General features: G+C 43.6%; 3 protein-coding genes across 3 annotated transcripts; 1 reads left to right on the top strand and 2 right to left on the bottom strand.

Annotated features, from left to right (window-relative positions):
- Positions 1 to 6773: 6773 nt before the first annotated feature.
- On the bottom strand, positions 6774 to 18186 carry cass4 (Cas scaffold protein family member 4; the record flags this gene model as incomplete). The annotated part of the gene is made up of 7 exons (XM_079186276.1): positions 6774 to 7619; positions 7833 to 7910; positions 8517 to 9827; positions 9937 to 9990; positions 10088 to 10171; positions 11248 to 11655; positions 18121 to 18186. 7 exons carry the CDS (start codon positions 18184 to 18186, stop codon positions 7206 to 7208), a joined length of 2415 nt encoding a protein of 804 aa, XP_079042402.1. The 3' UTR covers positions 6774 to 7205.
- A 4925-nt stretch (positions 18187 to 23111) lies between these two features.
- Positions 23112 to 29767, bottom strand: cstf1 (cleavage stimulation factor, 3' pre-RNA, subunit 1). Its single transcript, XM_079183956.1, has 6 exons — positions 29721 to 29767; positions 29148 to 29368; positions 28781 to 29058; positions 28492 to 28689; positions 27886 to 28276; positions 23112 to 24251 (listed from the first exon to the last, which is right to left on the bottom strand). Exons 2-6 carry the CDS (start codon positions 29314 to 29316, stop codon positions 23992 to 23994), a joined length of 1296 nt encoding a protein of 431 aa, XP_079040082.1. The 5' UTR covers positions 29317 to 29368; positions 29721 to 29767; the 3' UTR covers positions 23112 to 23991.
- Positions 29768 to 33791: 4024 nt separating this feature from the next.
- Positions 33792 to 45454, top strand: LOC306694270 (uncharacterized protein). Its single transcript, XM_079157043.1, has 3 exons — positions 33792 to 33875; positions 42627 to 42871; positions 44537 to 45454. The coding sequence occupies exons 1-3, from the start codon at positions 33848 to 33850 to the stop codon at positions 45329 to 45331; spliced, it is 1068 nt and encodes a 355-aa protein (XP_079013169.1). The 5' UTR covers positions 33792 to 33847; the 3' UTR covers positions 45332 to 45454.
- The last annotated feature ends 16368 nt before the right edge of the window (positions 45455 to 61822 follow it).

Genomic DNA, 61822 nt, shown 5'->3' with positions numbered 1-61822 from the left:
TTAGCATGCAGTGATTCAGTGTCGGCCCTTTAAGCTTTAATACAGGAACGGACAGAAGTTATGAGGAGCTGCTTCATGAAATCTTGTTCATTAACTCCAGAACGGTTTGACAACAAAACAGCATGTGGTTGATGTGGATTGACATGAGAGACGGTGGAAGACAGAGGTTGGCTCACCGTGGCTTCTCTCTCAACTTAGGTTCCAGAAATCACCACCGGAGACTGAAGGGACCGGTCAAATCACAAACAGTCCGGTACATCCAGATGGAGAACTTTATTGCTGAGTTTGGCTTGACAGGGTGTACAGACATACCTTTGTAGTTTGTATTTGTAAGAAGGTGTGTGCGTGGTTTAGTTCAATGGACGCATGCAATAGTCAAACAAAGGCAGTAACACCTGTTTTAGCTTCATCTGGAACTACTGGAATCACTAGCAAAAGAAAACTAAACAGGAAGATTTAATATTCATGACAAATAAGCAAAGATACAGAAAAATGTCAAAAAATGATGAATAGAACGATTGATGGGCAGATGGGAGTTTGTCAGTGTTGGGGAAGTTGTGGATGATTGTTTACAAGTTTTTGATAATGATGATAATCACAATAATACTGTTGGTAATCATAAGACAGAGGACATGTAAAAGAAGAATATGAGTCCTGTGTTCCACGGCTCATTATAACGAACATAACTTCAGTTATTCAGACGCAGAGAGAACTGCTCCAACATGTCAGAACAGATTATCATTTCTACGCTTCTGAAATGGAATCATGTGTTCCAAACATCAAGAACACGTTCTAGCATAACGTTTTTAAGTGAAGTGACAGTAGGGCTGCAACTAACGATTATTTTAAGAATCGATTAATCTGTCGATTATTTGTTCGATTAATCGATGAATCGGATAAAAAAACAAAAAAGCATTAATTTCCAACCCTTTATTCAAAAACATAACTCACAGTGCAAAGAATCTTCAGAAAGTGCACAAAGGTTGCTCATCCCTGAGCTGTTAAAGTAATAATTTAAAAAAAAATGGACTAATATCAGGAGTGGGGTTCAGCGGGTTACCCACGCCTCTCGGTGAAGGGTAGACACGCTGAGCCACTCAGTGTGGCGCGCGTGCAGCCCCGAATATCTAAGGGCATCACAGACCTGTTATTACTCAATCTCGTGTGGCTGAACGCCACTTGTCCCTCTAAGAAGTTGAACGCCGACCGCACGGGGCCGCGTAACTAGTTAGCATGCCGGAGTCTCGTTCGTTATCGGAATTAACCAGACAAATCGCTCCACCGACTAAGAACGGCCATGCACCACCACCCACAGAATGGAGAAAGAGCATCAATCTGTCAATCATTTCCGTGTCCGGGCCGGGTGAGGTTTCCCGTGTTGAGTCAAATTAAGCCGGAGGCGCCAATCCTGGTGGGGCCCTTCCGTCAATTCCTTTACGTTTCAACTTTGCAACCATACTCCCCCCGGAACCCAAAGACTTTAGTTTCCCGGACGCTGCCCGGCGGGTCATGGGAATAACGCCGCCGGATCGCTAGTTGGCATCGTTAACTACGACGGTATCTGATCGTCTTCGAACCTCCGACTTTCGTTCTTGATTAATGAAAACATTCTTGGCAAATGCTTTCGCTTTCGTCCGTCTTGCGCCGGTCCAAGAATTTCACCTCTAGCGGCACAATACGAAGTGTCCCGGCCGTCCCTCTTAATCATGGCCCCAGTTCAGAGAAAAACCCACAAAATAGAACCGGATTCCTATTCCATTATTCCTAGCTGCGGTATTCAGGCGACCGGGTCTGCTTTGAACACTCTCATTTTTTCAAAGCAAACGCTTCGGACCCCGCGGGACACTCAGAGCATCGAGGGGGCGCTGAGAGGCAAACATCTCCGCGACTTATTGAGTGGCGTAATAATCGCGCGACACAACGAATCGATAATGAAATTCGTTGCCAACTATTTTAATAATCGATTTTTATCGATTTTATCGATTCGTTGTTGCAGCCCTAAGTGACAGCACTGTATGAGGTTATCTATTGTATGAAAGCTAGAACACACTTAAGAGGACTTCTGAACAGTATGTGATGGCTGTGAGGGAAGTGTGAGAGCAACGAATAATTCACAACGATCAGAGACATGTCAAGTCTTTGTCTTCCATGAATTATGATAATAATCCATAAATGAATAAGCTGTGTATAAATTGATTCAACATTCATCTTCCTGGTGAATTAAAGACACAGCTGATTCAATATTAACCATTTCAAATGGCAGAAACTCTGTTTTGGGCAGATTATTAATGAAGGAATCCATGAAAAACTAGCTTTGATTTGAGACCTCATGTTTCAGGAAGTGTTTTATAAAAGTCCTCCTGGTGGAGCTCTCCCATCAACAAACACGTGTTCACTTGTTCATGGACCAACGTTCCACCAAATGTCATTGAAGTGTGTTGTGTTGTTTTTGAGATATCCTGGTAAACAACAGACAGACAAACAAACAGCCTTCATGTGTCTGTGAAATATAGTTTAGTCTTCACTCAATGTGTTGAGTTTCTGGGGAGCAGCTGTGTGTTAGTGTTTGATTTGGAGAGAGATATTTAATATAGACCTGCTGACTTCATTCTAACAGACTTCATTCTGTGTTTGTCTTCAGTAAAGAAAAAGAATCCTCCCAAAACTCTGAACTTAAATGGAAGCTGACATGATGTGTTATTCATCTTGTCTGCATATCATTTATTGAGGTTTGGTAAATGATCGTCTTTACAAAATGAAAAGCTGCTGATGTGAACTATTATTCTGATGAAAACAATCTGTTGGTGAAGTCATTTACACAAACAACTGCCAAATGTGCCTTTTATTTTGAAGCATATTGTGCTCCTACACATTTCAAATGTATGACAGCGGTGATGAAGTCATCAATAATTATCAAAACTTCATAAACTGATTCAGAGTTACATATTTGATGTAGATCAGCACTTTGTGTTTAACAGTGATCAGTTTGGCTCTTTGCATGAAGAGGTTCTCCATAAGATGACTTTATGAGAACCTTTATATTTTTATAAATATATTTTCCTTATACTATATATATATATAGGGTTATATGTCAGGAGGGCCCTGTTGTTATCAGACTCTGTCTTGAGGAGGTTTGAACTCTTTCAGTTTTTATGATCACATGCTGCATATTCCTGTAATCATGTTTTTAATCTACCAGCTAATGTGGAGCCAGCTAATGTTAAAGCACAGAAAAGCCATCCACACTGAGAGTGTGAGGATCAGGGGCCAATAGGGGAGCAGCTCGTTGTGGCCCTGGGGCCTCCTGCTAACTTAATGTGGCCTCCATGAATCCGAATCAGAACCCTTTATTGCCGAGGTATGTTGCACATACAAGGAATGTGACATGGCGGGTGATGCACAACATTAAACAATCAACAACAATCAACAAAGTGCAAAAAGTAGAAACATTCAAATTGAGAGTAAAATATAACATAAAGTAAGATATAAAATAAAGTGCACAATAAACAGATAACAGGACTTAAACACTTGAGATGTAAGTGTAATGTTAAAGTGTCGAGTGTATTTAAATAAGAAACATAGAAGGGATGTTCAGGGGAGTGACCGGTAGGACATTGTCCCGGGGATGACAGGGTTAGTCGGGGCCCCGGGCTTTGTTGGGGAGCCCAACTGAAGACGGGGAAAAAACTGTTGATGTGGCGTGAGGGGAGAACGCAGCCTCGGGGGGAAACCGGTGCTGATGGTCCGGGAGGCTGAGACATGTTTTCCCAGCTTAACGCGCCGCTTCCTGTCAGACAGGAAGTCTGTGATCCACGTGCAGGTGGAGTCGGGCGCGTGCAGCTGGGAGAGCTTGTCCTGCAGCAGAGACGGGGTGATGGTGTTAAAGGCAGAGCTGAAGTCCAGGATGCTGGCGTATAGGTTCCTGGGGAGTCCAGATGCTGGAGGATGAACGGACTCTTTCAAGGGTTGAATGGACTGATAGGCTCATTATGTTGGTGACAATAAATGTTATTATTCACTTTATCTAATGAAGTGTCTTTGACTGTAGTGAAGCCTCATTCTAACATGTGTGTCGTTGCAGTGTGATGTTCCCGTCCACCTGCAGCACAACCAGAGGAAGGAGAGTCTCCACACGCAGACTGCTCAAATACATTTAGAATTCTTCCATCTTTTCTAACTCACCACTGAACTCAAGACAAATATCATATCAGCCCCAAACTGTGATGTAATGACCACAGTGGTTATTGTGTTAAAAAAAGACTCAACATTAAAGTAAATCTCAGACATTTGGTTCACATCAACGGACAGAAAGCATGTGACAGCATTCACAGCGTCCTCATGAGGAGCAGAATGAATCCACGTCTATGGTTATGAGTGAATCCTTCATCATCAATGAGTTGCTGCTCTTCAGCAGCACGTCAGTGGGTCTTGTGTGTAGGAGGGCAAAGCGTTCACCAGCTTCTTCATGTGTGAGTCCACAAACACGTGAGACTGGAGATGAATCCTCAGATGTTAAGTTCAACTGTTACTAGTTAGTTTGGAGACAACTTGTTGTATTTCTTATTTCAACCACAAGATGGCGCCATTATATTAAAAGCAAACACAGGTGACACGTTAATGCAGGTGATACATGTGATGTGATTCTATTATAGGATGCCTTGTTGTGTGTCAACATGTCTGGAAATGCATAAAAAGTTGTTTGTAACTGGAAACGTTGGGCTTTAGATTCAGCACAATGTTGTTGAAATAAATGGAGATTGATGAAGTGAAGTGTGTGTGTGTGTGTGTGTGTGTGTGTGGAGGATGGGGCCGGGGGAGGGTGGGGTGGGGTCATGGGTTTATCTTCAGACTTTTAGTGCCAGTCAACCAATCAGCAAGGTGGTGGTTTCCACAAACTGCTGTAGCAAAGTAGTTTAAATTGTAATTAATGTCACCTAATAATGACCTAAAGGTGACACCATGTGTCTGCTGCCATGGCAGGTAACAGGTTCTGCTGCTTTTTAAAAGCCCTCATGGACCAAATGTTTTGACCAGAATCATTTCCTGGAATTTCCCCTCATCATGTCTCCATCCAGAATATTTTGGTTTTGTAATATATACAGCTACCTTTATACATTTTTAAGTTATGAGAAGCAGACACCTGAATATAGTGATTATGGTGTAAAATTATGTACACATGATGATTTTTCTGGCCTACTAGATAGCTTGGTACAATGGGTATTGGAAACGCCAACACAAAAGCATTACATGCATGCTGGCTACTTACAAAGAACCAATTGTCTGAGACAAATTAAACATGGGGCTTTCGGGGCCCCATTTGGCCCTGTTTGTAAAAGGCCATGTGTCCATTTCATGTAAACATAACATGTATGTATTATTGTTTTGTATTGTTATTGTATGTATTGTTTCTTATTTATTATTGCAGACAGGATGGAAATGAACGGGACAAACCATCTGGTCTGTTTGATTGTAGTGTTGCTGATTTTGGTGCCAAACTGTGAAAGAAAATGCCCGTTTACATTCAAATGAATTGGATAAATTATGCAGAAATATGAATTTTTCCCAATGTGGCCCAAAGACAACCATAATATAATCCATTTTCAAAGGGTCAAGGGTAAAAAAACTAAACTTTCAAATTACTATGAAGAACTTTTAACTGGTTATGAAAGTCTCAGTTTAGTCCTGATCCTCTATGACCTCCATCAGTAAACGAGTCCGTCAGTGAGAAGATGGTCTATTTCTATAGAGTTATTCTTAATGCTCGTCATCGGTGCCACAGGGACAGATTGCGGTGAAATCAGATGAAATCGTGCAGGTTCACCAGAAACTCCTTCAGCTCAGACTTCAGCAGATCCTCCAGCAGAGACCAGCCCACCGTAGACAGACCCAGATCCTCCAGCAGAGACCGGTCCACCGTAGACAGACCCAGATCCTCCAGCAGAGACCGGTCCACCGTAGACAGACCCAGATCCTCCAGCAGAGACCAGCCCACCGTGGACAGACCCAGATCCTCCAGCAGAGACCAGCCCACCGTGGACAGACCCAGATCCTCCAGCAGAGACCGGTCCACCGTGGACAGACCCAGATCGGGCTTCGCTTCTGCCTTCGAGCTGCAGTCCGAGCTCTGGAGGGAGGAGGAGAGCTCAGCTCCTGGCAGCAGCAGCGTCTCCTCCTCCTCCAGGAGCAGAGCTTCTCCTCTCTGCTCCTTCCGTCCCGCTGGGAGCCGACACCGACGCCACGCTGCTGGAGAACTATGCTGTACTGCTGGACCCCCTGGAGGGAAGAGAGTCACGGGAGAACCAGATCCTGCAGTAAAATGAGGTTTTCTAAAGGGACTCTGGTGCTTGGAAACACTACCACTATTGACAATAGACATTGCCAAAATCAACTCAAAATGACAGTTCCTCGTGGCAGCCTTAACGAGAGACATGTATAGAGAGCTGCAACATTTTTGAAATATGTTTTAGCTCTTAAACACTCACCAAAAAAAACAGACAAATCTGAAGCAGCGGAGACGAAGATGTCCTGACCTTTAGTCCCTAGCATGGGCAACGACACAAAAACACTGGATCCTACATTTCCCATAATGCAATTAACAATATCTCCAATAAACCTTCACTTCCTGGTGACCAACTGGGATGACACAATAAGATGAACTGAAAAGTACTCTAAATCCAACATGTGTAGTTTGGGAATGCATAACACATTTATTTTTTAGGATATTTACATAGATATTAATAAAAAGTAGACTGTATCAAACTACTACCCTGGAGAGTATACCTCTTACACAATAAAGTAATAAAATACACAAATAATATTCAGAGAATACAAACATTTTGTAAATTATATAAAACTAATTATGTTATACTTTACATATTTTAATTGCATTTAAAAATGGGCTTGAGTACAGTATCCTAAATGTGCAATTCATTCTGGACCTTCACTGTGGTGAAGTCTTTTATTCTGCTACAAAATACAACTCCATATTTCAATTATTCTGCTCGTCCCAGCGACTTTTTCTAACATTATTAACATTTAAACCAGTACCTGCATTCATTATGATAACAACACTCAGCAGAAAGCATCTTTTGGCTAGTGAAGCTTGAACATAGTTGAATATTTCATGAACGTAAAAGGAAACTGATGATGAATAAACCAATGTCTTTTGCTGTACAAACAAATCCACGCGCTTGAAATGTGTGCGCTCACAGTTCAAGCGATATCCGAAAGTGCTGTGCTCTTTGGGCCAGTTCCTTAGCAAACTCCTGAGCCTCGTGCAGGGCTTGCTTGTCCGGGAAGTGCAGCGCCGCCTTCTTGGTGGCCACGGCCAGCTGCTTCAGGAGAGCACACAGGTGGTTGCTCTTACACAGGAGGCTCTGGGAGGACCCTCCTTGTTGGGCCTGCCTGCACAGGGTGTCCACCAGTCTCTGGCCCACCATGATCACCAGCTTACTTTGCGAGATGAACTTCTCCGGCGGCTGGCCGTCCCGAAGGCTGCCCACAAATCCCCCGATGGCCTTCTGAAGAGCGCCGAAGTACAGCCGGCAGTGCTCTGACAGGGAGGCCGGTCGGTGCTCCTCTGTGGTGCCGGACTCGGAGGAGCGACGCTTGGGATCAGCCTAAGCAGTGGAGACAGAGAACAAAGAGCCTCATATTATGTCATCCACACCACAGTGTTTCTTTTTCTGACTACGAGGAAAGTCTTAAATCCTGGATAGCATCATTTCAGACCGATTTATGAGAATCAGATTGACTAAGAGGCAAAGGTATTCTTGATAACGTGATGCTCATGAGGTAGGAACACATCCCTGTTGTTAATAGGAGACACTCACCTTGTTGGAGACTGGTGTAACGTTTTCTTTTGGTTCCTTCTGCTCTTCCTTCTGCTGTTTTTCAAAGTCATTCTTAGTCTGAGAAAAGTCAAAATGAAATGAATTAGTGTGAAAGTTACAATTCCAAATATACTTTCGGTTTTCCTTGGTTGAATGCCCATCATTCAGTTACCATAGTAACTCATATTATATGTGATGACTCACATATATAACTTTGTTATCCGATTTTTTGCAGTTTGCTGCGTCTTTTTTATTGTTATTGTTACTCAGCAACCACCGAAATGAGTGCTAATGTTAGATTAACGCAAACCATGAACTGCACAGTTTAAATGACTTACAGTATAAACACCGTATCCGAAATCTCAAGTACGGCACTAATTTGCCTCCTGCTGTTTTCTGTTCAGATCACGGCCACGGTTGGTAAAGCCACATAAGCTTTGCGTACCCGGCAAAGGTCACCACACCAAGACAAAACGGACTCATGACGACGTTGGGCGAATTTCTTTTTACAGTTCGAGCACGCTCCTTCCGAAAAGCGAGGCGCATCGAGCGGAAAAACGTGAGGAAAACGTAAATAGCAGCGCGTAAGACGCTTCAATCTCTTTGAAAACAATTACAAAAAGCCGCCCCAGGCTGCTAAAATGCTCTGTCCGACTAGGGCCTGAGAAGATTAGAAGCTTATACCTGTAGCTCTACGTAGTCGTTGTCATCCTCCACTAAGTTCCCTCCTTGTTCACTTCCGTCAGGAGTTTTCTTCGTCTCTGGCTGACCTATGGTGTTGAGAGGCTCCGGAGCTTTCTGAGGGGCTCTGAACAGCAGCTTGCCATTGGCATTGATGATGGACACCAGGCGCTTGACGTCCTCTGGAACAGTCCGCGCCACCATGACGAAGCGCTCCAGTTGGTCAGGGGTCTGGACCTGACCAGGGTCCTGGCAGAGTGTGCTGAGGGGCCAGCCAGCCATGTTCAGAGCACTCACTGTTTGTTGTAGGATCACGCCTGAGTCTTCTACGATGGACAGCTGTTTAAAGAGCCTCGTCTGAAGGTTGGTGTCGGTCAAACGGCGGGCGTTGCCCTTAACATCCAGTGCGAAGCTCAGAAAGCACGTCAGAGAACACACAATCCCCTCTGCGGCCTCTTTGATCTCCCTCAGGTGTTCCTCCAGATGTTCTCTGCTCCTCCAGTGACTGCTGACAAACTCCATGAGACAGGGGACGGCCTTGCAAACAGAGTCCCGCAGGTCCAGAAGTCTGCAGCAGGCCTCGTCCTGGCTAAGCGTCACCTCTCGCAGAGGCTCGGGAGAGGACGAGCTCAGGGTCAGAGAGTCACAGGAGCTGGTGGAGGAGCTGGAGGCCGTGCTGATTCTTTGACTGTCTGCTGCAGAGAGACGCAGGGTTCTGCCTCGCTCGTCGTCCTCCTGCACCAGCGACTCCCCAATACCAGGAAGTTCACGGAACGTCGTGCAGGCCAGGAAGTTCCTCATTCGCTGCAGACGCACCCTTGCGAGTTCATGAGCATTGCTTGAGTCGCCCCTGCACTCTAGGGGTATATGATCACTGGGGGGATCACTGATAACTGGAGTGAGGGGCTCCTCCTTGGGTGGAACCGCATATACTAGCTCCTCTGTAAGCCTCTGAGTTGGGGGCTTGTCGTAAATGGGGACCCTTGGCAGCACTCTGGGTGGACTCGAGATGTCAGGCGAGTTGGGTTTTGGTATATCATAGAGCGAGGGAGTAGGACTGCCTCTTTGAATGGGCCAAGCACGTGCTGGAAAAGTGTCATAAAGTTGCCTGCAAATGACTTTGGAGGGGTCATGGGAGCCTTGGGGTGGACTTTGTTTCTCAGGACCCACTGGTACATCATAGATCCACTCAGGCTTGCAGGGGCTGGGAAGGGTACTGAATCCACCCGTCATTTTCTGTTGGGCTTCTGTGGCCGAGGGAACAGGGATGTCATAGTTTGGGTCTTGAGGCAAAGGCGGTGGAACTGCATACACCTGCGCACAAGAACAACGTTGTCAAAGAGGCCTTTAGACTGCATGATTTTAAAGTGAGCACATCATAGGTTCCTTGCTTCATTATTCCCTCTACATATCGGAAACTTACGTAAGAGTCTCCTGGACTGCTGCACTGTGGCACCTGTCTTGGAGCTGTTGACGCCTGCAAATAGAACATCACAATAGCAGTAAAGCGTCGGCATATCTTCATATAGCCACTACACGTTTTGAAGCATTTTGTTGGCGTGTATTGAGCTCACAGTGAAAAGGGAAGCTTGTCTCGCCTGGCTTGGGACATCGTAAACCTCCCCTGTTGGACGGGACACCATGCTGAAGAATGAAGGCTGCAGACGAGACAGAGGGGCTGTAACATTAGGGTTGACTGGTAACATTTGCACTGCTTTGATCAAAGCTGCATCTACCTCATTGACCTCTGCATCAACACATTTATGGGGACAGTGTTTGCTCTGAAGCCCGTTGGGAGTGCCGGAGAGAACCCCATGATGCATGCACTTTGCCAATTAACGCAGCTCTATAATAGAAACCATGCTGCTCATTGAATATTAGGTGGCTACTGCAGAAGGGAACAGGACTCCCCTGGAGCAGGAAAGGAAATCGTGAACATGTGGGTTCATTTCTCCCCACCCTTCTCCCGCACATGCACGTGTACAGACACTTCTGTCTTTCTGGGGTCCCTGGCGGCATGAGCTGCTGTTTGCAGTTAAAAGTGTCTGAAGTCTGTGTCTGTTGGTCTTTTATGGGCTCATAAAGACCCCGGTGCTGCATGCCTGTCCCATGGAGAGGCCCCTAGTCCCCATCTGTAAGCTTTTTTGCCAGCAGGGGTTTCACAGCATTGCATTTCTGCAACAGTCTACATCTCTTAATTATGAAGGTTAACACTTCCCAAGGAAAAGGCCCAACTTTGACCCCAGAGAACAAGACAGACTTTCACACATCTGTGCGATTATTCGCACGTACAGGTTGAGTTACGCCTATATTCATGAGGATTATTGAACAACAACTTGAAGGCTCTGTATTTAAGGGAGAAGGTAAACTTTATTACTCCTTTCAATATTGACAAAGGCTAGCAGACCAGATACATTCCTTCCTTTCATTCTTTTCACAATAAATGCCCTGGTAATTTGCATTTTCTTGTTGTATATTCGTCACGTCGTCGGTGTATGAAGGCCTTACCAGCCTTTACATATGAACGTATGTCTCAAGCTTATTTTGTGAAAGGTAAGAAGGGAAGGTGTGGATTTGGTCTGTGGAGCCTTTGACAAGATTTAAATGAGTAATTGAGTTTGCAGTTGAAGTTGAGTCTTTGAGTTGTAGATTTGTAATCCTCAAAAATATATTGATTCGGAATTAATTGCATGCAAAAAAATGCCCCCAGTGTTTGTAGAAAACCAATTTGTACCTTGTATCCCTCAGGTCCTTCTGTGCTGTGGAATGGAATTTGTGATGGTGGTAAAGGAGTGCACGGGACCTTGTAGATCACATCCATGCGTTCATAAGCTGGGCTGCTGGAGGGTCGGGGTACACTTGGGATCTGGTAGATATTTTGTGAGTTGTCATCAGTGGCAGCATCCGTTACTTTGGGGTTTTCTACATCGTGGCGTAATGAGCCCACAGTGGTTCCAGTTTGTGGTAAAAGCTGCAGTCTGTTTGCAGGGGCCAGACCATGCCGTCCATAAAGAGAACACATCCACCATCCGCTGGTGCCGGCCACGTTTTGATCCATCACCGTGACGATGTCCCCCTTTCTGAAAGCCAGCTCATCTGCACACTCCGCAGTGTTGTCATACAGAGCCTTCGCAAGTTTGTTCTAAAATCAAGAACAGAGAGAATGTAAATAAAGATGAGGAGGTCAAACCTGTGGGCAGATAGGGCGTGGCACATTTTAAATGACAAAAGGAAGATACTTGACACAATGAGACAGCCATGTGCCGCAGTTCCCTGGTCAGTTTCCACATTGTAGTTTGCATGGTACAGATACACATTTAGAAGTTGTTCCTTGAAACTGAATGTAGTGCATTTCTTATGCTGATGTCGGGCTATGACAACATTTCCTCTTGCAAAATGTTGCAACAAGTTGCGCCTATCAGTCGTCATCCGATTTACAAGGGAAAAGTCATTTTCTAATTCATAATTAAGACAAATAGTTGTCAGTTTTATCCTTACTGTTAAAGTGATTGTGAATCAACAACAACAACAACAAACAACTACGTAGGCTTAAGATTTTGTTCTGAATGTGACATCATCTTTTGCTCACTTCCTATTTAGGCTTTCTGCATTGAGGCAATGGTAGAGTTTCTTCTTCCTCTTGCAGGCTTGCAAGCGTCCTATCTCATCACTCTAAAAAGACATTGACTTGCAAGTTAGTCATTTTACCCAACACATTTTTAATCAGATTTGATGTGTGACAGCTTCATTGGCGCTATTATGAAGGGCCCTAGTGCACGCTATTATGAAGGACCCTAGTGCACGCTATTATGAAGGACCCTAGTGCACGCTATTATGAAGGACCCTAGTGCACGCCATTATGAAGGACCCTAGTGCACGCCATTATGAAGGACCCTAGTGCACGCTATTATGAAGGACCCTAGTGCACGCTATTATAAAGGGCCCTAGTGCACGCTATTATGAAGGACCCTAGTGCACGCTATTATGAAGGACCCTAGTGCACGCTATTATGAAGGACCCTAGTGCACGCTATTATGAAGGACCCTAGTGCACGCTATTATGAAGGACCCTAGTGCACGCTATTATGAAGGACCCTAGTGCACGCTATTATGAAGGGCCCTAGTGCACGCTATTATGAAGGACCCTAGTGCACGCTATTATGAAGGGCCCTAGTGCACGCTATTATGAAGGACCCTAGTGCACGCTATTATGAAGGACCCTAGTGCACGCTATTATGAAGGGCCCTAGTGCACGCTATTATGAAGGGCCCTAGTGCACGCTATTATGAAGGGCCCTAGTGCACGCTATTATGAAGGGCCCTAGTGCACGCTATTATGAAGGACCCTAGTGCACGCTATTATGAAGGACCCTAGTGCACGCTATTATGAAGGACCCTAGTGCACGCTATTATGAAAGGCCCTAGTGCACGCTATTATGAAGGGCCCTAGTGCACGCTATTATGAAGGACCCTAGTGCACGCTATTATGAAGGGCCCTAGTGCACGCTATTATGAAGGACCCTAGTGCACGCTATTATGAAGGGCCCTAGTGCACGCTATTATGAAGGGCCCTAGTGCACGCTATTATGAAGGGCCCTAGTGCACGCTATTATGAAAGGCCCTAGTGCACGCTATTATGAAGGGCCCTAGTGCACGCTATTATGAAGGACCCTAGTGCACGCTATTATGAAGGGCCCTAGTGCACGCTATTATGAAGGACCCTAGTGCACGCTATTATGAAGGGCCCTAGTGCACGCTATTATGAAGGGCCCTAGTGCACGCTATTATGAAGGGCCCTAGTGCACGCTATTATGAAAGGCCCTAGTGCACGCTATTATGAAGGGCCCTAGTGCACGCTATTATGAAGGACCCTAGTGCACGCTATTATGAAGGGCCCTAGTGCACGCTATTATGACGGAGCCTAGTTCATGCTGTTATGACGGAGCCTAGCGCACGCTTTTATTACAGACCCTTGAGGACGCCTATTAAGAACCCTTGTGCATGCTAGTTACTGGTTATGAAGCACGCACACACAAACAGACACACACACACACACACACACACACTCACACACACACACACACACACACACACACACACACACACACACACACACACACACACACACACACACACACACACACACACACACACACACACACACACACACACACACACACACACACACAAATAAAGACTTTATACTGGACAAAATCTAAATACATATTACCTAATAATCATCATTGCATCTGAATATGAAAAAAATACCAAAGACAATAAGAAATGAAAACCATGACAGAGATGGGTTTTGAGAATTGAGAAAAGAACTGGAACCTCACAAAACTACATTCAGTCCTTGATTGAGCAATGTCACGTGTTTTAGGAAGCAATGAAAAAACCCTTGAAAAGACCAATTCTCTTTACAGACCACCCTGTTCCAAGAGCTCCAGTGCAACATCTATATTGACGCCCTTGGACAGTTTCCTTTATTTTATTTCATTTTTGTTGTGGTTCTTTGGTGCAGGCTGTCCGTATGAGAAACAAGCTGGTAATAATGAAATGAAGCTGCGAGCAGCTTGTGGTTTGACTGACTAGAACCACACAGAGAGAACTGCATGTTCACACTTATCTCATCAATGCATCTTTTCCATTCCTACGAGAAACCTCTATGTTTCGATTAATGTGAACCAAATGGAGCTGGGTGTTGCTCTTGTTGACCTTTTCACATTTGGCCAAATCTCCTGACCTTCAGTCAGACAACATAAAGGTGACTTACAGAGGTGCAGCATCACAGTTTGCTGACAGCTTGATTCAATCGGCAATGAATAGATATTTGTAATAAAACTGGAATGCAAACCTACTATGACTGTATATTTTGTATTCATTTCTCCGATTAACAAATGTACAAAAATGATCTTTCAGCTCAGTGAGAGGGTTTAGCGATTAATAAATAAACTCTCAGCCAGTCACACCACTGGTCTCATCGCTGCTAAGCCAATCACACTGACACAACAGCTCAATAAATAGAAAGAAGCTCCTCTGTGTGTGTTTATTCTGTAGCAGCCTGCTGTCACTTGCACATGATTTAAGGGAAACTTATACCGTGCTCTGACGCAGCACATCTCCAATAAGGGATTTAAATGGGCTGGAAGAGAAGCCTTCCATACAGTGTAATGTTGCTGTGGACAACAAACTGTAAGAATCACTCATATTCATTCATAGACCACTGCAGGCTGATTTACCGCCGTTCCTGCTTCAACCACATTCAACTTTATTTTTGATTTCAAAAGCACCTCCAGGCTGCAGAGCGTTTCATCTTCGCCAGGAGATCATGTGTTCAGTTGTGCGTATGCATGTGTGCATCTCTGTCTGTCTGTCCACTGCTAATCTAGCATTCTGCTGGACATTGTCAAACAATGAATCTTCTTATGTGAAAAAATATATATTTTATGAATTTTATGATATCTACATAGAACAAAATGCCGACATGACAGTGTCAGTTAAATCAACAGTTCACAATGATAGTGGTCTCTTTGCCATTTGATTGTGTCCTCCGGGATTGTGCACACAAAAACAATGACTACTCATTGGGAGGCATCAGTAGTCTTTGTCATCTATTTGTTTAGTCCAATGATTCATTTTGTCACATTTTTACAACACAAGATATTTTGTCGTGAAACATTTGTAGCCACACTAGCGGCACAGCTCTTTGGACGCTCTGTGGGTGGGTCCACCGCTTTGCTCCACACTGGTTTATCTGGACATTTACTGGATAGTATCGCACAAAATCCTGTACATTCATTGTTTCGAGATGATACATCTTACTTAACGTCTATACAGACATCAGTGTTTTCCACAGAATAAACTGGAATAACTTTGGTGATCCTCTGATTTCCAATACTTTGGTTTATGACTAACCTGCAAAACCAATGACATTTATCAAAAATAAAAGTAACCATGTTGCTCAATGGCCTCTTGTTATTATACATTTTATTATTTCATTATTATTATTACTGATTCATTAACATATCTTTAATGTTGTAGGTGTAGTGGAGCTAATTTGAACTACTTTATATACAGTTTGGAGGGTGGTAATCGTTGAAGGAACCACTAACAATATGTCAAATACACGTAGTAGGGTCAACACTCCAATATGTTCCACTCAGAGGGACAGTGTGTCGGATTTGGTGGCATCTAGCAGTGTGGTTGCAGATTGCAACCAACTGAATGAAAACCCCTCCGTGGTATTGGTTGTAGATATGAAGGGCTCATTCTAAGCTAATGAAAACACAACAATCTTAGTTTTAGGTGATTATATGCTAATAAAACCAGAGTTATGTTATATGATATATATTATATTCCATTTCTGCTAATTTCCTTACACTGGCTCTTTAAACACAGTGAAGTACAAGTATATAGAAGAATTAAAAGGATTGAGTTCCAGTAAGATCAGGACAGTCTCTCCTGAATTCACTGTCTCATGCGAGCTCTCTCTCTCTTTTCTTTCTCTCTCCATTTTACATTGTGAACTCCAATGCTATTATATTTCAGTGTAATTGATCATACGGAAGTGGTCACCATGTAGTGGGCATGTAAACTTGTATTATTATTATATTTTATTCATTGTATCTAATATATATGTGTTCTGTTGGGGAGGGGACGGAGCACATGTTCTGTGTGTGTTTTTGTATGTTTATCACTTAAAGAAGCCATAAAAGTTTCAAAACTATATAAAAGGTACTTGGTTCTTACATCAATGACATCATAAAGAAAGATCCAAGACACGATAGGAATAACGGTGCAGACAGACCCTCTGCAAAACAAACACACACCCCTCAGCTGATGAGTGTGTGTGTGTGTCCGCTGTCATCTGCAACAAAGAGCCCATTCACCATCAGAGTCCGACACGCTCAGCACCTGTCGGGATGCAGGCCTGTGGAGCACACTGACCGCAGCCGACTAACACACACACACACACACACACACCCCAAGCCTCCGCAAACTGCCTGCCTAATCCTCCGGGTCATGCCACAGACATGCAAGTGAAATACATGGGGTCAAATGACAGTCGGCGACCGCACCACCAAGATTTACGCTGTTGTACTTTCTCCTTGGAATCATCAGTGCGCACGATCCAAAGAAGACGGTCGCAACTGATTGGTTCCGTGATCATCACTAAACACTCATACTGTGATTTATCAATCCAGGCCATGAGTTTCAGTGCCCTGGGACATTTAAACCACAGCCTATCGTGGGATTATCAGTGAAACTTGTTTTTGGTTACTCGTCCAAATTTAAAATAAATGCATTGAATTCAGGCCACTTGTGCCCGGTCTTGGTGCTGTGTTTACTCGTGCCCCTGTTTGTGTGTTCTGCATGTTGATCACGGAGTACAGTAACAAAGTCAGATTCAGCTGTGACTCTTTTGGATTCCTGCACACGCCTGCTTGTGCGGATCAGCCCTCTGACAGCTGGCCCTCAGCACTTTAAACTGCACAGCTGTCTCTGCCTCTCCCGTCTCTCTGCGCTCCATCCTGTTCACAAATTAACGTCGGCCCGTCAGACGCAACGCAGGAAATGCTTTCGAAAGCTTCTGTTCGGGCAGTAAGTCACCCTCAGCCCAGATGAAGATACTTCAATACAACGCTGGATGTGGAGCAGGTTGTTGTTTTCATGACAATTCTATTTTTAACTCACAGTTATGTCAAACTGTTACCCGCGCACCAAAAAACTGAAGTAGGGCTGCAGCTGTGGATTGTTATCATTTAACCTGCTGATTATTGTTTCAACTGATTGATTCATTTTTTAGTCCAAAAAACAAAAAGTAAAACAGTGAAACATGTCCACCACAACTTTCCAGACCCTCGAGCTAACGTCATCAAAAAAAAAGTTGTCCAACCAACACTCCGAAACCCAAAGACATTCAATTTACCATTACATTAAACAGAGAAAGTGCATATTTGAGAAGCTAAAAAGTGTTTGCTTGACAAATGACTTAAAGTAAAAAACACATCTGGTACACTTGCGGTCTAGAGGGGGGAATAGACAATTGTGGGTTGTATTTATTCCAAACACTACTGTGGTCGTTGCAGACAGACCTGGTGGAGATCTGCACTCCTTTGTGCTCCTTTGTAGTTCAGTAGTTTGTACCTAAAGATAGCTGACTTTACACAACATGGTCCTGGTACAAACCGGAGCGGGTAAGGCTGCAGCAGCAGAACTCTTGAGCGTATTTAAGTGAGCATGATTATGTTTTAGTGCTTATGAATTCACCTTAAGTGATTATCGAAATTGCTTTCAAGTGACTCACTGAAAGGCTGTTTGTCCTCCAACTGTATAATTCATATAATCAGGTAACTATTCTGCAGCTATTGACGTGCATTAATCGGGTATTTTGTAACTGCACTAAAGAATGTAAAACCCCATATTTGAAAGAGCAATGCTCTTGGGAAATTGCTCAATTTTCCCACTCAATCAGAGAGCACCTGTAGAGACGCACTATTGAGTTGACATAATAAGAGCGTCCGGTCCCAGAGAGCTACTGGAACAGGAACTAGTCCAGGAAGTGGTTCCCAGTGTGGGACCGACTCCCTCTTGGTCCACTCTGACCTTTTGCCCCTTGACAGTCATGGGCACAACCCCGGGGGTCAGGTCAGCACCTCCTCCAGCATACATTCAGACACATGCCGGGCCCAGAGCGACACCCACGGCGGCGGTGAACAAATCTGTCACACACGACCAAAGGTTCACTAACATTTTGAAAAATGTTGTTTTCCCCAGACAGAGCGGCGGGAGCAGGGTGTTCAGGATGAGGCAGAGCACATAGTTGAGATAATCCCTTTTCTTGAATTTGGACAGGAAGTCATCCTCTAAATATGACATATTAAACTTTCCCACAGTATGTTCAATACAGAGGGGGGGGGGGGGGGGGGGGGCTGGGACAGACAGACAAACAGAGGGAGAAACACTGGGAGAGAGATTTGGTATCCCATAAATTATTTTCTGACATGCTGGGAATTCGTTCAAAGGGTCCATCAATCGTATCATCTTGAATGATCCTCAGATGTGCTCCATGGAATATCACCTTTGCCAACCGTCTCTCCAACCCGAACAGATCCAAGAGGAGACTGATTCAGGATCTGTGGCAGTGACATTGACTCCCTACAGCTGCCCTGGTATTTCCTGTTTGGGAACTGGTGAGAACTATGTCAAAACATCGTAAACGCAAAGCACACACAAACTTCCAAGGACCCTTTAGTGGACATTCCACATCGACAGCTAATCTTTTTATTACAATATGAGAGTCACCACTTGATGTGTTTCAATTTGGTTCGATCTCAAGATTTCATTAGTTTTATTGGACTGTTAATGTTAAAATAAATACAAATGAACAACAAAATGCACTATTTGTCAAATCAATATGCTATAATTCATGTATTAAAATGAGATAATATGCAGACATTTGGCACAAAGTGTGTTTCTTTCTATGCAAATGAGCCTCATTGCAAAAACAGTCCATTCACAAAGATCACACACCGTGATATTAAATAATGGTGCTACCAGCAGCCGCAATCCATTCTTTGGGAATTCGCTTGTCAGTAGTAGCAAACAGTGGCTACGGTTAGCTAACGCTAGCAAACTTAAATTCTAGCTAATGTTAATCTACATTTAACATGTGAGAGATAACCATTTTAATGATTTTATGGCAAAAAATCTAATTTAAAAATGAAGCTCTAAAAGCAAGCAAGTGGACCTTTGATCTTAGATTCTGTTGTTACATACAAACAGATACTAGTTGTGTCACCACGTTTAATGTAAAGTATCTTTTAGCTGAATCACCATTAAGGCTGCAGAGTTCACTAGAAGTGATTGGAAGTACAATGTTAACACAAATGTAACCACTTCCCACTAACAGCAGGAGATCAGAGTACTGGTGCAGCCATTTGAAGGTTTTTAGAGAAGTATGAAAGACGGGCAACAAATAGCTGATTCAGCTTCATTTCAATGTTGGATTCTAGCAGCCAGACAACATGTTTGAGGTCAAACAAGAGCCCTATCTTGTTAAACTGAATCTTTCAACAAACTGACTTAAAATAAATACTGTAGTGAACAGTGAGGCGTAACGGTATCAGTGGATGACGTCCTGGACAATGTGAGGAACCGCCGATAGCAGCAGGAACTTATCTCACTGCTCACACTCCGGTTTTATTTATACTCACACTTCCTCAGTCTCGTCTTCTGCCTCGTGTCACAGTGAATATATCACTTTGCAGCTTCACTGGTAGGGTTACATTTATACATTTACAGTGAACAGGAGCATGTTGGGTGGTTGAGATTTTGGACTCAAACAGTGGGTTTGTTGCAGTTTCTTTCTCCCTGCACAGACACTAACAGAATCTTCCCCTTTTGCGAATACTTTCAAGCCTATACACTTCAAGTTTATTCAAGGTCAAGGGTGAACTTTCACACTCAAGTGAAGAAGACTGCTAGCTAGGAAACATGGACGTCAAAAAATTGCACAAAATTCGACTTTTCAAACGTTAACGCGGGGTTAAAATAAGTCCAGGGCTATTCGATTCACGCTGCAGTTCTAGCCCTGGGTTAAATGTCTGTTGGAAAAGGTGAGTAATGTTTACATTCTAGAATAACGCGTGATTACTCTGAAACAGATTGGATGACAAAAACGTGACACTGGCAACTTTTGGCCCTGTGTTTAATCCATTTTCAAGGGATATCCCTGCAAACTCAAGGCTAACCCTGCTAAAGAGCAGGGCCACCAAGCCCTGGGATGAAGTTGGGGTTAGCCCACTTTGGGATGTGAAAGCCTTCTTAACCCCGAGCTAACAGCTCTCTTAGTCCCAGGCTAACAGCTCCCTTAGTCCCAGGCTAAGCCCATTTTGTCCCAGGCTAAACCCATTTTGTCCCAGGCTAACAGTTAATTTAGTCCAAGACTAAAATATCCCTTAGTCCCAGGCATTTGGGACAACAGCTCACTTGGCCTGGGGCTAAGTGCAGTATTAAAAGCCCTTCTTTAAAAATAAAAAAAAATGAAATAACTCCAATGTAGTTTTCAAATTAAGGCAACTCAAGTAATTGGTTTCACTTGTTGTGAAGCAGCTTTAGTTAGATACGTCAGTTACTTAACAAAAGTAAGGTCAAATAAGTCACCGTTGACTTGTTGTCACACAGGACATGAACAGCGGTCTCCTGGGTGAACGGTCTGTTTGTTTTGGAGAGCCTATAGCCAGTTGGCATACGTCCTTACAGGAGGAACGATGGGGGCCTCTCACTTTTGCAGCAGATTATTAATCTTTTGCAGTTAAACACATGGACAGTTGCTGGATAACATACTGGGCAGATGGAGAATTAAACTTCCTAGAGTGGTATCTGAAGAGGATGCTGCCACTTCTCCATGCCAGCCTCAAAAGCCCTCATGACTGTCTACTGACTCCTGCTCTGATGATGAAAACAGACAGCCACACAGCGCACAAGGCTTCCCGAAATAGCTCTCAATGAACTAAAAAGGGAAATAAATTCCAATACGAAATAACCCTATAGAACGGAAATGAGGTCGCTTAAACTGACTGTTAGTCATCAACCAAACCAGCCTTTTTTTCAAAGAAGCGATGAACAAGATGAGCTCAGTTGCATATTTGCGTTGCATAGGAAAATGTCTGGATGATGCATCTCCTTTCCCTCCACTGTGAGCCTCACAGATAGGATTTGGGAAGATTAGGCTTTGCTATTACATTAATCATGTCCAGGCTTCTTAAACATGTTCCACCCATTGAACCCCAAACCAGACTCCAATTGTTTCACCTGCCCTACCCTTTGGATGATTTATTTCTAAATGTATTTTATGTGGTACTTTAACTGTGTGTGTGTGTGTGGGGGGGGGGGGGGGGGGGGGGGGGGGGGTAACAAACACCGACTGCTGGAGACGAAATGCTGCAAATGCATTGATCATTTCTCGGAGATTCAGAAAACAAGTTCTACGCCAGCCAGGTAATCAAACTTTATCACAAAATAACAAAAAATATTAAGGACACTTGCAAAGTGAAACATCTACAAAAATGAAATGTCCCAATAATGTGTGTGTGTGTGTGTGTGTGTGTGTGTTTTCCTGAGCAGCCTGAGTTGATAATGCCACTTCTAAAGGCTTGTGTGTTAATGAGGCTCATAAAGTCTCTCCCTTTCTTTCTCTCGCTCCCTCTTTTTCTCTCCCTCTCTCTTCCTCTCTCTCTCTTTCATTACAGACAGCATGGAGCAGGTCAGCGGGTCCGTGAGTTTAAATAGTCGGTATATTAGCTGACACCGCAAATTGAATAGCAATCCCAGCAGGTGGTCCTGAGGGGATATTCCCTCTTGTTGACGGTCAACGGCACGGACACCGAAAAACACAAACTAGGCATCCCGGTGGAGAGTGACAACTAAACTGTGATTGTAACAAAGAAACAAGAGTTGTCACAATAACTCCGTAATGCTGTGAGGTGCAGCAGCACTCACCATTGTGAGGCGGTGGCGTTCAGCGTCCCCGCACCGAGAAGAGGAGAGTTTTTCCGGTGAACCGTCTCACTCCATGGAGTGTGTGTAAAAGCTCTTTTTTGGGAGTTTACTCCTCGTCGGTGCTTCACAAGCTTATTGTCTGAGCTGTCAGTGAGAGCCACGGTGTTTTACACCATGGGCGGGGTCACGAGGCCCTGCTGCAGCCCCATTGGCCGGACAGACCCCCCCCCCCCCCCCCCCCCCCTTCTCTACAGCTGCCCCACCACACCACCGTTTTGCTTCTTTTTTTTCATGCCACTCTTCCCCCCCCCCATTTATCTTCCTTAAAAAGCAGAAGTACATCATTCACCGCTAGTTTACTTTTCTAACTAACTGAGGGAATTTTTGTCATCTTGTCATATTTACTTCCTCTTTTCTAATAAATCGGTCACATTCCTCAAAATGTGTGACAGATTTATATGGCAGGGGATTTTTAGGGGGGGGGGGGGTGTTTGTTTGAAGCAGGAATTCTTGGTGGCTTTACTGGTTGTTGTCTGGACTACAGACAGCAGCGTGTGGGGGGGCAGGGTGACCTTTTAAATGTGGGCACAGGCCGGAGCTTAGACGGCTTTTATGTCCTTTTTCTTTACATTTCAGGATGTCACTAAACACAACAAAGTGTTTTCAGATAAATAATGTGTTGGCAACAAAAAACTAATCCAACACTTTAAGTTCGGACTTCTAGGTTTATGAATTTCTTTTAATTTACACGTGACACTTTATATACTTGTTTTAACATACTCTTATTTGTTTACCATATTATATTGTAGTTTCATATTTTCTATGTGTCATACTATTGCACTGTGTTTTACTGCTGCACAGTCATGCAGATTCTAAGCCGGACAGAAACTATTACCACAACAAGTACGTGTGCGTGTGTGTGTGTGAGACGTATCATCGCCCATGTGTGCTCCCTGCAGGTTGCTCGCTTGTTGCAGCAACAACTGTGCTCTTAAAATAGGACAGGATATTATCATGGCTGTGGTGTAGGACGTGTCAAAGGGGACTTTTCACCATCACATTCACAGAAGAGGCTTCTTCCTTTTAATTGTTTATTAAAAATTACTGAATTACAACAAAGAACGCAGACAAAATAGAAAAGTGGGGAACAAAAGACAACAACCCAACTCTGTTGTCAATGACGACGACATACGGCTGAGGAATCTGAAAAGAGTTGAAGTGTCCGAGCAGAGTTTTAAAAAAGGTCTTTCAGGACACATTCTCAAAGTGCGAATATCAAAAAGACAAAACGTGTAAAGAAACGCTGCTTTGCTCTTGAGAAGATGCAACACCTCTTCTTAAAGGGGAACTTCAGTATTTTTCAACCTATTTTGCGATGTTGTGTCTAAGGCCGTGGTGCCATCAGCCAGACCGCATAGCGAGGTGGTCTGGCTCGAGTTCAGTTCTCAGTGAGGTGTAGACAGCATGTGGACACAATCCAGACAAGTTATCAAAACGTCTCCATCATCTTCATCTCGGAGAGAAAAGAGCTGACACCTGCTGGCCGAGTCCTGAGAAGCAAACAGTTCAAAATAAAAGCTTTCAAATTAAACTCAATTACGGGGCACTTTTACTGTGAACAATTTTTAGGAAACGAGATGCGTTCCCTTGTTTTACAGCCGCTCCTTTGACCACGGAACATATCCAATCAGTCAGGTCGTGTGGAGACGCATGTGCCCCATTCAATCACAGAAGTTGTGCCGAAAAGAGAAGTGAAACCACGGCCTACGTGACTGAGGGTGACAAAAAAATGTTGAAATTGAAAAATATAGAAGTTACCCTCTAAGTGCTGTCCCGCAAGTTCCACTGCAAATGACATACAAATGAAAGTCACCACAGATCAGAAGGAAATGGCGAGTTCACAGAGAGTCCAGCATCCTGTTAGGTTCTCGGACGAGGGCCGATGGAGTGAGAGTGGAGAGGGGGAGGGCAGCCTCAGTCCGTGGTGGTGCGGCGGTACCAGAAGCGGGCCCTGAAGTCGTCGCTGCAGGTCATGAAGCCGGGGTTGGTGGGCGAGTGGACGATGCAGCGCACAATGTTGTTGTGGCCCAGAGACAGCAGGTTCTTCCTCTCGGCCGTGCGGGAGTCCCAGCAGCACAGGCTGATGGTGCGCTCGTCCGGCAGCAGCACGTAGTCCTCCGTGTGGTTGAACACGCCCTGCGTGCGATGCATCTGACGGCCGCTCAGCCCCGCCCCTAAAACAGACGGAGACCACACCAGTTTAATCAAGTCGCTGTCATTCAACAATACTTGACCATCGCGCGGTTTACGAGATTACATTTGAACGCATCACGGTAAGCTTAGAATTGACCTTCCGCCAATAGACATTTTTACTGAATAGAGCTTGAATGCATCGTAATGTAACTCAATGTCACCTCTGTTAACGTTAGCGGTTAGCTCCGTCATTTAGCCACGCAGGACTATGCTGCTCAAGGCTAACGTTAACTAGCTCTCCTCCTGCCTATTTATTTTTTTAAGTCTCTGAATATTTATGGTTAATATTTTTTGCAAACATTTCTAAAATCCAGTTTTTTCATTATGGGGTATTGAGTGTAGATTAATGAGGGAAAAACTAATTCCAACGATTCACTCCAGAGGCTGCAACATAATATTAACTTGTAAAAATGAGGAAGATGCCTGTCTGACTCTAGTGTTTGCTTGCTTTGGTTACAGTAAACGTACAAAAAGGAAACTAAACGGCAATACTGTCTGAGAAAAAGCTGTGGCTTCTAGAGGAAACATGAGCAATGTCTTGCATCACCTGCCACACAAACATCATGACGCTACTATATTAGTAAAAGGTATATTTAAAAAATACATTAAACAAGCAGTGTGTGTTCGTATGTTTGATATTTAAAACCGTCTCACGCACGCCACTCGTTCTGCGAGTCCAAAGTTTTTAAATTAAACATTTTGAAGAATTCAAGGTGACAATGGATGAGTCATTGATATTCTAGTATTCCTTTAAGAAACAAAAACTGTTTAGCTCATGACTGACCTGAAAGAAAAAAAGGTTTGAATCATATTTTGCTCTTTATGCATTAGAGCAGGAACCCCCCAAAATGATGATTATAAACCATAATACTATACTACTAATCACAGTAGCCCCGCCCTAAAGCATAATCTGCTTTATGGTCTGTTTGACTCTAAATGGACCATCATTTACTAAATGAACATCATGCTGTGTTGAAGAAGACTTGAAACTAGAGATTGAGACCATAAACTCATGTTTACAATGTTTACTGAGGTAATAAATCAAGAGAGAAGTAGAGTCATTTTCTCATAGACTTCTATACAACCAGAGGAGTCGCCCCCTGATGGACATTAGAGAGAATGCAGACACTTGATCATTGGCTTCACTTTTCAGACCCCGTGGTTGCTGCCTGGTAGCGTCCATTCTGAACATAAAGCCCAACTTCAGTAGAATCTAGCAGGACAACAATCCTAAATATTCTGCCAAAGTACAAAGTACCAAGATGTTTTTATGGACAGTCTTCTCTCTCCAAGTCAGTTACGTCCAACCGATCATGTGTTTGACTCGCTGAAAGAAAGAAGCTGGTGTCCGAGTGTCTCATAGTGATGGACCAAAAGCATCCTCTATAAGATGAGCTCTTAAATAGTTACACCCCATTAACAGGGAAACAGCGACATCACTCAGACTTCATAACCATGAAGTGAAGAGTGTTTTCCTTTGATTCTTATTGTGAGGAAACATACAGATTTCAAAACGAGCCGACGTGATTGTCTTCTTATCTAAAAAATCCAAATTGTGTTGATTCACGCTAAGAAGGAATGACACGTCACTGCCACAAGTATACTGATACTTGAGAAGATGACACATCGGTCACTGATTATTAGCATGCTTTGAATAACAGCTGACGCTGCAACCTCCTGACAATGTGGTCAGTGTGTCGGGTTGGATTTGTGGAAATGAAATAATGATAAATAAACAGCAGCCCAAATAGAAGATAAAAAGCAAAGGGGCAATGCTAGTCGTGATAGGGTGATATGTGGTCAAAACTAACTTTTTTCACAAAATTTCCAAAAAATCATTTCAACCCTAAAGTCAGTGTTAATGTCAAAAATTCGAAATGTTATCTTTTTACCGTCATTGTCATAAACAGTGGTTATTTGCAAACTAGTGAATGAGAAATGATTGTATTTCCATTTAAATATCTTGGTATTAGTAGTTTTAATGATGCATTCTAAGCTCCTTATCGCTCGTGTTGAACAGGTCATAATTACCTCACTAATATCGATTTATATTAAACATCGTTTAAACTGTACTTGTTCAAGTCTCTCACCAAAAACTGTATTTTACAGGATTACATCTCAACACATCTTGATAACGTTATCATTTTTTAAAATGATTTCATTGAATAGAGCATGAAGTATCATAATGAAATTCAATGCATCCTCCGTTAACGTTAGCTCCGCAGGACGGTGCTGTCCACCGGCTGCTAACAGCTAACGTTAACTAGCTCTGCTCCTGTCCACACAGCACACAGGTTCGGTTTCAGTAGCACATGTGCAGCGTTTGGACGGTGAACAAGGTTGGACTACGACACTTTGCGCACTCAGCCACATGAAGGTGTGAAGGACTAGTAAAGGTTTTGTTTGTATTTTGTATACGGAGCCTCTTTCAGGATGAATAGAGCTCGACAGCTGAACTGAAGCTGTAAAACACTTTTTGTTACGAGGCCAATGAGCCCACTTGTTAACGTAATGAAAACACCACATTTAGATGGATGACACCAACCCTGGAGGCAAAAGTTACCGTTACCCCGTGTGTCTGCTTGTTTTGTTGCTGCTGGTATGACGGCTCACTTGGAACAAAAGTAAGGAAATATCTTACTTTTAGTCAAAACTCCTCTTTTTAAATCGAGCGGAACATGAACGAAGCCAAATTGAATCATATCAAACCAGCGTTAAATTACAGCGTATAATAGTTTTGTAAACATACCTTTTGGTATTATATTGGATCACAAACTAAGATACTAATTGAATCGGATGAAAAGGAATAGATCACATTAAGTAAAAAACAAACATGAGGTTGATTTCTGTAAATTCCTCTAGCGTGTCAACAGAGCATGTGTTCTCGATGGTCATTCAGTGTTGATTGAAGCTCGGTGCGTGTCATATCGACCCGGAGAGCTTCTCCTGCTGCGATGTCTCGTGTTCTCTCTGCGTCCAGCAGTCATTTGACGTGGGAGTGACGTAGATGCTGAAAATGGCCTCCCAAAAATATGAGTGCAGAGGATATTATGGATACATTTTACAGTGTTTTGGCTGACTCAGATATTCAGCCCTATTTATTCTGGCCAGAGTATACCGCCACCAGTGACGGGGGCCAAAAGTAAGCTGTTGAGTTGCCTCTCAGCGAAATGCTGAGCGAATACAAGATGGGCTCTTATTGTGAAAGGTGAAAACGGAAGGAGGGAAGCTGTAACACTGCAGTTGTAATGTGGTAAATGATGAAGAGTCATTGCCGTCTTGGTTCACGCTGGGTCGGACTACAGAACCTGTGTTTTGTTTTATATTACTGAGGGTGCCACTCGGCTTCACTATGTTTTGGCTCGATGTCAGTGGCTTGCCCGCAATGCATCCTGGTACATGTAGGTGCAGCCGTCACACCTCCGCGAGCTGGAGAACTCAAGTTTTCCCGGTCAATATAGCACAAACTGAGGAAAGTATTGCCTCAATGAACAACATTGAGCATCAACGCTGTTTGGACATCGATGTAAAAAAGGTGCAGAATTTTCCCTTTGAATATATAAAGCAACATGCGACACGTCTCACTGGGGTTGCGGCGAAAGGCATCCTCCTTACCTGTGTACTTGACCAGTGTCCGGCCCGTGGAGATCTCCCACAGTTTGACCACGGAGTCTTTGCCGCTGGACAGGATGTACTTGGAGTTCTTTGAGAAGACGGCGGAGCACACCTCGGCTCCGTCGTGGGCCTTGTCGAAGGTGGTCACGCAGCGGTTGGAGACGCCGTCCCACAGCTTAATGCTGCCGTCCTTGCTGCAGCTGACGTAGCTGTTGGCGCTGGGGTTGTAGCCGACGCCGCTGATGGTGTCCGTGTGCTGGTCCAGCGGGTTGCAGGACACGAAGCACTGGAAGGTGTTGACGTCGTAGAGGCGGAGGGTGGGGTGTTGCGTTCCCACGAGCAGGAAGTCGCCCGACGGGTGGAAGGAGATCGAACGCAGCATTTCGGCTTCCTGTTTGTGAAACGGATGAAGAGAGTATTGGATTACAAGAGAATTACTGTAGTCGGCATAGACTTAATAAATGAAAATGTTGCAATTTCCCAGCCTTGTTTACTTTAGCTCTGCCATTTTCTATGTAACTCCGCATCTCCCGTTTCAACAGAACAATTGTTGTTTTCCCAAAACCTATGCGGAAAACCAGAGACATATTGTGTACAAAATCTGACCTGTATGTATTTAAATGCTCTTTTTGCAGAGGGCTTTGAGTAGTCAAACAGCTTGAGGGTGTAATCTCTTGAGCCAGAGGCTAGAATCTGTTCAGTGGGATGGAAGGCGAGGCAGGTGACCTCGTCTACGTGGTCATACAGTGTCCGGATCACGGGGTGATTCTCCATGTTTTGCTGCGCTGTCTCATTCATCATCACCTGAAATGTAAAAACACACAAGAAAACAGTAAACATCAACCCCCTGGATTAGAAAACGGTGCAGTGTGCTCTGATGTCAAATCTGCCTCACCTCAATAGGCATAGCACTCTTGGCCAGCATGCGTTCGGTGTCCAGGATCTTGATAGACGCGTCGGCAGAGCCAGTGGCGATCAGCTGGCCATCTCGGCTGTATGAGGCGACACGGCACGGGCCTTTGTGCGATGTTACGTAGCAGGTCTCATACTCCGACGCCTCCGGGGACATGGACTGGACATCGGCATCAAACTCCATATCAATGCCCACGCCCGGTGCCACTGTGTCCGAGCGCCCGATGGCATACTGAACTGCAGCGTCGTCATTCTCCATCCCTGAAAAAAAGGTTGGAAATTGCACAGTTGGGGCCTCCTGAACCATCACATCACTCTAACATGCAAGACGTGGAGGGAACTAGTCATACCTGTCTTTGCCAGCTGCATCAGCTGCTCAGAGGGCGACACTACATTCGGTGGTTTGACCTCAGTGATGAGACTGTTGGCGATGCTGGTGTATCCGTCGTAAAGCAGCTGGCTTATGATGAGCTTGTACAGGTGCTGTCGGTCCTTCAGGGTTGGTTTGGAACGATACATGATGGGTCCGTGTGACTAGAAGGGGCCCCTTCAATGGGGACAACGTAGCCGGCTGAAATAAAGACACAATGTCAACCATTCATCTTCTGACTACGTTAGCCGCTGTTAAGTTATCTCTGTTTTACAAGACGGCAGTGTTATCTAATGCAGTATTGTAGCAAACTAGCTAGCTGTTTATAAACATACACCGTTAGCTGGGACAGCGACAACAAATGAATGGAACTTGTGCTTATGTGCTAATGTTAGCTTGGTGGCTACAGTCTCGACAGAGCAAAAACGACAGAAGTACACGGGCGGATTTGAACCCCGAACCAACTGGACGCCTGTACCATGCAACGACGGCGTTATGTGACATTTAAGGACATGAGCTGAGTATTACATTTTGAAACATAAAAACATCTAACCCTCTTCAAACTTCCAATGGCGCTCCTGGACCCAAACGTGCGTTGCGCCGTACGCATTGACGTCCTACGTCACAGAACTGAAAGACTCTCCAGACCGAGGTTGCCTTCTTGGTAAACGGAATTTTCAGATTCAAAGTGCACGTTTAATCTTTACATATCGGTGTAATACTTTTATTGTGAAAGAGGCAAGGAGGATGGCTTTTAATGTAACTGTTAACACCTTAAACTGTAAAAAGACGTTTAGGGAGGGAAACACGGTGGCCACGCGATGACTATTTATAAATGTAAATAAAACAATACAATTTCAGATTCGTCATCTTCGTTTGACCCCACGTAACGGTCTGTTTCTGAAACAAAATATTAACAAAATAAATATTCCATTGATATAACTGCCTTTTTTGTCATTAAGCTAAAAAAAATAGTTTAGGCTACCATGCGGTGCATTTAGAAGGTACATGAATGCAACATGCCTTTAGTGCAAGCCAAAACACTCAAAAACCGGTCCCTTCTTTCTTTCTTTCTTTCTTTCTTTCTTTCTTTCTTTCTTTCTTTACCTGTTCATGCAAAAACAATAGCCACAATTAAGTTAGCTCATAATTATACTCAGTGCTAAAACAGGAGGAGGATATTTTTCCAACAAAAAAGCTAAATATCTGGCGTTTTCCAGCATCTAAACTGTGAAAATGTGTTGGTTCTCAAAGGCAAAAAAAAAGTAGTTTAAACAGATCATCTTCTTCATCTTGGAAACTATGACGATGATTTCTCTCCTGTTTCTGACATTTTATAGTCTAACAACAACAACAGATTAAAGGATGATATAAAATAACTGTTAGTCAGCCTGGCTTTGAATGTGTTGATATGCTTTGCTTCCCTTACCCGATTTCTTACACATACATCCTTTCTATATGGCCCAGCAGAGGGTAGTACAGCACAAGTACAGCATCTCACACACATCAAGAAAGAGAAGCTGTGAGCTTCTGCTCAGGATTGAGCGCAGCTTTGTTGCCATAATTGCAGTCTTTGCTTGACAGTTGTATGCTTGAAGATGCCTTGTGCTGAACACAGCAGCTAAGGCTGTGTCATAGAGTAAAACAGAGACAGTTATTATGGTTTACAGTTTAACACTGACGGGTACACACACTGTGCTTGGCAGCTTGTAGTGGTGGTGTTATTACTGATGGTGCTGAAGACAAAAGTGGGGCACGAGACTGATATTCTTCATCCGCTGAAAAGGCACAAGTGAACATGTGAGTGGATATAGGCCTCCAGCAATTCAGCACCCACCCACACGCTGTCTCACAGTTGCCACTTCCTGCAATGTGGCTCATCGCTTCATGTGCTGGCAAAAGAAGAACGAAATGGAGTGTAAAACATGCAGATGGATGATGGCAGCTTAGCCTGTTCGAGAGATGGGCCTACGCCAACGACACATCTGTCATTTCATGTGCAAGTGTGTAAAGCAGGCAACTTCAGTCCTCACAACATTAAGTAATATTTTGAGAGTTACGGGCGAGGAACTGTTTGTCCCACGTGACTAAAGATGTGCTTTAGTTGTTCTTGCATGAGCTTTTTGAGCATCGTTTGAGATGTAGGCGTATTTGTGACTACAGGGATCATGTCAACATGTCTCTGACAATTTTACTTCCAATTTATCCACATAGATAAATGTCTAAATAACTGCAACAAAAGGTTCAGAGGCTTCTGAGAGACCCGGAGGAGCAGAAGAAAGCATTGTCTCGCTCTCTGGTCACTGCAGAGCATCAGCTGTAAAACTGGACTCAACCCCCGTATCCTAGTAACCGGAGTAACAAGGCCAAAATATCAACAACATTAAACGCCTGCTGACTGTTTTGGAGAGGACATCTGTGTGAATCCATACAGACTATACACATACTGTGATTGAAAAAACATTTCATCTGAGTCAGTCTCCACCATCATGCCTGAAACTATGCCTCCACCCTGCAGGACTGTGAGCAGTGGGAGAAAACATGCGTGGTAGGAGGTGTCTTGTTACCATGTCAACACAAAGCATGCTCTGGATCGGGCCTGCAGTTGCCTTGGAGACCAGCTAGAGTCAGCAGCAGCGGAATGATATAAAAAGTATTTGTTTTGTTTCAGCAGATGTCATCTGATGATTGCACAGTGGATCCCACACGATGACATACTGTTCATAAAAGATCCCAGCTTTGAAAACATCACTTACATTAGAGCGTAGAGCTTTGGACTTTTTCACGCATTTACATTTAAAAGAAAATTAAATTAACTTAAAGCAGCTATAGCCAATCATTTTGTATTAAAAGGTTCAGCAGTTGGCATTTGCAGCCAATCAGTGCGAGGAAGAGAGGGCCGGCTAGTTAGCTTGACCATCTATGGAGCAAGTGAGGTGGAGGGACCGTTAGAACCAGTGGCAGCTCGCTGTTTGCCTCATTTTCTGTAACCTGTTAGCTGCTAGCCACAGGCACAGGCTCGCCATATTGAGAGCCGTGTGGAGGCAATGGATATGAATGTGTTATTAGGCACCTTTAATTTAGCGACCAACATTTAGCTAAAGAGCCAGATATTTTTCTCAGGAGGTGGTGGTTACCAAAATAGAGTTCAAAGTGTGAGTACTGATTCATACATTTGTCAGGTGGCCAGACATACTATTTTAAATTAATTCTAATTTAGTTATTTTATATTTTTTGATCATTATTTTTCCAGGACTATTTCTCATTGAGATTCAAAATCTCTTTCATAGCCACGAGGGCAGCATAAAAACACATAAAAGACCAATCAGACTTAAAACCAACAGCATACAAATAGCTAAATTATGAAGATTGCAGCTACTGATGAGTTTCAGGAGTCAGTGGAGAACGTTACTTCGTACCTGCTGGAAGTGAGCTGGCAAATATTTGCTAACACATTAGCCACATCAACTTTGTACGGTGATAATATGTCATTGTTGTATACATATATTAAAGTATGAATTCTATGTTTACATCTTGTTGTGCTGCCACCAAGTGTCAACAATTTCAATTAATACAGGTTTAATAATGTTATCCAATGCAGTCACGGTGTAGTTATGCCAACAGCATAATGCAATCTATAACGGGCCACATGAGTCCACATACAATGTGTAATGTACCACTCATACTGTCCAGAGAGACACATACTGATGTCCCAAGGGTGTCACTGGCACTTATATTGGCCATTAGGTGGCCTGACTATGTGGACAAAAAGTGTGTGTACGTGAGAAATGATGTGTTGCATTTGTCTTTTTATGCCACCGTGAGCTGTTAATAAAAAAATAGCAATGATCGGTCCGTTGTCCTCAGGATTTGCCAGATTCCTGAGTTTGAAACGGAGCAATAAAATCGGTTTCCCGTTTCTTATCTGCACCGAATTCTCAGTAAGATGTTATGATGTCAGAAAAACCACACTGTATAAGCACGTGTGGTGTGAACTGGTGTACCCTCTGCAGAATGATACATGCTGTACTGGGGGCTGTGTTGTTGGAGGTGGGAAATTCACTCCAGCCACTCACAACTCATCCATTTGTTCTCTGCCTGAGAGAGTGAGAGCAGTGCATCAACATTAGATTTGCTGCACCCTGGTCCTTGTGGGTGTATGAAATACAGTGCGTGGGTGGAAGTAGGTAGGTGGGGGAGCAAGTAGGCCTATATAAGTGAGCCTCGAACTGGTGATGGTAGAGTCAGTCAGTCAGCCAGCGTGAGTGCTGTAGGTAAGCTTGCCTCCGTCACTGCACTTCCTCTTCCAACAGTTGCTTTCACTTCTGCACCAACACTCTGTATTAGCTTGAAATCCTTCCATCTATGCTTGTCTCTCTGTCTAATCTACGTTTTCAACTTGTCCTCCGGAAGTCTTTGTTTGACAGCTACACACCCACCCAGCCAGCCAGCCAGCCCTTCTCCCTCCCTCCCTCCCTCCCTCCCCTCTGCCTCGCCACTTTCATAGTGCATCTTCTCTCTCATTTGCATTTGTTCCGCTTCCTCAACAAGAAACAGTTCTCGTGAAAGAGCTGTGAGGGAATGAGAAGGAACACACTTGCCCGGATGACAGAACAGATTGAAACGTGCACCGAGGACGGGGCTGTTAGGTGGAGGAGGCTTTCTCAGCTGCTCGATTGTATGCTGAGTGAAGTACAAAGTAGGAAAGGTAAGTGACTTCTGTAGGATGGTTTTATACAGTTTTCTGTTGCATCTTACTTTGGGAATGTTCTGGTTCCTCGTTCTGTTATTCTTACAATCTGTGATGGCAACGCCAATTTCCTCTTCTCAAACGTCCCCTCGTCTTCCCCATGTTTACATTTTCACGCCACCAATTTTTGCCGATGCTTATTCTTACTGCAAGCAGAAGCTGTTTTTTGTACAGTTTGACCTTTTTTTAAACCCAAGTGCTTGTAAAATAAAACATCCCTTTGAATAATTAAAAAGTAGGGATGATACCAATATCGGGCCGATAGCGCCTCAAACAGCTGGATAGGGTATCATGACAATGGGGCTGATCTATTCAGTTACTTTCCTTGTATATATACGATACACAATATATACTGGAATTTATATTCTGGTGTAATTTCTGACCAAGTTGGGGCTGCATTAAAAAGGTTTACACTTGAATTGTATTTCCTGTTCATTTCAAAGATATTTTACCAAGTTGCTAGTGCCACTTAACATTTTAATAATAAAAAACAATGAGTAAGCTCAGGTATCGCTATCGGGACTAAAAAAGTCAGATCAGTGCATCTCTATTAAAAAGGTCCACACTACAGTCGTATGTCATTATGGAGTGGCGGCATGTGTGACAATATGACATAATAACATATCTGAAAGGAAGTGAAAGCACATTACAGTAAGAGGGTTAAGTTAAGTTAATAATTCTTGAGAAATACACTCACATTGCTCCTCGTTTTTACTCAAACACGAACAGAGACAAACTTTTCCTCAGTTCATGGCACCGCAAAAAGTCTCTCGTGCTCTTGCTGCACAACTAGCAAAGCACATGCTCCGTACAAACTGCTCCTCTGTGGGTGAATTCTGCAAAATCACGTAGAACATACATGGACGAGCAGCATCACAGCAACAGGAAATGAAATTTGCTTGAAATAATACAGGCTGTTTCCTCTTTTCACATCGGCGGCTTCTTTATGCTCCAATTGCATTACTGTACAAATGTGACATTCTGACGGGAGACAAAGCTGCCACATGCCACTGTGAACATCAAGGGTGTGCCATTTAATCTGCGCAGCCTGGTGACAGTGGCAACCGCTAATGTCAGCAGACACATTTCACTCCGATAAAAGCCTCTGATACGAATACATCTGCTCTTACTCCCTGATGTGAGTCACTCTCCTACATCATTCCCCGTTTCTCTCCACTCTTTATACACAATTCCATCCATGTGTGTGTATTTCCACTGCCTGCAACATATCTTCAGAGTTGTATTCCTCACCACCTGCTCTTGACACATAGCAGAGATTCACTGCTTTTCTCTGAGAGGCTTTTCAGATATATCATTTATGTTCATGCTGTAGAGTCATTGCAAACCATATCTCCCTGGATCTTATCAACATGCAAGACATCCAGACTGGATTAAGTAGCCATCTGCCCAAAAGGGTACTGCATATCTGTTATCATGAACAGCTTCAGTGCATGCTCCTTTTTTTCTGTTCCACTGGGTTAAGAGCAAGACCTGTAAAACATCCCTGCTTAAAATAGATGGATCGGCCCTGTTTGATCTGAGGCAAAGCAGAGGTCTAATGCAAACTGTTCCTATCTACAGGTAATTAGAGACCTGGCACTGGTACATCACGACAGCAGCAGGGTTACCATGGAGACTGGCAAGCCGGGATTGGTGAGTGCTCCAGTGCACATCAGCTCCGTCGCAGCGCAGACAGAGAAAAGGATGGACATCCAGGCCCCGCTGACAGCTGTTTACATCCGCACGGTGCCCGCTCTACCAGCGCAGCCTTACCCCCTCGTGCCTCCAGCGGCCGCCCGGGAGCCAGCCACACTCCATCTGGCAATGCCGCCGCTTTACTCCAAGGAGACGCTCCCCTTCCTGACACTCCATATTGCTGGTGGATTGCAGTCTCAGCCGGGACTGAGTCTGGCAGCTGCTGTTCCTGCAGTCAGACCCAAGTCGGCAGGAAAGCACGTGTGTCCTCACTGTGGACGGGACTGTATGAAGCCCAGCGTGCTGGAGAAGCATCTCCGCTGCCACACCGGGGAGCGGCCTTACCCCTGCATCACTTGTGGAGTTTCTTTCAAGACTCAGAGCAACCTTTACAAACATAAGCGTACACAGGCTCATGCCCGCCTCTCGTCTGAATCAGAGCCAAGCAGCCTGGACAGCATGTCCGGCTCCAGAGAGACCTGTACCTCCAGTTTGTCTTTGGATGAGCGCAGCGAGGATTCGGGCAGCATGGACAAGGAAGCCACACTACCTACTGATGAGATCACCTGTCCAGCCAGTACTGCAAAGGTCTATTCTGTAAAGTCACAAGGTTCTGTGAGTGAGCAGAATGCGTTGACCCTTGCAGGTCAGAGGACGGAAGTAAATGAGATGGAAGCAAAGGTGAAGGAAGTACAAAAACAGAGGATGGAAAACGAAAAACCTCCGTTAACTGCCAGTCGACATCTTCCCCTTCAGAGGCAAGAAGCCACTCTGTTCTCCAAGCAGTGGGAGAGCTCTGTTTCCAGAGGGAAATCGCAGAGCCACGAGAGCACAGACTCAGGCTTCAGTGAGAGCAGTGACCACTACCCGAGCCCCGGCAGCGTTTTACCCGACCACAGTATGGATTCCCTCACCAAATCCACCAAGGAGCATCTTTCAGAAACCGCCAGTGCACAAACACCTCCTGGTCCAGGCCAAGGTGGACAAGAACCTAGATGCACTGCAAGGGAGCAGGAGCAGAAGATGCTGGAGGAGCGCATATCTAAGCTGATTTCAGAGAATACAGCTGTTGTGGAGGACAAACAGCTAGAGCATGTAAGGCCGCGGAAGACAGTTCTGTCAAAGCAGGGAAGCATTGACCTCCCCATGCCGTACACGTACAAGGACTCCTTTCATTTTGATATGAGGATCGGTAAGGCTCCCAATGTTGGGTTACAAAGAAGCAGGAACCCCGAATTCTACAGCTCTGTGCCCACTCAGCGATCCAACACCATGGAGCATGCCCCCTTAACCCGCAGCAACTCCCTCCCTTTCAGTGTTACCCTCCTGCAGCATGAGAGGAGCAGCCCAACCTCTTCCTTTCAGAGCGATTATGTAACACTCGTCCGGAGGGGAAGCTCTGGCCAGATCAATCCGACAGGTTTCGCAATGAAGCCTGTGAACCAACATTCATCCGCCCACCGCCCATTGGTCCGGCAGACAGCTGTAGACGGCAACCACGCAACAGACGGTCTCTTTGCAAATTCATCTGTGGAGGAGGCGTGCGCCAGCAGCCTCAGCTGCGAAGGGGATGGCGGTGACATTTGTGGAGAGCCAAGCAACAGAAAGTTCCGGAGGAAGAAAACACAAAAGTTTGCCTACGACAAGTGGTATATGTACGGGGGAGGGACATTTAAGAAGCTCTACAACGCCGAGAAGGCCGGCGATGATGGTGTCAGCAAAGGCAGGAAATGTCCGGCAAACCCAGAGCACGAGGTTGTTCAGGGCCTGCCGAAAAGGTCATCAGCAGTTCAGAAGGAGACGGCAACAACAATGACCTTCACAAGCAGCAGTGCAACAGCGTGCCAACCAGGCTGCCCTCCTTCCAAACTGTCCCTCGTCTCTGCTGTGGATTTGAATGTCAAAGCTGGCCAGCTTCACACATCGTGCAGCTCTCTCAAGACTCCACTTCGGAGAAACCTGTCTTTGTCAGTACTGCCATTATCTTCAGTTGGATCATTGGTTAGCCACCAAACAGACAGCATGAGCAGAGCAGAAGCAAGGAGAACTGTTGATGGAAAAAAACATACCGACTCCACCTTGCAGCTGTGTGGAGCACATGTTCCCTCAGACAGGAAAAAACTGAAAACTGAGGACAAAATAATTTTCCCTCTGGAGATGAAATCCGACCAAAACACACCGACCCATCCCCGTCCCTCTGTCACTGGCAGTGCGCCACAGCAGGATACAAATCTCAGTTACATCAACCTCCAGAAAAATCAGAAACATACTCAGCTCACAGCAGCTCTCTTCCCAACGTGCATAATCAATGCAAATACACCGTCTGTCAGCTGCTCGCCTGCCAAGGCCAGCTTTCTGCCCAAGTATCAGCTAAAGTTACCTAATGCCGCTGAACCTGATTCAAATACTTCTCCACGTGTTGTGGATAAACCGCCAGGAACTGGTGGCCACACTATCACCTCTGCTCGGTCATCTCCTCGCACAGAGATAACCTCACTCTCGGTCAAAACTTGCGAAAAGAAATTTGATGTTCCCGCCACCTCACCGTTGACTTGTGGTATTAAAAAGACAAATGCTTGCAGTTCCACACAAGACCAGCACAACTCGTCGTGCACAGCCACGACCCTTTGTCGGGCTGAAACACCAAGACTGAATCCAAATGCAACATCTTGTTGTGCTGTCGTGCACAGGCAATCTTCAGCAACCACAATAACCACAACCTGCCTGCAAAATGATCGAGCAGGATTATGCAGCACTTCAATACAGCCCTCCCAATCTGGAGCGGGCTCAGAGCCTTTGCAGTTACCCGTTTCACCCACGGTTCCGCACTTCCCTGTTGCACCTACTATAACCACAGCAAACAATCCGTCACCTGCGGCGGTCACTGCGGCTTTTGCACAAGGTCAACCTAACCCAAACCCGCGCACACAACTCTCGCCAGCGTCAGACCCTTTAAACAGCGCACACGTCACCCCAGTCGTACCTTATCACATTGTACCATTTGACCAGATGCAGCCAGATGCCCAGAACGTGTTTCACGTTCACACGGCAGACCTCCAGATCTGCTTTCAGATCATATCTGATGAGCAGCTGGCTCTCATTGAACCCCAGATCGAGAGGCAAGCAGGTAGTGTCGTCTCGCAGAGGCGTGACGTGGAAGGAATCCAGAACACCGTGCAAAGCTCTGTCGCAATGGAAAGTAGTAATGATGGAAGGGGCCATCAACAGCCAGGACATCAACAGGGGTTGTACCAAAGTGAGTCTTCACTCACACTTGACCAAAAGAGAATAAAACCTCCGCTGTCTGCACAATTTGGGATGGGAGAGCCAATTCTCCACCTGACCGAACTTCATGATTCCACTCAGGCTACAGAATCAGCTGAATCTACACGCCCACACAAACACGGTCATGTAAACACGGTCACTGTGACTCAGAGCTGTACGGGTGATGTTATGTCAACTGCTGCTTCACCCAAAGGTTTAGAGTCAGGAAGGAGCCAAACTTATGAGCAGGAGCAAACCGTTTCTCTGAACCGCTGTGCTGAGGAGCAGCTTTTGCCGAACAGGAGGGTCAGCCAAGGCGGATTGATCTCTCAAACTCTCTCTGGCCAACACAAGATCAGCGAGACCCCTCTCTCTCCGAGCACAGTAAATCAGAATAATAGTGAAAGACTGGGCAAGGAAAGCAAACTTCAAAATCAAGCAGCTCCATGTTGTGTAGGCACAGTGAGAGCAACAGGCGAAGCCTCTGCATGCAAAAGCAGCAGGCCAGAAAGCGGGGCAACCCACCCGCCTCTGCAGGTTGGACTCGTTCAGGCCTCCGGTGCTTCGTGTGTTGATGAATCTCCTGGGTCAGTGTCTTCATTTTCCATCAATAAATGCAATTTTTTCAGACAGTTGAACCCACACATGTCCAGCTACTGCACTAATCTAATGGAAACTACATTATCGGAGGCTCCGGATTCATCTAAACATGCAAACATGGGATGTGACAGGTTGGGATCTTCAGACGATTCGGCCCCTTTACAGGAAGTGACTCAGGATGTAATCAGCTCAACCCATTCAGAAAAACAACTCGCTCAGTTTATGTCAGTGTCTTCTAACATCCAGGTAGAAAGACCCAAAGACACCCCAGCTGTGCTTACAAGTATTCAGAGCCATACTGCAGGTATATATGACTATTTTAATTGTATTAAGTATTCATATTGGGTATAATGTGAATGATGTACAGTGCAGTGCATGGATTGACGATTTGTAAACCAGAATATTGGATTTAAAAGGTGCTCAATACAAAATTCGGAGCATATCCATATTCGTGCTGTATCAATGCTCTGATATCGAATTGAGCACCTTTGTGCTTGTTAATTTCATAATTTACTATGAAGGTAAATAGTTAACTTTAAGAGATGTTTGATAGTGTTCACATCCGTATTAGGTGAAAAGTTCAGGACTGTTTAGTGTATAGTCCCCAGATTCTGCGACAATGTAGAAATATAACCTTAAACATACAGTAAGACCTCATTTCAATGACGTGTGTTCCACTGCTGAAGACCAGACTGAGGGCAATAATCAAGGTCTACAGGCCCCCAAAGTCCCCTAAAGTCCCGGGTTCACTGTCCTTGGTGTATGGTAATATGGGTCTTTGAAGAAAGGATCAGGCAATCTTCTTCAAAAACGCTTTACAAAAAAATTCTCTTTACATCCCGACGCCAATCAATGAACCAAATGCTCTGATTAAAAAATCCTCTTTCTGTGGCTTTTGCAGGACTAAGCCAATCCAATCATTTTATTTGGGCCTAGACATACCTGCCTGCCACTCTACCCGTGCACCCATTGCTCGGAACCTGCTAGCTTGACAGCTATGAGTACTAACAGTAGCCATGTTGGTTGTTTACCTTCATTATGACAATTTTGGGTGAGTGTCTATGGAGGGAGGCCTGAAGGGACGGGCTGTCAGTGTGGCCGACATGGCGAGTGCATTTTGGGGCTAGTGCTGCGAGCTGCTTTTATTGGAAAAGAGTCGGCAACACTGGGCTGAGTTTACAGGTCAGATCATTGTTCAGATGTAGCATACTCTTGCTAGTTTCTCAACTTTACCAACCCCAGCTTTAATGAGGTCTTCTGTAATTTCCAAATGTTTTGTGAATGTTTTAATATCTTCATTATGTTTATATGGTGTTGACATGGTGCATATTCCTACAGTTCCATTTCATTTGAGAGTGAGAGGATACAATGTACCGAGAGAAGGTTGTGGTGGAGAGACTTGTGGTCTCTTCAGGGACCGTGACCCATATTGTCCTCATGGCCTCAAGTCATTTTAAATCAAAAGCAAAAAAAGAAAATGTTTGATCATAATTTGTTCAAAACATTGAGGTGTAAAAAGGATTACAAATACTGTTCACCTGGTGTGGATGTGAACAGCCTCAAATGAAGAGAGAAAACACAACAACAATGTGTCTGATCTGAGACTGATGTGCAGACTGCACTGGATTTGCAGAAGTTTGATTCTGAGCACAAGTCAAGTCAGGAAGCAGTTTTACCCACAAGGTGGCAGCATGTGATCAGTGCTTTTGCAGAATGGAGGCCTCGTCTTAACCCAGTTTTGTGTACTGCAGAATTACCAAAACTTGATGTGGAGATCGGGAAATTAAACGCACCATTGGGAATTTTAATAATAGACAAATGACAGTTTGCTTAAAAATCTCTCCATTTGCGGTATGAAATCCTGGGGACAACTCTCGCTCTTTAATTTGGCTCATTATCGTGACATGTGAGTTGGCCCCCAGACTTTCTCAGAGAACTGTGGGGTCCTGCAGTATTTGACGGTGTCATTCGACCCTCTGTTTAAATTAAAGAAGATTACAGAGAATAACAAAGTTAAAAGGTCATTGTGGGGAGCACAGAAAACCTCCTCCCTCTGCCTCTAGGCTAAACAGATACAGATCTAAGTTTATAGCCCAGGTGAATACTTACAATAGGGAAGTTTACAAGATTTATGTTTTGTATGCAAATGAGACATTCCCTTATAAATTATGTACCAATACCATACATTTCCATAACATAAATCTGATAGTAGGACAAAGCCAGTTTCAAAATTCATTCATATTAGAGTCAAAGCTTTTTGCAGAGGGAAATAAATCATAAATGTATCCATGGAGACCATGTTTTTCCAGAACAGAATGTTGTAAATGTATAAATCAGTCAATGAATAATATATGAACAAACCCGTCTGTAAAAACCTTTAGAATATAGATGGACAACTGCTGGAAAGGTTGTTGTATGTAAGAGCTACTGAAGTAGAGATTTCTGGCTCAGAGTGAAAAAAAACTCACACTACAGGTGAATAGGGTAAAAAAACAACTAATATATATCACGTGAAACTTCTCCAGTTGATTGCTTACATTAAGACAAATAGTTCTTTGTTCTGCTCTGAAATGTGATATAAATATGGGATATGTAGCATTATCTAATGGTAACTTTTGGTGAATTTAAGAGAAATCTGCGGCCACAAACACACAAAGTGAAATAAACACTTTAATGTGTATTTTGGATGTTTCCCTTCCACACATGTAAGAATACTAGCGCCACAAATCTCCAGAATGGAACAATGCATGAAAAACAAATGTTCGGTCTGGAGCATCTCGCCAGTGTGTGTGTGTGTGTGTGTGTACATTTGTTTTCCATAAAGACGATATTCTCTCCACGGCATATGATGTCTGACCACATTGCTCCATGTGAACCATGCTTTCTTTTAGTGTGGTCGAAGGCCCGGTAATATGAATGTTAAAATGACAAAAAGAATACATTCATTATTATAATTCAATTTTGATTCATTCATCATGATTTATTTGGTTAGGCTTTTATCCCAAATGTCAATGTAACCACCAGTTTCTATACGCAGGGTTTTCACATAAACTGTATAATCTCCATCTTAGTTCAAACTGATTGATCAGCATTAACACTGTGGACTCGCTGCTCTAAAGAAAACAACTGTTGTTTTTTTCCTTCCCCGAGGACTTCTGGAGGGATGTGCGGCCCAGAAGGAGACATTGGGACGTGGAGGGACCCCAGTGCGGCCAGACGGCACAGACGGCACAGACGGCACAGACGAGAGGCCAAAGCCGAGCCAAGAGGCCTGGAGGACAAACCCGCAACGCGTGGAGGACGAGAACAGAGGAGGCGAGGCCGACTTGGTGCCGGGACGGCGGGACAAGGCCGAGTTCACCTGCACATACACGCCGATAACAGATACGTCAGAGGTGAGATGGAATTAATCCATTCAACGCTCACTGGATGCATGTTTATACATTCCAGACATTAAAAACATCTACAGCCCAATCACAAACATGTAAACTTAGATCCTCACCACTGGTAACACACACACACACACACACACACACACACACACACACACACACACACACACACACACACACACACACACACACACACACACACACACACACACACACACACACACACACACACACACACACACACACACACACACACACACACACACACACACACACACACACACACACACACCAACCCCCTCACACTCCAAATTACACACAGGCAAAAGTGACACAGGAATGTCTCAACACATACAGGATTCTTTTCCATCCAGCTGTCTTTCTATTTTATTCTATTTCATAGTTTTAATTATTTTTAAACTCTAAAACTCTCCACAAGTCCCCCCACAGCAAGATATATTCAGACTGTTTTAGGTTTTAGCTGTAATGCGTTTGTTTCTGAAATGTTTTTTTTTTTTTTTTTTTTAAATAGTTGCAGCACAATAAATATATGGTCCCCAAGACGTGCGTCGAGCAGAGAAGAATGCGGTTCGAGAAGGAGAAAAGATTTACTCAACAAAACAAATATGCTTGACAGAGATGTATTTCACTGAAACCACAGGCGGCAAGTGAAGTATAAATCATGAGGCTTCATGAGCCTTTTTGCCAAAGTTGAAAACATCGGCAATATATTAGAACAAAAGAAAACCTAGACAGCTGACAGCAGTTACATAGGCAGCAGCACGGGCGCTGGAATAGTGGGGAACTCTCAGGTCAAAGCCAAGTATTATGGTACGGAAAACCTGTAATGTCTAAGCTTATGGCGTTTAACGTGTTGAACCTTTATCAGTCCTAATCATGATTAGTAACCACAGTCTAGGTCGGCCCGGTACAGTTTGAACAATTTGTTCAGGGATGGTGTTGGAGCTCTGGTAGTGACTTTTCAATCACAGTAGCCTCGCCCTAAAGCATACCCTGCTTTATGGTCTGTTTGACTCTAAATGGACCATCATTTACTAAATGAACATCATGCTGTATTGAATAAGACTTGAAACTAGAGATTGAGACCATAAACTCATGTTTACAATGTTTACTGAGGTAATAAATCAAGATAGAAGTAGAGTAATATTCCCATAGACTTCTATACAACCAGACTTCTTTTTGCAACTGAAGGAGTCGTCCCCTACTGGCCATTTGATGAAATGCAAGTGAAAGACACTTCCGCATTGGCTTCAATTTTCAGGACCGGAGGTTGCTGTCTGGATTTTCCAAGATGGAATGGAACAGGATGAAACAAAAACATATGAATGGTTGCTTCACCAGTGCGAACACAGCATTAGCGATCACTGTGTCCTCTCTCCCAGCAGGAAGGGACGGGCCGTGCTTTTCCCGGTGTGACTATCCACCCCACCGGACCCATCTTGAAACACAAACCTTTTAAAATGTCATTTTAAAATGAACAACATTTTGGACCTCAGATCCTCTAATAGAGTAGTTATTCTCAACCACTGGTGCCCAATCTAGTGGGCCACGGAGATACAGCCAAATCGTTCAATTATATAAAAAAAACAATTACAATGACTGTATTATTGTCGCAGTATGACGGTAACATTCTTGTCTTATTAACAGGAAGAAGACGGAGCGGTCAAGGTGGATCCCTTCAAACACTCTTGGCTGTCTGAGCAACATCTTCAGCATCTTTCCCAGACGCACTCAGGAATGTCTGAATACCCTCCACGGAGCCCTCAGCAAGCTCTGAGCGACCTTAATTCAACGGCCAGCGGCGGTCAGACCGGCCTTTTCAATTCTCCACAGCTCCCGTTGGATATGAACAACTTTTGTTTCTCGCAACAACACTGGGAAAACAGCAGCATCCATAACCAACAGGTCTCATTTGAATCTAGTTTGAGTCAGCGTATCAAAGCGCGGGCCCAATTAGCAGAGACACAAAATGCTTTCTCGCAAAGTAAGTCCGGCACTCAGCAAACGCAAGCATTTCCACACCAGGACAGAAAGCAGAGTAACATCAGTCCTGTGCAGCAAGGACATACAGATTATAAATTGACAATAGGCAGTCACACGAGCCCAAGTGTCTCGCCTGATTCTGATTCTATTCAAGTCAGTAGAGCTGCTGCTAGGTCGACGGGGGAAACCCTCGCATCAAACAACGATGTGCTGGATAATAATGCCGCACCACCATCAGAGCCTTTTCGATTCCCAGAACCTAATGATTATATTGACACCAAGGACGAGGCACCAAATGACTTCAACAAATACCAGTCTTTTTTCTTGTCCAGCCAGCTCAATGGCTTCCAGCCGGCCGAGTGTCTGACCGGTGGAGTGCGGCCCGTGCAAAGCTGCCAGGACCACACAGAAGACACCAGCAGCAGCGACGATGAAGGGAAGCTCATCATCGAGCTTTAGCTGAACAAACACATGCTATTTGGAATTTGATCTGCTGCAGATTTATGACAACAGTTAAGCAAAGCTGAGAACCACATGTGTACACTCAAAAAGGTCAATATTTGAATAAAAAAAGGAACTGTCGTTGACTTTCATTTTGAGTAATACATAAAAAAGTAAATGTCGTAATAGTGTAGGTAGAGTGCAAGCTAATGCTACGTTAATGTCCTATCGTGTTATTAAGAGTAATTACAAGCTGAATAGGAAATACTGCTTACGTAAGCCTCCGAGTCAGAATTCCAGGAATTTATCTCCCACATGGAAACAAGAGCCGCAGCAATTACTGAACCAGTCACAAAACATCAGCAAAGCCACCGTCGCCGGCAGTTACAACCAAATACAATCCAATATTAAGACTAATGGGGACGATCATGATAATTAAAAGGTCAGGTCCATTATTATTTCATTTATCTTTGTTATTCTTGTTGAAGTTGTATTAAAGTTATATTAAGATGTATTAAAATCTCAACATTCACCTTTTGGTCGAGGTATGCATGTGTTAGCGTCAAAATGCTAATCTCTCATGTGACCTGACATAGGTGTCTGTATAATGGGGAGCTAAGCAATGTGCTGCTGTGGACGCAATATTAGTCCAGATAACGATAACACAACACAAACAAACTAGCCAATGAAGACAGCAGAAGACCAGCAACTCTCCGCGAGGTAGAATGACTGTTTCTGTGCCTTTGAAGAGAGCAATATAATTGCTTCAGTTCCACAATCGTAAAGGGCTTTCTGATCACACGGTTAAACGGTGAAAATATTCTAATGTAGCATACACTTTATGAATTTTCAGGTGGGCTTTTTATTAGGTGGCTAAAATATGTTTTTCTGCTGCTCCCATCCACAGCCGCTTTATCTTGCCGTCAGGCTAGTTGCCTTTTCCGATGGGCAACTAGCAATATATTCTTTCACCTCTTTACTTATAACTGGCCACCAGAACCGTTGACGGATGAAACTCCGACCGCTACCCGGATGACAGGTACATTTCGAAGAGTGTCTCCATTGGATGACCCGAGACCCAAGTGGCTCGGGGACAAGAAGGCGGTTCAGTGGGAAGCCCTCAGGTACCTGCACCCTCTTGAGTGAACGCCTGACCTCGTTCTCAATTCCTCACGTCAGGGATAGCTTAGCCAGTAGTTCACGGTTGCCCACATCATAGTTTCTCTCTTCTGAAGAGTTTTCTGGAAAAGAATGTAGAGGGATGAACCTGTACCTTCATCTTCGTGAGGTCGGAGTAGAGTCCTGAGGTTCCATTACTTTCTCCAGTAGGAGGTCAGAAACTCTCGCATTAGCAATCAACAGCATTGCTATTGTTTCTGTTAACAGCGACTGAGTGCTTGCTTCACATTATATACATAACGTGTTGGCCTCATAAAATGCTGCCAAATGTTGCACTACTTCCTTTCTGCTTGTTCATGCTTACACACGCATATTTTTCATCCTGCACACACTCACTCGCATTAATTGCATGCTGTGTCACCCTGTAACCTCACCCAGACAGCACCTGTGTGTGTTACTCATGTGCACATGCTGTCAAATACCCATTAAGTAGAGCTCTGCTCCCAATCAGATCAGCCAGGTGAAGAGGGCATTGGCTGCCAGGCCACAAACCTTTTCCCAGTCTGGCCTTTGTAATGAGTCAGCAGCTATGATTAGGCACGGGCACTCACGGCAACAGGAAATGGGTGCATGTGAACAACTCTGTGCATGATTCCACAGCTATAGCTCACCCTGACTCGCTTGTCAACCATTAGTGGTCATATAGCTTTTAGGACTTGACAGGTGTACGCGTGCAGGTGTGCAAGCTGATCCATTGTTGTGTTACGTTACAAATATGAAGAGATGTTTTGTGTTCATTTTATATTCTTGTACCAGATTGCGTACATAATCATAACTGACTAACAAATTTATTGCATGTTATTTTGTTTTTTAAGCATTTCAAAACTACTATGAATTACAATGTTTGTGTTGATTTTGGTGGTCCTTATGAAGCGGGGACCGGAGGAGCAAAGAGGAGAAGCTCTGCTCCTGGAGGAGGAGACGCTGAACTCTTCTCCTCCCACCAGAGCTTTGCAGGTCAAAGGCGTCGGTGAAGCTGGATCTGGGTCTGTCCGCTGTGGACTGGTCTCTGCCGGAGAACTGAGCTGAAGGAGTTTCTTGTCAACCTGCTTGATTTTGTCTGATTTTGCCAGAAGCATTAAGAATAACTAAATAGAAATAGACAATATTTTCTCTGATTGTCTTTACTTATGCAGGTCAGAGGCAAACTGTTCAAAGTGACTTTAAAAACAGGAGAGGTAAATTAAACCATAATCAACACCATTTTTAGCCCTGGTCTGATTGTGTGGGTCTTATTTTCAGTTAAACCTCTGACTTGGTTTTAGGTGGCTGTAGTTCTGAAGCAGATCAGGGTTGGATGGACCAGTTCTTTAATATAAGCATTCTGATTTGCTGAGCTTTGTTTATCTGTCTTCAGGCCATATATGAAAACAAATTAACATTTTTATTCGCCATCTACCGCCCACATCTGGTTAAACATAAGTTAGATCCATTTAAAACACACTGCAATGTATGAAACGTATGCTGTATGAGGACACGGGGCAGAAAGACACTTGGCTTTAAGAGTGCCATGAGTTTTCTGATTTGTTTACATGGTGCAGGCCTTAACCCTGCCTCACACAACAGATAAGGGTCCAGAGATTTATGAGAACTGAGATCAAATGGCATAACTGAAGACAGATGTCAATACATGTTGGAGCTTTTGTCTCTCTACTGTTGTCATCTCTGATCTGATAAAATGGTCAAGAATGCACTGAACAAATCCCAAGTGAAATATCTGCAGCCTTTTAGGATTGATCAAAGCGAAAACATGTTTGTGGACAAGCCAAAGCTTATGTCGAGTCGAGCAGATGAGGTGCTCAGACAGAGAGGTATTCATCACAGCAATATTCTCGCAATGTCACCGGCATTTCCTGCTGGGATTTGCCCCAGAAAGAGTCTGAAACCAGACTTCCAACGATCTGTGGAATTTGAGATGATACTGCATTAAAGGATGAGGGTGGCTTTGTTTTATCAGTTTTCGATCATCAACAATTCCCCTGAAAAGACAAAAACCCACGATGAATTTATAACTAACTAACAAGAGCCTGATGCCTCGGTGCCATTAAACTCCACTAGTTGTCCGGTATATTTTACCTCCGGCAAAAACTCTGTTAAATTCTTGTACCTCATTATAAACTCCAACTTCTTATATATTATGAATACCAGTGGCAGGCCGTGCATTTTACACCTGGGCCTTCACTGCTGTCCTGCAGTTGACCTCATTATGACGCCACAGCTACGATTATTTGTTTCGTGTAAAAATGAAGCTCAACACCTATAAATACACTAACTGCAGAGTGCAGATAACGCTACATGAATACGTGCACGGGATGCTGCGTCATTAACGGAAAATGCATTAAAAAACTGCAGAGCTAAAACACGTATTCCACCGCACTCTGAAGAGCACGGGCCATTCAAATATTATTCACATCAGAGGGAACAATATACACCATAGACACATGAACACAGTAGTAGCGCTACGATCACTCCCTCCAGGAAATACACGAAACCGTAGTTCTTGTTACTGACGGATTTATTCGTCTGTCAACACCGAGAGGGAAAATGAGTCCACTTGAAAACACATGAATCTTCAAAGATGATCACTTAAACACTTTAACTTAAACTTAACTTTAACACTAGTAGATAGACTTCTGCCGCTTCACGTGTCTTCTTGTTGCTGTGCGCCGACTAAATGTGTCCCCAGCGCAACATTGGATGTAGTTCCGATCACATATAAAACCAAACAAAAAAATCCATATTCATAAAAACAAGTTGTACAAATAATAATATATAAAGAAGCATATTAAAGCTACTGCAGATGTAAAAACAAAAGCAGTTCACTTACCAAAGCTGCTGTTCACTATTTAAAGACAAAGTCCACCCTCCTTTCTTTGTTAACAAAGAGTTTAATCTCACGGTTGTTCAGTACATCCGTGCATTTTAGTTCCAGTAAGAAGTCCTTCTCGATTCATGGACGCCAGTAAAGACAGTTGAGCCTCCCCAGTTGTATTTCTTGAATAGGTTTTAATGCGTTTGAGGGCTGAAAATGTCCACTCCACAGAGGCAGCACAGCAGATATTGGGATTGTCACCGCCCAACATGTCACGCTAGCCCACTGACCAATCACGTATGGCTAGGCCAGCTAGAAGGCTCTGGCACGTCAAAGAATACGCCCAACATGTCAAACTAAAGATCTGATTGGTTGAACACTATGACAATCAACAATATCGTCCCCATTCACTTAAACTGCAAAGGGATTCACTTGTGAGTCTGCAGGCCTCGGGCCTCTCTTCTTACCTAGAGACACAGAGGTGAGATCTGATTGGATAAAAGCTCTACTTAAAACAAGCTGCACTGGAAGAAGAGCAACTGAGGAAGACAGTAGCTGTGCAATAAGAAAATAAGCTAATAGGGCAAAAAAATTACAATACATGTTTTTATGTATTTATGAATAATTATTCAATTATAAAATAGCTATAACTTTGTGATTCTGTTCAGGCCAGCAGAGAAGGCCTTGCTGGCACTGACGGCCCACCACTGATGAATACATTGCCTGTACTGTTTCAGGCCTTTTGACACATTTTTACTTTCTTAAAACATAGATTTATATTCTTATCCTATCTACATATTTCTGTGTTCTCATTTTTCACACTAGTCTTTCAGCACTGCATTAGGAGCACGCCACATGCATTTCACTGCACTTATGTGACAAATAACTTTGTGCAATGAGCTATGCACTGATCTTACCTGATCTTGAATCTCTGGGCAAACACATTAACTACACAAATTAATTTCACAGCCAGTTAAGCTTTTTAGTCACTGGCCTTGTGTTCTGTTTCAAGAGACAGAATATTGTATAAAAAACACTCAATCCCTTTTTACACCTGGTATTTACAGCTCATTTGGTTAAACAATTTAACTTTAAGTTTACACAACAAAACTACATTGTTTGGTTAAACGATTTAACGTTAAGTTTAGGCAACAAACTATGTTGTTATGTTTAGGAATGAAAACATCATATTTTAGGTTAAAACAACTACGTTTGTTTCGTTACACGTAGCCTACGCAACTTATAATAACTTAACGTTGACTTGTTTCACATAGGACAGATACTCCAGTCTCCTGGGTGAAAGTCCCTTGTCCATAAAGTCAAACTTGGGATTTTCATCCCATGTTTGACCTCCTCCCTATGCATATCATTAAAACATATCTCAGACAAGGGTTTTCAAACTTACTAATAACCCCTTCGACAAAGCTTGGAGAAAGGCGCGATTTATATTTCAGTTTACTTTAGTTTGGCTCAATTCCTGCATGCCTATGGGATTATTTTATGCTATAACTTCAGATTGCACGAAAAAATAAGGTCTGTCTTAATGTTTCTGACACTTGGTCCACCACTGCTCTGAACTATTTCCTTAACCAAATCACACACAGTTAGGCTATTGTATGTGATCTAAAGTAATCTTTTTTTCACTAAGCCTCCCCTGGAACTGTTTGTATCCCCTCTGGGAGGCCCTCCTTCAGAGTTTTCAACATATCAAATGTCAACTGAAGTGTTTCTTCACAATTTTTTCCACTTTGTTCAATTAGTTTATTCAATATTTGGCGACTTTCCCGCTAGACTTAACACATTTTTTGCTCAAAGTGTCAACGCAGAAAAGGAGTGAGTTAGAGTGCAGTCGAATGTCCCTGCTGATGTTTTTCATCCACATCTGGGGGAATACTATATGGCAGCAACAACTTCATTATTAATGTGTTACAGTGACTGGAGGTGACCGGTCAAGATCTACTGGTGCAGCAGATTGTTGGTGCAACAATCCAATCATTTGAGGTAAAGCAGCTTCCCTTTCATCAAATCAGTCTGTAAAATAAAACAGGTGTGAATGCTTCGTCCCTTCTTCCATCCCCCTGTGTATTGGATGAAATGAATAGAGAGGTGTCTGTCTCACTTACGCCATCGATCTCATGAAAATCTGTAGGGAGTGTATATATGATCTCTAAAATGAAACAGGTGTGTCCCTCCCCTCTAATTTTCCCAAGGACTTCAAAGATATGCTGTTTGAATAATAGGAGTAGCTTTGTTTGTTGTTTTAAAGTACAGGAAACATGTGCATGGCCATAAGCATGACTTGATATGTGTCTGATATGTGACCAAAATATCTAATTTACTTTTTTTTGTTTTTGTCGTGGGGTATTTTTGTGGGTCAAACCCAACCTAAACAAAAGTTTGGCCCGATCCCAATAAAGCCTCAAACCCTGAACCCTAAGGGTTTACTGACGTTACTCGTAAGAGGTTAAGTGTGACCGGCTGTGAGGGCTTGAAATGGTAGAAATAAGGGCGGGGGGGGGGGGGGGGGCTAACTGCCTGATTTGAGCATATTACAGGCCATTTCCTTATTGTAACAGGACGGTACGAAGGACACAGAAAAATAGTGGCAGCACAGCAATCAGAGGCAGAGTCCTGCAGGTTTTAAGGTTAAACAAACTTCAAGTAACACAAAAAACTGAAAACCGAGCTCACTCCAGAGCTCGATCACAAAAACAAACAAACTAAACTATTTCAGCCGGGCTGCCAGCCGACTTACCGGTCTCAATTCTTTCCAACTCTGGAGATCTTAGGGAAGCGCGACCCTGCTCCTCCCACAGCATGCTGACCGCACGTTCTCCCCTGATCAGCTCTCCTGCTTCACATTTATTCATCTCCCTGATGAGGAGCTCAGCTCCAGGTGTGTCTCTTCCCACACCTGATCCCACTGCTCTCATGAAGGAGCCCTCTGGCTGGAATGTAGATTCCTCTAACTACCCTGGACCTCAGCCCCTTTCACTTATAAGTAGAGAAGTGATTGTCAAATAATGTATTTACGAGTTTCTTTTCAAAACTACTTTAAAAGGCAAAGTTAAAAGAATTGGTTGATGAATAAACCAGGTATGTAAAAAAGTCTCTGATTGCATTCCTTGGATTTCATGTTTTTATGTCTGTCTTAAATCCTTAATTTTTCTGTGTAAATTTCATATACCTGGCTTCAACACCCATGTGTCGTTAGCTTTTTTTTAATACACCTCCGGGCTTCCCTTTGTAAATTCTTATTTAACGTCACAACCCTATAAATTGTGGGTATTTCTCTCAGGCCATGTTTGCAGAAATGCGGACTTACGGAAAGTCTTCACAAAAGGGCTCACAATGTCTGCGAGAGAGCACTAAAACAACGATTTGACAGCAGGACAGCCCTAAGCCCTCATGGACTTTGCAGGGATTCCGACAAAGCCTAGAGTCCGTGAGAAGATTAGGATCGGGCTTTTGAGTCAAGTATGAGAAAGAAAATATCCACAGAATACACAGGTGAAGCCCTCCAATGGACTATGCGTAATAATCCCCTCCAACCACGAGCACACATTTAACCCACTGATAATTTGCAAGAGTGTAGCCAGCCAATCAGGTTGTGCTTACCTGAATACGTGCAGACCCCACAGTATATAAGGCAGCACACACCGCTGTCTCCTATCCTATCCCTCTGTATCGTAGGTTGGCCTGTACTTTGAGTGTTATATATTTTTTCCCCCCAGGAAGGCAGAGGGCTGTACATGCAGTAAATGCTAAATAACTACTCTGGCATTCTTGCTGCAGTTAATTTCTTCACCAAGGGACCACGGTTGGGGCCAGGAGATGGAGGTTCCTGTTTTTTTGTGTAGCTTGGCCCATGTGCTTTCACTCTCTGTGGTGAGTCCTGCCTTTGGAATGCCAAGAAGCACCATATACAAAATGATCCATAGAGTTCACAGGGAAAGTACTCTCCACTGTACTTTCACTGCCATGGCCACAAGAGCATTTCCCCAAGGCTTCAGTCAACTTGCTTGAGTTGAGTCCTGCTTTTGCCCATGCTGCTGGTGCCATAGATGGACGCCACATATGGATTAAAGCTCCAGGGATCCAGCGCTGGGCAGACCATGTGAACTACAAGCTTTTTCCGTCCATATAAATGCAGGCCATGTGATGCAAGAAGCAGATTTCTAGATGCGTTTGTGGGCTATCCAGGCTTGGTGCACAATGCCAGGTTTCTGCCAGGCCCTATACCCTCCAGCTGGCTATTACCTCGGAGGTCCATCTAAATCTCGCAACAAACATTATTGCATGCAGTGCATTCCTACACAACCTTTGCCTTAACATGAATGATGTTCTGGAAAAGACGGAGGTATGCAGTCGTTTCCATTTGTGGCCTTCTCACCTCGGAGATAATGAAATTCGTTGAAACACAGTTCCCTTTAGAGCAGCATTGGTAGTGGTAATTAAAAAGTGTCACACACTATGGCTCTATATGCATTTTATTCTTATCAGTGATTCTGACTTTCCTGCTGCCACCATGAGGTTGACCATGTAGTTCTTAAAATATTTAAAAATCAGTTTGATGGATTTCTGTGAATATTGGTACACACAGTCACAGTCCCCAAAGGATGAATTGTAATAATTTTGATCTTCTGACTTTCCAGCCAGCGCCATTATCAAGGACTAGTGGAATGTTGGCTAGAAAGGAAGTGGTGTCAGGGCTTTGACACTCGAATAAAGTTGTTGGTAAACACTCACATTACACATAGTCATTTACAGTAATCCATTGTCATCAGTGCAGCTTTAAGAACAGTTATCTTCCACACAGCCAGTATCCTTGAGGTGCCAGATCTCTCACCTTTTAATGAGACATGGGCATAGCTGAGCTTCACATAAGAAGGATCCATTGAAGCATTGTAGTGTTCATTCCCAGATGACTAATGTGAGTCATTTTGAAAAGCTGGATCTCAGCTGTAAACGGCCCCGATGAAAACACTTCAGAACATTGTGTTTGTATGTTTTTCATGCCTCAGCAAGACCAATGTTGTGGTAAATACCTTTACACTGAGTAATCTATCGGTGTCTGTGTGAGCCTTGGTATGCCTCCATATTGTTTATCAATACACTATCTGCCCTTATATCTACAATGACCCTACTGTATAATCTGTTCCAATTAAAAATTGATAACTGTGGTCAAGACTGCACAAGTTCCAACTACAAACTTCCTGTGGTCAATCAATAGACAAGTGCTGGAAAGGTCTGGTGGGCCCCACACCAAGAGTTTTAGGCCATCTATTCTCAACCACTGGGCCGGGGCCCACTAGTGGTCCTCAGAGCGCCATCTAAGGGACCGCAACGGTACTGCTAAATACAAAACTTAGTTTTTTATATCTCAATGTGCTCAAGAACACATATCAATAAAAAAAACGGTAATTTAAACAAAGCAAAATAATAACAGTTATGTTTGAATGTCAACGAGCCAATCACCCCACACCAACAGTTAGAGACAAACATGTTTTGCTACTGTAAGCTAGCTAATGTTTGCTTGGATGCAGTGACACAAAATGGATCGTTTTTTGAAACAATAACGGGACGTGGGAGACGACCCTGTGCCAGTAAAAGGTCCAGAATGTGTGGTGAGGAAATATGACCCTGTGTAATGGGTGTGGTAAGAACCCAGACGCAGTACGACGGACACGTGGAATAGTTGGAACAAGACTTTATTCCAGGCAGAACACACATAAGGCAAAGTTGGATCTGTACACGTGTAGAAATCCACTCAGTGGAATGCCGAGCCATCAGGGGAGAAGGCAGACAGAAACCAGAGGAAGCAGAGGCAGAAGCTCGTGGTCGGGGACAGAAGGCTGAGTCATTTAACGGGGAAAAGGCAAGGCGGAGAAGTCCAAACAGGCAGGGCCGGCAATGGGAACACACTCGGAGGGTAAACGCAGGAAAATCTGGGATAATGTGGAGAACGATCTGGAAGTGAGTGTGCGTGAGACTGGGGTCTAAATAGTAGGTGCAGCAGAGTGAGCAGGTGAGAGTGATGAGCTGATGAGGGGGGTGTGACTAACAGCAGCACTGAATGAGCTGATGAGCTGAGTGAGAGATAGCGTGACAGGAGAGAAGGGTCAGAGTTGGATTCTTAATGACAGGCAGTGATGGTAAGCACAATATTCTCTTTGATTATTACACTGGACAGAGGCATAACCCATATTTACAACCCAGTTATTTGTTATCCTTTTTTAATGTTGGGAAGCCCGTCCTCCCAATTTGTATAACAATCAGAAGCAGGCCTTAAGATACAACATTTTGGAGAACCCCAGTTTAAGACTACATCCACACTAATACGTTTTTGTTTTAATACGCTTGACTTTAGAACCCCTTCAACAAAGACATTTGAAAATGCTGCTGGTGCTGTTTTAGTTTGAAAACTCCTGGGTTGCATTTTAATCTGGCCAGGCAGAAACACAGACACTTCAAAACCAGTGGCGGCTGGTGGAACATGTTCTAAGTAGGGCCATCCAATCAATTTCAGCAAACATCCCAGAGTGATTTAATGCAAAAGAATTAAGGTATCAAACACGCATTACTTTGCAGTTAAATATTTAACATGTATTCCAACACGAAAAAAAGCAGTAAATAACACTGACAAACACGTCAGGACATCTTATTTTAGTCACCCTCACAGGGAATTCAGTATAATATATATATATATTATACAGTATATATATATATATATATATATATATAGATACAAGCTATGATGAGTTTTCACTGTTAATTTATCATCTCAATTAAATGTTGATGCCTCCGAGACTGAGGATGTAGAAGAAAAGATGTTCACTTTGCCTAATATGTAGCTTGACAGAGTTCTCCATGTGTTCTCATGTTTCCTTACCTCCTCCTCCCTCACTCCCTAACTGTCCGTGCTGGATCTGTCCGTGTTGTTTTAAAAAGCTAAATACGTTATTAGCATGACTGCATCCAGCTAGCCAAACCTGTCTGGTACAGCTAGTAGAGAAGCTTCATGTACTGCTTCCCTTTCCTGCTAGTCTGCTGTCTGATTGTGAGGTCAGGCTGATGTGGGATCAACTCTTTGGCCTGAAGTTTCTCCGCCAAAGTTCTCCTCTCAAACGGGTCTTGGAGGAGTAGTACTGGGTACATTCCATCGTTTTTTTTTTTTTTTTTTGTGTGTGGCTCAAGGTGGAGCCAGGCCCCATGGCCCTCTATTGGCCAGCCGCCACTGCTCAAAATGATACACCAACTCCCCTTCCTGATTGGGTCTCATCAGTCACGACATGTCCTTCCCTGATTTGTCACCCCCCTACCACGAGACACTTCTCCGGAAGAACACAAACATCAGATTACCGTGCAGCTACCAGCGGTTTATTCAACATGGATAACAAATTACATGCGTTGTCTATGCAAGTAGCTGCTGTTGAGTTAAATTCTTCCGTTTATAACGCCTACATGTGCAGGAGGCAAGTTATGATTTGAGCGGGGTGTTCACAAGGGTTGTCAGCCCTACGGAGCGGACATTTGAAGGCCTGGTTTGCTGTCTGAGGGCGATGGACCTTCCTATTGTCATGTTGCTTGTTTTGTTTTGTTCAACTGTTGTGAAGTTCATAAAAAAATTGTAAAAGTACAAAGCATAAATGATGCTCTTGCAGTACGACAGCGACTTCCAGCCACCCAGCAGAGCTACGAGTTTGAGAACAGACAACAACAAGGGAAAACAAGTGAGAAGTGTATCAACCAAATTTCTTGAACCAAAATGTAGTAAAACCATAAGGCAACCTCAGTTTTTGAAAAGTGAAGCCAATATGGAAGTGCCTTAAACTACAATGTTGTCTGGTTGTATAGAAGTCTATGAGAAAATGACTCTACTTCTCTCTTGATTTATTACCTCAGTAAACATTGTAAACATGAGTTTATGGTCTCAATCTCTAGTTTCAAGTCTTCTTCAATACAGCATGATGTTCATTTAGTAAATGATGGTCCATTTAGAGTCAAACAGACCATAAAGCAGGGTTTGCTTTAGTGCGGGGCTACCTTGTGATTAACAGGTCGCTGTTTTTTGTCTTAGAATTTGAACCCTTTCACAGTGTGTTTTCAGTTCATTAAAGGTAATTGTAATGTTTTGGTTGCCTAAAAATGTATTTGTCAGTATTCGGTTGTACTCTCTCTCTCGTCACTTCTGGCTGACCTCGAAGCTTCAAAACTGCAGTCTACCACCAAATGGGTGAGATCATACTGACTACGTCCACGTCTTATACACAGTCTATGAGTAAGACAGTGAATTGTGACTTCACTTTTTTAAGTGATATGATGTGTGTGAGAGAACGACGGAGCAAGACATAGGCTACAATAACCTAGTAGCCGTATGTATTTAGTATGGATGGAGTTCATTTCTAAAACAACCTCTTTGCCCGGAGATCGTTTTCTCTTCAAACAAAAACGTAATAATGTGGATGTAGCCTTAGCAAGATTATTTTCCCAGTGGATGTGGAATGGGGGCTTTATTTGCAGGCCATGCATTCACATGCTTTTCTAAGTGACCTGTGAGGGACATTCCTCTCTCATCCAGCCAGCGCAGCACTCCAGATTCCTTACGCCAGTGAGTTTTCTGTCAAAATACCACCGGCGACAGAAAAATAAATGCAACTGAAGATAAGATACACAAATCTTACAAAGACCAAGGGTGCACATTTGAAAATCAGCCGTTTGCTTGGTTGGCTAAGAACTGTGGCATCGCAGGCTCGATGAGGACACTGTACCACCCAGAGGGTAACGGCCAAGTGGAGAGATTTAACGGGACGCTTCTGCAACTGCTGGAAACGCTCCCAGAGAGGGAGAAAGCCAACTAGAAGGAGTCATTTAACAAGCTCATCTATTCTTTCCATTTAGAAAGAATTTCCACATGCAAAGGTCTGGAACATCACAATAATGTCTAACTTGTGCTACGATTTATTCCAATATATATTGGAGTAGCAAACAGTTGTATTAACGTCTGTATGCAATCAACAACTGACTGTCAAATCAAATAAAGAAAGTTCAATGGAATAATATTTCAACAATATTTATTGTCAGTTTTCAAATTGAACTGGATGAATTATAAATAATACATACTCTAATAATAAATAAATGTTCTCTCATTTCAAGTAAAATAAGGGCTGCATTAAAGAATAAATGACATAACAGAAAGCTTTCAAAAAATGTGACTCTTAAAATAAAGTACTTAATTTTAGAAAAAGGAATATAACTGGATTGCCCTGCATCAGAACACACATATTTACACATATACACATATTTGATTGGCTGAGCAGCATCATGTGATGTCATTTTCAATGCATGTAATTGGTCGGTGCGTTTCCTGGACCGCTGAACGAGTGACGTAAAGGCTAGAAAAGCTGCGACGGTTAAAATAGAAGCGCTCCGTCAACATTTTATAATGATCAATTCAATTATCAATCAGTTGTAGGTCCAGGGTCCAGATACAACGACGTCTGGGTCCGCCTATTAGCGACCCCTGCTGTAGACCCTGTTAGGATCTGCAATGACATGCATCTAAGGTGATCCGATCACATGCGTACAGCCTGAACCAGTCGGTCTCCACATTCTCGAGTGACCAGTTGTGATCCGCTCTGAACGCAAAGAAGCAGGTAGCCTATTACATTTTCTTTTGCAAACACCAAATGCGTTGTCGTTTTAACTGGCGGGACACAGCAGCAGTTCAATGCTCAATACTTGGGAATTCAGGTACATTTTATGAACTTAAAAATAAATGGTTATTGTCTTACTGGTGGTCCCAAGGAACCTTTATACCACCAAGCCTCAGAGGCTGAAACCACCTCTGAATATGGTCTGAACGATCGGATCTCAAAGTGTTCTCAATGCTTCCTAAGTGCAATCACACCCGTACTTACAGCCGTCCACTCATGATCAATCAACGGACAGATCTGAGTGTTTTTTGTCTCTCCTGGCTCGACCTGCCTCTCTTGATCAAGTCACAGCTATCTTTCGGGGCTTCCTCTGGGCCTTGGCCTACAAAATGCACCTTGTAACGTGAACCATGTTGAATTCCAGCGGAGGGTCTACATTGTGTTTTCTATCGACTGTCAATGAGCTTTCTCCCCGCCTCTCACGTCTGTCTTCACTTTGTCAACTGTCAATTAAAAGTACAACCTAGTTTTTTTCTCCCCGGAAGGAACAGCTCCTCCTGACTATGTTATGAACCAGACATGACGGAGTTTAGTTCCCCGTGATATCTGGGACTTCCACAACACGTACTGAGCAGAAATAGAGGCTATTTTTCTACGGTTGATGGCGGACAGTTGAACAGCTTTCAGGCCGATAAGCCACGCCCCCTTTTCGGCACGCGAATGAACACAAATAGTCCCCGGCGATGCCGGCGGCGCGATGGACGCGATGAACGCGATTCGCGCCGCGTTCATCGCGTTTGGTGTGAACAGACCTTTAAAAGGGGCTTTAAAAGGGGCTCCGTGGATTTCATCGAGCTCACCGTGTCTAGCGAGCCACACGTCGGCTGTTTACTACAGCTGTATGAACACACAATAAACTGACTTGGCTGTGATTTAACGGCAATAAACCGACAAAAAGGGACTCCGAAATAACTACGTAATGATGCCGATTTGTACTTGTTTTATCAATGAAGCTCGGATCGATCGGTGCTAGGCTATGCTAACATTATAGCAGCTCCATCAACACTCACGATAACGTCATATAGACGTAAATACGGCAGCGTCTATTCATTGTTTGTACCATATGGTTTACACACACACGTCTACACATAGTTTGGTCCGGTCTCTACTGATATGAGGGATCGTAGAGCTCTGGGTGAACATGGCGGCTACAGCATTTATTTTCTGATTTAGCAACGGCAGGACTTCACTGATGACGGGGAGAGCAACTCAACGCTGATTGGCTATCGCGCTGGAGTGCCACGCGAAGTTCAAATATTTCAACTTCTGCGTTTGGGGCGTTTCGGCGTTTTGACGCGTCAAACGCGCTATCGCGTTCATCGCGTCTGTACATAGACTTTGTATGTAATCGCGCCGCGTTCATCGCGTTCATCGCGTTCATCGCGTTTGGTGTGAACGCACCTTTTAGGCGTGAAGACGGACGGCAACTCCGCCTGCAACTCCCTCTAAAACCGCACATTGTCATTTTTACTATCACTGAACTTTGGAGGCTTAACTCTAAACTATAAGATAATAATCGTCTCTATCGCCTTAGTTACAACACATCAGCGTGATATGGATCTTCTTATAACAGGGGAGACACCCCACGTGAATATGGTAAAAAATGCAACTAATAGAAACTTCCCCAGTTGATTACTTACATTAAGGTAATCATTTTCTGTATTACAAGTTGTCTGAAAATGTATGTTTGAATAATATGCAAACGAGACATTGCCTTATTAAATGTGCGTACATTTCCAGAACAGAAATGGGATCATTGGAGAAAGCCAGGTTTAAAATTCATGTTCCATTTTGTTGACATGTTAAGAGTCAAAGGTTTTTAAAGAGGGAATTTGGGATATCTCTTTGTATCACTTCATAAATCAGAAATGACTGTCAACAGCCTTTAAAAAACTATTTTAGCCATGTTTTTAGGAATTTAGTGTTGTGTGTTTGTATGATTCAGACTATGAATGATATATGAACAAACATCTGTAAAAACCTTCAGAATATAGAGAGGAATGAAACTGTAAAGGGGTCATTGACAATAAGGCGTCTAAAAAGGTCATTTTCAAAAATGGATGTAATGCATATTTTTGTGTCTGGAACAATGTGGTGAAACAAGTCTAAGTTGTGAACCAACTTTTCATAGTGTTTTAAATAGTTTTTAACAGTATTTTTTAACTTCACAGGCTAAAAGATGCACAACCACAGATTTACAAAAACATTTTTTTACAAGTATCCCTAGAGTGTCTACAGTGCCTAACACATCGTATTTTGTGGTTTAACATAATTGCGTTCTCTTGCCCAGGTATTTAGTATATTTAACATTTGATTTTACATTTAAACATAATAATACAAATATAACAAGTGAATACATTCAATACAATAGTTCTTCACATCATATTAAGAAACAAAAAAAATGTCACTTTAACCTATTATTTATTGCTTTAAATTCACATTTTACCTGGTCTCACCACCTGACAATATTAGTAATCACAGGAAATATGCAGAATAATTGCATTTTTATTTCAAATACAACATCAATATTTTAGTCAACAGTCTCTTTTTAAGTAAAAGTAGCAAATATTTCATAGTAATCATGTTTAGCACTTAACTGGAATAGGCAAAATCACAGTCGCTTCCGTCTGGGGTGTTGCAGCTTCTACCTCATCGTAGCAGCATTTTGCACACACTCCACACAGGGCTTGTTGTCTGGACTACACAACAGCTGATACATGTTGGCAGTGTTCACAACATCTCTCTGCTGCAGTTTTTCAGTCAAGAGTTTGATATTCTCATGATCCAAGCGTGCACATGTGT

The sequence above is a fragment of the Pholis gunnellus genome, assembly GCF_910591455.1.
Source record: "Pholis gunnellus genome assembly, chromosome: 3".
Lineage (NCBI taxonomy): Eukaryota > Metazoa > Chordata > Actinopteri > Perciformes > Pholidae > Pholis > Pholis gunnellus.
This window is presented reverse-complemented; position numbering and strand designations above follow the sequence as displayed.

Excerpts from the sequence above, each read along its gene's own strand:
- cstf1 (XM_079183956.1), bottom strand. The coding sequence starts at position 29,316 with ATGTATCGTTCCAAACCAACCCTGAAGGACCGACAGCACCTGTACAAG. Across the intron at positions 28,690-28,780 it reads AGAGTGCTATGCCTATTGAG|GTGATGATGAATGAGACAGC; the intron begins GTGAGGCAGATT and ends TTTACATTTCAG. Across the intron at positions 24,252-27,885 it reads GACACTGGTCAAGTACACAG|GGGCGGGGCTGAGCGGCCGT; the intron begins GTAAGGAGGATG and ends CGTCTGTTTTAG.
- LOC306694270 (XM_079157043.1), top strand. The coding sequence starts at position 33,848 with ATGCTGAGTGAAGTACAAAGTAGGAAAG. Across the intron at positions 33,876-42,626 it reads TGAAGTACAAAGTAGGAAAG|GACTTCTGGAGGGATGTGCG; the intron begins GTAAGTGACTTC and ends TCCTTCCCCGAG. Across the intron at positions 42,872-44,536 it reads CGATAACAGATACGTCAGAG|GAAGAAGACGGAGCGGTCAA; the intron begins GTGAGATGGAAT and ends TCTTATTAACAG.